The sequence below is a fragment of the Plectropomus leopardus genome, chromosome 13 (genome assembly GCF_008729295.1).
Source record: "Plectropomus leopardus isolate mb chromosome 13, YSFRI_Pleo_2.0, whole genome shotgun sequence".
Taxonomy (NCBI): domain Eukaryota; kingdom Metazoa; phylum Chordata; class Actinopteri; order Perciformes; family Serranidae; genus Plectropomus; species Plectropomus leopardus.
This window is the reverse complement of record NC_056475.1, coordinates 25,155,780-25,214,706: the sequence shown is the minus strand read 5'-3', so window position 1 is coordinate 25,214,706 and position 58,927 is coordinate 25,155,780. Positions and strand designations below refer to the sequence as shown.

Genomic DNA, 58,927 nt, shown 5'->3' with positions numbered 1-58,927 from the left:
CTATATTTATATTATAGAACTCATTAAATAATTATATATATATCCATGCTCCTCTTATCTTGATGGCCCAGCAGCAGATGGATACATAAAATACAATGCTTTTCAGTGCATGTTATATAAATTCATTGTGCAAAATAAGAGAAATACTCCAAACTAAGGGTTGTTGTTAAGTACATGTTTGATTTACCAATAATAATAACAATAATAATGGGTTTGTGATATCTGCAGAAATCAGCATGTTGGCCAATTCTGATATTTCATTTTAGAGCCATTTTCTGCAGATACCAATGACATGGCAATATTATTGTGCATCTCTAATTGTGAGCACAACCTGTACAGTGTTGGCCACCTATGGCACAGAAATTATCCTAATTTCTTTAGACAAATTAAAGAAGAGCTGCATGGCTGTGAACTTTTTGAGGAGACAAATGAGAACATTTATAAAAAAAAAAAAACCTAAAATCTGAATAAATCTATCATCCTGAACAAATACTATATATTTTTCCACATTAAAAAGAAGTAATGATTACACAAAAACAGCAGCACATTTCTCCCAACATTATTGAACACATGGTGGCAGCACTGCACTCTTTAACCCTACAACTGAGACAATTTCCTTAACATAAATCTCAGTTTATTCACCACAAGTATTCTTCTTAGTCTGTGAAAACAGCTGCACAGAGTCCAGTCAAAAAATAACCCCAGTGATGTCATAGTGATGTCATCAGGGCTACCTGATCTTATGATCAGACATAACAGTTAAGGATGTGTTACAAACTACAGGTGTTGAGTAATAAAGATGTAGATGCTTACCAGCCTAGAAGGATCTAAAGAAACACTAACGAGTTGCATCATGGGAAATGTAGTTTTTTTAGAGCTAGACCCATGTGAGAAGCAACAAGTCAATATCCACCGGTTTTGTTTTTGAAAGTTTTTCATAACTTCATCAGTTTTTATGGTATTGCACTCTAAGAAAAATCCCCTGAAGACAGCTTGTCCACACGTGGATTAAAAACAAATATAAGTACATTGCAAAAGAATGTGTTTGCTGCTGGTAATCTGTTCAGGAGTGTCCTCAAATACTGATTTTGATCATTAATAATCATGTAAGAAAAAATATGCAGGCATTATGGTGTGGTAATGATCACCGGGAGCTGCAGTTTTATAAAGTTGCAGTGTCAGTCCTGTGATGTGTCTCTGTTATTCAATGGGAGACATCTGAGAGACGTTAACAGGGTTACATAAAGAGATTGTTGCGACAGCTGCTCGTCTATGATTGCAGACTTTCTAATTTCATTGTGACAGGCACAAGAGAGAACATGAAGAGGTGAAGGTGAATAGTTGGCCATGCACAATTTTACCTTAAACTCAAAGATGCCTTCAGTGATCATCAGAGGAACTCAGCTGATATTCACCTTATTCAGTTCACACCAACACAGAGTCAAAACTTTGAGGTTACACCCTTTCAGCTGGGTGAAGATATTACAAACTCTAGCAAAGTCCTTCCATCTGTAAGTATTAATCCTCCTATTCGAACAATAATTTTCGTTGCTGCTGCCAAGATGCAGATTAGAAAAAAAATACCTACTTCTGACAAACATTTATCTATCATTCAACTTAATACTTTCGAATTTCTTTTAGATAATGTGGAAAACTTAGCTGGAGCAAATTAACTTCTATAAATTATCAAGTTAAAAACTTGTGTTCAGAATTATTACGTATTCACTTATTATATTTATAAACACACATTTTTAAGTTGAGTCCTCATAAAAAAAAAACAGTTTTCACATTATTTAAAAGGGATTTTTATGTACAGTTACCACAATTATGAACAAATGTTTTTAGGTTGATTACTAGTTAGAATTAAACTGGTCCGACTTTTTTTTTTTTTTACATTTAAAAGGAATTTTAAAGTGTCACACTTAATTGCCATACTTGGGAACACAGTTGAAACATCAAAAAATTATGTTATAGCAACTAATTTTTTTCCAGATTATTTTAAAGGAATTTGAAAGTGTTAAATCCATCTGTTTTTTTACAGAGCCTTAGTGTCCAATCAAATAAACAGTGTGCAGATCTGTTGTCTTTTTTCCCCAATGAAAGCTGAAATAAAAACTGAACTGTGAGACCAACAACACCAGTAAAAGCTAAATATGAACAATTAGCAAACAGCTGAGTTGCTCTTGGTATTTCAGACCCATTTTTTGTGTCAGTTAAATATCTCTCGTTACACAGTATGTGCTGTGAAATACTGTCAAAACTAATTAATTCCAAAAGATTTTTGATGAGGTTAAACAGAGAAGCTTGGAGATGATATGAAAGGATGGGGATCTTTACCTGGTACTAGAAGCAAAATTTAAAAAAAAAAAAAAAAAAAAATCCAATTAAGATAAAAAAGAAGCAACTGAAGCCGTCAAAATGAATTGACAGTCATGCTGGTTCAGTCTCCTCTCTTTCTTTCTTTACCTGATAATTAGTTAAATAAAGTTAGGAGAGAAGGTTACATGTAAATGATTCAGTGAATGAAGAAAACAGGCCATATTTGTGAGTTCCACTGAGCTTTCAGTGACCCAGGCTGAATGTATTTATAGTGTAACAGTCTGTATTTATAGTGTAATGGAGATTAGCTGGTTTGCAGCCCCGTAGAAAGTTCGTGGTATTCAAACTGCAGGAGAACAGAGTGGTGACGGGGGTCTGCCCACTCAGTTTCATTTTTCAGAGACTGTCTGCGAGGTCACTGTGAACTGGTTGAAGCCGGACCACAGAGCTGTTTACTGGTTGGTCTCACTGTGCTCAAAGGTTGTTCACAAAATGTTCTCACTCAAGGACCTGTTTTTAGCGATGGGTCAAGAAAACAGGTGGGGAACGCAGCTCGCTTCTTCCTCAGAACCAGTCCAGAGGGGGCTGTTTTTAAGGTTTAGAGTAATAACCTGAAAGGTTTTTTCATTCAAGTAAATGTTTGTTGAGTCACTATTTAAAGCCAGATGAGGTAACGCCATAGTGATTGAGCTATGGTCTGCTGATGAAAGCCCTTGCATTTGCAATATTTCCAACTGGGTGTATGTCGTGAAATTCCTGGGAAAAATCATAGTCACTCACACACACACGCACGCATGCGCGCGCACACACACACACACACACACACACACACACACACACACACACACACACACACACACACACACACACACACACACACACAAAAACACCAAGCCATTCTCATTCCCAGGTCATCAAATATCAACGCTGTTTCTCGGCCTTCCGCATGTGATAGCACAACCCTTTTGGTAACTATGTGATACACAGCTGAAAGACATTTTAACACGTGGTTAATGTTGTGAAACTGTTAAGGCAACAAAACTACTTAATTAGAAAAAGAGGGATCATGTTTAGGGTTAAAATAAGTAGCCTGTGCCTGTTACATTTGTTACGTAACAACATAAAATGATATGAATAGGTCACACAAGTGACATTAGTGTGCAATGACCATACGTAAGTTATGTAATGATACGTTAAAGGGGACTTATTATGCTATTTTGCCTGTTTTTTTATTGATTTGTATAGCATTATTGTGCTTGTATAAGGTCTGCAAGTAATAAAGCCCAAAGTCCAAGCCAGAAAGAGCTCTCTCCCTCAGAAGACACTGCTCCTAAGCTGCATGAAACAGCTCGTTTGAGTGTCAGTGTTTACTTCTGTACCAATATGACATCACAATGTAACAAATTGAATAGAATGTGCATAGAGAGAGCCAGCTGACCAATCAGAGCAGACTGGGCCTCTCGGGAGATAGGACATAAGCTCAGACAGACCGTGTGACAGAGGTGCAGCAGCAAAGGGCAGTGTGAGACACAATGCGTTTTTTGAACATTAAAGCATGTAAACCTATTCTATTAGACCCCCAAAAACACAAATACAATTCCAAAAATGAGCATAATAGGGTATCTTTAAAACAATACTGACTTTAGGTTTTACACAGGACACAAACTGTGGTTTCTTTGGGGAAGTCTGGTTTTGTTTGACCCATTCCATTATGTGGACATCTTGTTAAGTATTGCCATGAATGGGTTCACAGTGGAGTGAGTTGAAAGCTGGTCTCACAAAGACACTAAAGGTTACCTTTGAGGTTGATATCATACTCGGAAAAGTGTAAAAAAGCATTGGTGGTTGAGAACCTGGAAATGAGAATAGGCTGCACGCGCGCGCACGCGCGCGCGCACGCACGCACACACACACACACACACACACACACACACACACACACACACACACACACACACACACACACACACACACACACACACACACTCACAATCTATGCTATGGTATGCTAACTGCAGAGCTCGATAAACAACGTGATGAAAATAAATTCCAGCTGGGTTTTGTTGGCCTACAAACTGCAATTATGCAATTACTGCTTAATGCCATTGGTGCCACAAAAAAAAAAAAAAAAAAAAATTGTAACTTTAATTGTTTCCCATCTTTGTCTTGCAAATTAGACTTTAAAAATGTATTGGTTTCTTATTTCCATTGTCACCTGTGTATTGTACAGTATTGTGATTACATTTTTCTTTTATATTACCAAAATAACTGAATGCTGCCTTATAAGTTCACATATTCCAAATGATATATATAATATAAAATATATTATAATATAATATAAATATTTTCACTATTAACTAAATTCTATAGTATGCTTCATTACTACTACCAGAACTTCTACTTCAACAAAAAATTGTAATGAACAATGAACAACAATGAAGCCAATATTTACAATACAATTTACAACTGAAAATGAACAAATCTTAAAGTAGATAGAGTAAACATAAAGGGAAAAAAAACAGACACTACTGTATGTATCTAAACTCACTTGCATGCGGTGGAACCAAAATAACAACCAGCAGCCCACATGAGGTGCTCACTTAATGTATACATGCAACTTGCAGCCACTTCAATAGCTGTAAATGTTGTAAATAAGGGAGAATATGTCAAAGGTGCAGGTCAATTGCAGAGGCAGGACTTCTCCTCTGTTTACAAAAATAACTTAAAGGATGTTGGAAAACATATTAAATATGAAGGGAATTATATTTGTACACAGTGTGTCTATATATTACTGAGGCACTCGGACAAAAGCAGTCCATAGACATAACAGTTGAAGCAGCAGTTGTCTATACGGGGAAAACACAGGTGTGCATGTCACAATGTAAAGAACTAGCTGTGCACTTTTAGGAACAGAACAACATCTTGGCACACGTCGCAGCAGGTGAAACCTTAGCTATGATGAGAAGAGTTTTGCACAGTCAACCGCATGACATGACGTAAGCTGGCTGGGGGCCCTGACCTAGAGCTGCTATGGAAAATCACATGTGTCGAGGTATGCACACTCAGGACTCCGACACCCTACTGACAAAGTGTCTACCCTCTCTAACACTTTCCATTCGACATCTACTGCTCTCTTTGGGTGCTGCAAGTTTGCCTGAGCTAACACTAATGGCTTGTCTGATTGCATACAGATGCTATGTGCATCCACCCACCCTCATTCACCGTATGGATTGGCTGAGAAGCATGGCGGGTCCTCTTTTCCTGGAACATTTTGTGACTTTATTGCTTGCAGGGAGGAGGGATTGGGGATTTCTAAAACTCCTCAACAGCATGTTGTTGTGAGGCACTGACACTGAGAAACAGGCCGGCCCACAAAAATGGCCAGGCCCCTGAAAGATTTCATTGAAAGAGCCCTTCCCAAATTTGCTTTGTTCATGTCAACCAAGTGGCAACCTCCAAGGCTGAGAAATGAAACCAGTGTGGAAGTACCAAAAGCTGCAGTTCCTCTAATGGCCACTTGAGGCTGGCTGCAAAAATCCCCACCCGTATGTTGTAATGCTCAAATTTACAGCTGAAATAAACATGTTTACAGCCTGGTGAAAAAATTGTCTTGGTCTCTATAGTTAACTTATCCATTCATGACAACTGCACGGGGGATGACATTTTGTGTAACTCACCCGTTTACATTTTAATAAGGCCTAAAGTGACATATGTTTATGGGTGGGGCTGCTTGAATGACAGGATGTTTCGGGAATTGTTGTCAACTGTCACTGCAGTCTGTGAATCACATCCGCCCCTCGCTCCTAAACAGCTCCAACCTCGCATTCAAATACAGTCACTTATGACACAAAAAAACCCCAAGGTGACGACAACCGAAATGCCGAACTGCTTTGCTTTCTATTTTCCCCAGTGGTCACTCGTGGTATTGCAGCAAAAAAAAAACAACAAAAAAACATATTGCTCAAAAAGCATTTTCCCCATAGGCCACCATTGCAAAAGACCCAATAAACTGTTGACAAGAAACCTTGAACTGCAAGCAAGGTCAGTTATTACTTTTTATTAGGAATTTTTGATCCATGGTGGTTTTATATTAGTAAAACGTTCTTGTGCTGAGAAAAGCAATTTGAACATCTGTGACATCATTATAATGTCTATGAGCTGAGTAGGAACTTGTGGGTGGAGCCAGCAGGAAAAACATTACTGCGCATATTCAGTGGACTGCAATCCGTGGAGGTAAACCTGGCAGATAGAAACTTTTTTTAATAAGCGCCAGAGGAGCAGTTGTATAGGCAACATCTTGGCATCCAGTAGCTAGGTATTATTATACATCTGTGGTGGGTTGCGTATGCAAAGAAAATGAATCATACCTTTTTGAGGAGAGAAGGTTTTTTATTATGAAACAGCTTATATTTTACTAATGACAATAAATTCAATGTTTATTTTTGTTGTTTTGACATGTAAAGGTAAATATTTTGGTTTACAATAAAATATGGTTATCATTACTTTTAATTAGGATGAACACAATTATTGCTGGCCTCCAGGGTCCCCAGAAAGCTTTCCCCCCCGTTTCCCCCCTTCTGTGCAGCCCTGCTGAGAGAAGGATGTAGAGCAAAAGTTATCCGCCATAGAGCTCTTGTCAGCTATTCAAATGCCCCATGAAAACATTTAGGGAATCCAGACAAGCCTCTCTGTCTGATTGGCCACATATATCAACCAATAGAAACACGAGTTATGTCCCTTGATGTCATTGTAGTAATATGAGCTGGTATCCCCACATGTTCAAGTGTGACATTTTATGTACCAAGATATGGATTTATAATTTGAATATATTCATGATACTGTCAGCAGGTTTTTCTGTGAAACATCATGAAAATACTCCCAGTGTTTACATGTCCTCATAAAGTGTGAGTCCATACTGGGCTGCCATAACAACGACACTATGAGGAGCAGATCAACAAGTGCTCAGATATCCGGCTGTGTCTCACAGACCAGTAAACATGAGATATACATAACAGGTGTGTATAACTTGTCAGGCTGCCCAGTAGTCATGTGCATAAGGTGCCTATAAATTCAACAGCGTCTTCTTATTCCTCAACAGAAAGCACAAAGTGTGAGACGAGGACACTGAACGGCCTAAAGGATTATACATTCTTTTCTCTGTTCTGGATTATAACTTTCCTGGAAAACTATTTAGGTAAACCTCTTCATTCAGGTAACAGTGATTATTTTTAAAAGGATGCATTTTCTGTGTTCATCTTTTAAGCTATGTCACTTGATTTAGTACATATTATAATATAAATATTGTTTTTTTTTAATTCATTAAATAAAATTTTAAAAATCTAGTATAAAAATTAAAATGTTTAAAACTTTTTTTATTTTTCTGATTTTTAAATGATTAATATTGATTTGTGTGGTTGTGTCTTCTACCTCTTAAGTGAAGTACAATGTATCGCTCAGTTATCACAATGATATACTTTTAATGAAATGTATGAAACCAGCAATACTTATTCCCCCTGGGTGACGAGTAAGTGATAAATGCTTGTTTTTGCAGTGAGTGGTGGTATGCTGGCTGTCTCACTCCAAACAGAGTTTATGGCCAAAGGAGTTTCCACAACAGAACCGCTCTCAAAGACAAGTGTGCTTCTTGAGAAAACTTGAAGTTTTCCTTTATCCACGTTCACAGGTATGCACGATGGATTATGACATTTTAGAACTCCAAGTAATAGTAGTTTTTAGGGTTTTACCACAGTTACTGTGGGTGTGCAGATGTTATATCCAGCAAATGCAAATGATTAAATGCAAAATGTGAAAATATGAACTACGGCCGGCGTGATATCAGATTTTTACACAGTTATTTTGGGCAAAAGAGGTGCAAGGTACAAGGTAGAATTATTAAAATTTGTCCTTAAATACTGCAACATCGTTTTGGAATCCAAGTAAAAGAGTTCATAATAACAATATTATCATGATATTTATAGAAATGTTTTTTTTTTTAATCAGTCAGTTTTTTTGGTACAATGCAACACCCCTAATATGAAAAGTTATATTGTGTGTGTGGGTGTGTCTAGAGTTAAGTAGTAAGTTTCTTTCTTTGGTGTGTGTGGTAATACACCAAGGTTCAGGCCAAATGGCACTAAGAGCAGATTTTTCCTCTTATGTCATCAACTTAGTTGTAGAAATGGTTGGCATGAAACCCAAAGACGCAGTGCCCTCTGCGGCGGTTAAGTTCTTTGGAGCAGGCACAGCGGCCTGCATCGCTGACCTCATTACCTTTCCACTGGATACGGCCAAAGTCAGACTACAGGTGAGAAACAGCATTCTTTACGCATTTTAACTTGAGATTTTGTTTCAAATTATGTCATGCTGCTAATGAACCTTACATGTGACACTGCTGTCCAGATTCAGGGAGAGTCTCAGAAAGTTGAAGGGCCCAGAGAAATGAAGTATCGGGGAGTGTTTGGCACCATCACCACCATGGTGCGCACCGAGGGGCCCAGGAGTCTTTACAACGGACTGGTGGCAGGACTCCAGAGGCAGATGAGTTTTGCCTCAGTCCGAATCGGTCTTTATGACTCAATGAAGCAGTTCTACACTCGAGGCACCGAGAGTGAGTTGCATAACCTGAGCATCATTGTGTTACACAAACATGGTGGTGTCTCTCCCGCTAATGTACTCATGTTACACAGGTGCTGGAATTGTTACTCGGCTCATGGCGGGCTGCACCACAGGAGCCATGGCTGTGGCATTTGCTCAACCAACAGATGTGGTGAAGGTGCGTTTCCAAGCACAGGTACGGCTGGCTGATGGTGAGAGGAGGTACAACGGCACTCTGGACGCCTACAAGACGATTGCCCGAGATGAGGGAGTACGAGGCCTTTGGAAAGGTGCTTGCCATGCTATTTTAAATATTTAAAGAATGCATTATATTTGTGGCTTATCATTTACAATCCCTACCCTGTTCTGAAGTAACCATCCCTTCCTTGCTGTCAGGTTGTATGCCCAACATCACCCGTAATGCCATTGTAAACTGTGCAGAGCTGGTGACCTACGACATAATCAAAGAACTCATCCTAAAGTACGACCTAATGACAGGTGAGGTGGAGAAGTGAACACATTGTTGTAGATATTTTTCCAATTTCTTACACAGCCAAATATCAAGTATTGTGAAAGGATGTGATTGAGTTTCTGTTCGTCGACAGACAATCTGCCGTGCCACTTCACTGCTGCCTTCGGTGCCGGTTTCTGCACAACAGTTGTGGCCTCTCCTGTGGACGTAGTCAAAACACGGTTCATGAATTCGGCAGAAGGCCAGTACAGGAGCGCCATCAACTGTGCTCTCACCATGCTGAGAAATGAAGGACCCACGGCCTTCTATAAAGGGTAAACACCAAAGTGTGGACTCAAATCAGATTCTTTGGATTCGAGACAGACTCAAGATACAAATTCAGTGGCTTTAGACTCGACTTGACAAAATCAAACAAGCCTTTGCAACTCGACAAAGACTTCAACAACTTGTGACTTCGTTTGAGCCTTTTGTCTTGAACACACTTGATACTTTCCTCTAAGACCAAAGATTTAGAACATGTTATTCAAAATGTGTGGCACAAATCATTTATTTTCCCTTCATTTCCTGATTCAGCATACATTAACTCTATTCATACTTCAAATAATCCACTTTTTTTGAACCAATCCAACTGTATGCAGTCAAGCTGCAGGAGAGAACCATGAAGAACTAACGTTAAATCACTGAGCACGAGTTGGGAAAAATAATAGGCTACCAAAAACAATTCCCCTTGCGTACCTCAGCTATGGGGTGCAAGAAAAAACATATTGCAGTATACAAAGCATGTAAATCGAAATTTACAGACTGTGATGCAACAGCTTAATTTGACATTTGAAATTGCACAAAGAATAGTAGTCCAAGGCTAGAGTTAACATAGTTAGCAGGCTAACGTTACTTTTAAACCAAGTTGTTTCAACAAATGCATGGTGATTTTAGAAAGCATAACTCCTTTACATAAATCTGACACCTTATTATGTTGTTAAAATGGCATTACGTCTGATGAGGACTGCATTATGACTTGTTTAGGACTCAAAGTTTAGGATTTGAGACTTGAGACTTACAAAACAGTGTGACCTAAACAACAAAGGTATAATCTGTTTGGGACATTTCTTTACTCTTCTTTCCTTTGCCTCATTTAGGTTCATGCCTTCCTTCCTGCGACTGGGCTCATGGAATATTGTGATGTTTGTGACATATGAACAAATTAAACGAGGTATGACCAGGACACAACAGTACTGGGAGTCGCCATTCTGACCTCAGCTCGTCGAACTGTTTCTTCAGACAGGACCGCACCGACACGACGGTCTAACCTCCACCACGATGTAGGGGTGATGAAGGGTTGGAAAAGAATGTTTTAAAGACTTGTGGCAGGAAGTTGTAGCTCTATGAATGAAACTGAGGGCATCATTGCAATACGAGACTGATACAAAGACTCAAGTGTAAAAGGGACTTTGTAATGGGTCCTCCATTACAAACGCGCTTACTCAGGTGAAAAAAGACGGATGTGAAATTGTAATTCCAGAAGGTTACTGTATGTTTTATAGCTTATCCACAAACTTTGTTGAGCTGGCTGTTGTATAGCTTTGAAGATGGATTTTTGTGTTTACAACAATGAACTGTGAGCTAATTTGAATAATGTTACACATCATTTTGTTTTTGTTTCTTAAGCAGCTTTTCCAATAGAGGAATAGAGTCTGGCATCACAGACCTAAGCAGTGACCATTTCTATATTTCTTAATATCTGTGTTGCAGATTGTTTACAGTGTTTACCATTGTTTGTGCATGTGATCAGGGGTTTATAGTTAAATTAATGTGCTGCTCATTGTAAATAGTATGATTTATTGCGGGTCAACAAATCATAAATATATTGCACACAGTGATAAATAATGCCAAAATGAATAAAGGAAGTGCCTTTTCTCTTTTTGTCTGTAATTGAAATTTACAACACCTTTGTTAGCACTATTACACCAAAAACACTTGGAAAACAGTTTCAATACTGTGATGAAATTAAATGGAGTAATAAATTAGATTGCTGTTTATAGAAAATTGAGCATCTTGGCATTTAAGTGGGGCACTATTCAGTATTTAGATTTCACTGTAGAAAACATGAGAGCATTTTGCAGGAACTACCGGTCACGGGTCGTATTTTAAAGAAAGCTGTGGTGAGATGTTGAAGAGTCTGAACATACGGATCTAATTTGGCGGGTGATGTTCTGTGTTTCTGGATTTTCAGCATGACTCAGCAGTTACTTTGCAAGTCTGTACTCTTTGTACTACAACACTATATACAGATTTTCAAACAGATGGCTGGCTTTAATTAGTTTTAAGAAGTTGGATAGTCAAATTTTGCAATTAAATACTATTATTGAATTATTATTCAACTCTCAATATGCTGAGCCTGCTTTTCTGCTTTTTAATGTTTGTTGAGATGTTGTTGGGCGTTAGGGTTAGGGTCTGAGGACACAACATAGGTAAAGATTGATCATGAAGTCAGGAGGACAAAGAGCAAACATGCTCCAAGACACATATTGGACAAAAACACCCCCAGGCTGTTTGTCTCTTGGACAGGTTTATAGTCTGCCATTTGACCAGAAGGCAGCCCATATACCAGTATATGAGGTGGAGGTGGGGCCCCGGGGGTGGGGCCCCATCTGCAACACATGCCATGCCATGATGTAACAAGGACAAGGCATTATTTAAAGAGGCGGCTCTCCTCTCCACACTGCTGAATCCTGTCCATTCACTGATTGGCTATTGTCACTTGGAGACGCATTTTAGCAAGCATTTTTATAATTTAACAAATTAAATTACGGTACAATAGAGGACTTTTTATCTGCATATTTGTTTTTAATTTTGTTAATACTGGACATCTAATATTGTATTTGACCTTCTCACTATCTTTTCAAGGATTTAGAGTATGATTTTAAGACTCATCACTTCTATGGAAAAACAAGGACACCAATTTATAGCTGGGACAAAGTTCAGCCAGAGGGACACCTTTAGAGAAACCTGATCTCTTGTGTTTCTTCCCTAAATTGCTCCATCAAAGGTAAGAATGAATAACAAAAATCATGAGTAAAAATGACATGCATAATGAGAGAAATCATTTGAATTTGCATGGTATTTTTAGCCCATGTGAGCCCAGCATGCCCCTGTCTGCACAGAATGTACTGAGCAGCTGTGTTTCATTAAGCATCACCAATGCTTCTACTTCAGGATGTCTCTTTACTTAACGGAGTCCTTTAATGAGCCAAAGATACATAATAGTTGGATGTGTTTTGCGGTCAATCTTTTTCAGATTTTGGAGGAACTTCCTGTCTTGTCCACATTTGTAAGTCACTCATCAATCCTTAAATTTATCACAATTATTCTGGAAAATGGTTGGATTCGGACCTGCAGATGTGCCTCCATCAGCGGCAGTGAAGTTTGTTGGAGCAGGAACTGCAGCCTGCATCGCTGACCTGTTCACGTTTCCCCTGGACACAGCTAAAGTGCGGCTGCAGGTACACAGACTTTTTGCAAAAAAAAAGTTAACTTCCGATCAACACATCAAATTCTGATATTGTCTGTGCACATATGTAGGTATACTGTATGTAAAAGTCACGTGTCCTTTGTTATCCTCTTATTTATCCTTGCACAGATACAAGGAGAGGCTGGACCTTCTATAGCTGCAGGGAAAGCATCTGCAGTGAAGTATCGTGGAGTGTTTGGCACCATCACCACCATGGTGCGTACAGAGGGGCCCAGGAGCCTTTACAGTGGACTTGTTGCAGGACTACAGAGGCAGATGAGCTTTGCCTCCGTACGCATCGGTCTCTATGACTCTGTTAAACAGTTCTACACTAAAGGCTCCGATCGTGAGTATCTATGAATGTATTCTATATGTTAGTAAGGGATTCCTGCATCATTTAGGCTCACACCTCCCTAATCTCTGGCTCAGATGTTGGTATCGGCAGCCGGCTGCTTGCAGGCAGTACCACTGGTGCCATGGCTGTTGCTTTTGCTCAGCCAACAGATGTAGTAAAAGTTCGCTTCCAGGCACAGGCCAGGTCTCCTGGGAATGCAAGACGCTACTGCGGCACCGTTGATGCTTATAAGACCATTGCTAAGGAAGAGGGCATCCGTGGTCTGTGGAGAGGTACAGTAGCTTGAGTTTAAAGGAACACTTCACCTGTAAAATGACCATTTGTATATTAATTACTCACCGTGTGTTATCTTGAATTTGTGGGAAAACATTTGTTTTTCTCGCACGCCTCCACTGTGAACGGAGAATCCAAAAAAGGCGAATATTCTCTATAAATTGATGTAATTGAATTAAAAACTATATCAAAACATCCATTTACAAACTCTCACACAACTCATACAATATAATCCAAGTCTCACTTATATAGTTATATGCCTAATACATAGCAATAATATGTATTTTCACTAAATATCACAATTTAAAACATATCGGTACTAACAGTCTCATGCGCTCACTGTGCACTACTCACAGGCAGAAGTGTTTTACATTGTAATGTTTTCGTGAAAATAATGGGTTTGGGATCATGAGACTTGGATTTTACTGCACGTGTTGTGTATTGTGAATGGATGTTTTGATATATTTTTGCAGTTGTTAAACAAGGTCCTCATTTACTTAAATTCATTACGGTTGATGGCTTTTTTTGGATTCTCCGTTCACTGTGAAGGCATGCAAAAAAAGTTCAGTTTTTTTTCATGAAATTACGGTAGCACACAATGAGTAACTGATACACAAACAGCAATCTTGCGGGTGAAAAGTTTTTAAAGGATTATTTAGGTATAAAGCATAATGCCCTTTTATTTCTTATGATATTGCGCATCTCTATGTCACGCAGGCACAGCTCCAAACATTGCACGAAATGCAATTGTTAACTGCACTGAACTGGTGACGTACGATTTCATTAAGGATACACTCCTCAAGTCCACTCCCCTGACAGGTAAAACAATGGCTGCAGACAGTACAGCATGATGCAGAGGAATGACATATTGTCCCTTCTCTTCGGAGGAGTAACTGTCAGCCTTCACTCCACAGATAATCTGCCCTGCCACTTTGTGTCAGCGTTCGGTGCAGGGTTATGCACAACAGTGATTGCCTCTCCAGTTGATGTCGTGAAGACAAGATATATGAACGCTGCTCTTGGCCAGTATAGCAGTGTCCTCAGTTGTGCTGCTGCCATGATGACCAAAGAGGGACCGCTAGCCTTTTACAAGGGGTAAGCACTGACTGCGCGGACAATATCGGAATGATTAATGAGGACAGAAATCAAACATTTATAGAGGTGGGGGAGGAGAGAGAATGGTTGTATATTTGAGGTACACAACAGCTAATAATATAAACGGATTGAAATCATTTGTGTTGTTTTTCTGTGTTTTTTCTCAAGGTTCATGCCATCGTTCTTACGCCTGGGCTCCTGGAACGTGGTGATGTTTGTGACGTATGAGCAGCTGAAACGAGCCATGATGGCAGCGAACCACAACTGCACAACTATACTGTGACAGCTGTCTGATGTTGTATTACATTGGTGCTATTTACAAGTTTCTTTACTTTATGTTACCTCCTAGAGTATGTTTCAACTCAGAGTATCAAAGTTATACAAACTGTGTTGATACCTCTCTCTGTCATGACCACATTAATGATTATTCACAGGGCAGCAGCACATGTATTAGAATGTGATCAATATTTAAAAGCTAGGGCTTGTTTGATGAGATGCTTCCTCTCAGCGGAGAGCTTCTCGGGAAACTGGATGTCAAAAGTAATGATGAGGTTTCCTCTGTGGGACGGATCCTGGGACAGCGGCATTCCCTCTCCAGTCACCACTTTGTTGTACGCGGGGCTGATGTGTTGTGACAAAACAAATCACAGACAGGAAAATGGCAATTAATGCAAATGATGCATAAATGCAAGACATATTCCTCTAGAAATGTCCCTGTTTAAGTGTACTGTTTATATAAAGTCCTTGAATTTCTTATGATTATCTCTCCTTGTCGTGATCTTTATGTTTGAATAATTCATTCAGCTTTCAGAGCATCTGAGATGAATGTCGTTTCAATAGGATTACAAAACACGGTATTATACATGAATGTTATTCAGTCACTTACTGCACAATGTCATTGATGGGAATGCTGAGTATCCTGCCATCTAGTGTCTCCACATCCACAGAGAACCCAGTCAAGGCCTGTTTGGGAGGTTTTAGTGTTTATTCTACTTAAAACAAATCTTTAAGTATGACTCATGATTGAAAATCATTAACATGACTCACCATCTCTAGAGTGATCGGAGCCTTGTATATCAGGTCATTGTGTTGTCTTACAAACAGAGGATGACTCTTCTGTCGCACTATGAACACAATATCTGCAGGAATGTTGTTTGGTCCCTGAAGGTAAAATGCAGCAAGGTGATTACTATATAGTCAGCCTCTTTCCCTAAAATATGGCTTAGTGATTGGTTATTTCTAAGGGCATGGTTTTGTTAGGGAGTTTGGGAGTCCTCTGACAGTAAATTTTTGAGCATTAAAAAACTTGCATTTTCTGCACCAATTTATGGTGATAATGCCTTTCATTTTGTAAAAAAATAAAAGTCTTCTGCTAGTTTTATGTTTTCATTACAGGGGATAAATGCACATTCTAAACACTGAGGGTGTCATGTCCCTTGCGTACCCCTCAAAATCTATACTCTATAGTTACTATGCACAGTATGGTAAAGAATGTCCTACACTTTGTTTTGACCAAATCAAAACAAGTAAAAAACAAATACATAAGGGAGAACAAGAAGAGTCGCTAAGTTCCTCATTTCCATGTGGTTTTAGTCATAGAGGTAAACATGGGCACTTTGAAAGAGATCAGCTGAGGCCACCTACTGGTGTGTTATTATATGTTCACTTACCCATTCATATAAAGCATTACTGTCTATTATCTTAGGCAGTTTCCAAACTGGCCAAATCTGTTCAAGTGGCCTTTTGTCAATGGCTTGAGCAAACCTCCAATCATGTTTCATCAACATTTATTAATCAAGCATAATTTCAAATATGACAGGTAGATATTTTTTTGAAGGAGTGGATTGTAAAAATCTGATATGAAATTCTATATCTGATATATTCTATATTCAGACTTATTTAGTATTTATTTAATATCAAGTCAAATTAGTAATTCCCATAGGAGTCCACCTTTATAATAAATGGACTTACACTGGTAAAACACCTCTCCGCTCTTCTGACCACTCAAAGCGTTTTTTATTCGCACACTGGTGGCCAAGGTTACCATGTAAGTTGCCACCTGTGACCCCGTTTTTAACACACACACACATCTCCCATTGGGAGCAGTTTGGGGCTCAGCACATTGTCCAAGGATACTGTGACACCTCTACCCTCCTCTACCAGAGATGCCATACACATGTTGCTATTCTCACTACTTCTTATGTGTTTAATAATCCAACAAGAATTGGCACTATTACAGTGTCTGCAAAAATACTACTTCACATCCTGCTTGGACACAAAACAACCTTCAGGAATACATTTTGCTTTTCTCCTCCAAAATTATAAAGACTGGTATATAGGTAAGATGCTAGACTTGCCTCGGAAGCAAATAGCACACTTAAAGATGGGGCTTGGAAATCAACAGTGTGATGGATAAATCAGCACCAGGGACAGCGCCACAAGCCAGAACTCAGGCCATAACACATGTTCTTGTAAGAAATTTTGCATGATGCAAAGAAATAGTGGAACAGTGCCAAATATGAAAAAAGCCTTATTTTGTTTTTGAACCAAAAATAGCTCATCCTAACCTTAAACAAAACACCTAAACCTTGATCAGACTGGATAAACCATTTCAAATAACACACTGAGCTCTGTTTCTGGCCATTCTCACAGTCAGGTTGGAAGAAGTATAACAACATGGTCACATTCTTTGTACAGTATTACAGCATATGTTATTAGTGATGATTATTATGACTGTCTTTAATTTCTATATTAAACAGTGATGTATAGTCTCTTACCTGATCTCCCTCTTTGGGGAAAACTATTCTTGTGCCTTCTTTCCATCCAGGCTTCACGTCTATAGTCAGCAGCTTGTCTCTGATGCTGGATGTGTATCCATCCTCGTTCATGACCTGTTCAACAAATGAAGCAAACCTGAATTAATATGCGAATAAGCTGTTTGATGAAAGATAGTTGTCTCACATAGGGTACTGTTTACCCTGCGAGATATCTTAATCTTCTTTGTGCATCCGTGGAAAAGATCATCCAGGGACAGATGAAGGTCTCTCTCTATGTGAGGATCTTGTGTCTTCACCACACCTGGTTGCAGGCCACCAAACTGAAGCGGTTCATCATTTGTGTAGAAGTCTGGCAAATAAAAGTTAATAAATATAGTTAATGTAATTAGCATGAAATGTACAATAACCATACTGTATGATGGTTTCCTTACCTGCAAATGGATTGTCGCCTCCAAAAAACTGTTTGAATGTTTTTTCTGGGTTCCCGTGGTAGACATACTTAGATGACCAAGCCCCACTGACGCCAAACTCAGGTGGGAGACCACCTCTTAGACCCTCCTCACCAAACTTGTCATAAGTTGCCTTTTTTCGAGCTGTCACAAAGAATAAAGGTGTTGTTATAGACACACACTGCCAGTCTCCATGCAGCAATGCTGGCTAAAGCAACAATATTTTCGTATAAGGTGGATAATTTGATAGATTCAGTCAGATGATGATCTTAAATAAGATATATTTGCCTTCTAACTATTTAATAAAGAGCATATAAAGAGCATACATTCACACTGCACATTAGCTTTAATTATTCATTTTGGTCACACAGTGTTTATCTTCTGCTAATAAAACATGGTTGTCTTAGTTGAAGCCTTAGAATAGTTTCCTCTCAGTCATCAGCAGTATAGACATGTTAGCCCACTAAAAGGAAGATTCAGGGGGATTTAGTGGCATCTTGGTATGAAGGATTGCAGATTGCAACCAGCTAAAACTTCTCACATTCAAGATTGCCTCAGTGCTCATTGTTCAGGTTTTTTTTTAACCGGGAACTGAATTATCTACAGTGGTCTCTTATGTTCCAAAACAAACAGACCAGTTGATTAAAAACCACTTAAAAAAAAACACAGAACAAAGCATTTTCACTTTACAAATCACTGTTTCTGACAGGTTACTTTACCCTTGCACATTAATTTAGTGCATCCATGCCTGCTCTCTATGTAGCTATAAATGGCTCATTTTAAGTTATCAAAAACCCAGCAGTTCTTATTTTCAAGTGATTAGACACTAAAGAAAACATACTTATTATATTATATTCAATTTCTGTCGACATATCCCCCTAAATCCTACACACTGGACCTTTAACTACAATATTTATTATTACTTAGAAATATATTCATTTTGAGACATATAAGTTAGCAGGATAGCAAGTTAGATAAACAAGCTGACAATAAAATATAAAGTTATGGACGTATTATCACTTTTATTTGCAGTCTTACTTTTCTACAATTATTAGTACTATTTCGATTTTTAAAAAAAATACATTTTACAAGTAGGCTAAGTCTTCGTGTTTAACCTAGTTAAATGGTTGGGCTACTTATCCAGCATTTAAGCTAAAACAAACCTCCCTGTTGTACTTACGGTCGCTCAGCACATCGTAGGCTTCGCCCAGCTGACTGAATTTCTCCCTGCTGCCTTTTTCTCTGTTGCTGCTCGGATGAAACTTCAAAGCAAGTCGTCGGTATCTAGTGAGATCAAAGTGTGGCAATGAGCACAAAACGCATGATGCTTCAACTTTTAACGTCTGGTAACTAGTTAAGCTAACGTAGCTTATGGCTAGGTTAATAAAACTTACGCCTTCTTGATATCTGCGTCTGTTGCATTTCTGTTTATTTCCAGCGTCTCGTAGTAATCATGACCCATACCTGCGTGAGTTACATTCACTTAAATATAACAGGAAAAGTGAATATTGCCGAAAACGGTGACGGTCTTAAAGTAAAGTTTTCACATAAGCTTAACACAGTAACATTTGTTAAGGTTGGTTTCCAGGGTAACAGATGCTCGAGAGACTCTCGCGGGACTTGTAGCGATGGCTGAACCATGCTGGGCTGAGCAGGGATCCACACACTATTCAATGGTAAAACTAATAATAATAAAAATAAATATGTAAAAATAAAATAAAATGAAAAAGAAAGAACAAAATAAAAAGAAGTATATAAATGCAGCTGTGTTCATGTTACAAAAATACAGTGAAGTTATACCTTCTTATAAAAAAAGTTATAATGGGAATAGTAATTAATAAGCCTAATATTCTCAGTCACATATAAACTTTAAATGGCGCTAACCTGTATGAAAGACGCTATACATATAAAGTTTAACTGATTAATTGACTGCTGTCAAACTGCATACAAAGTGAGCGTTCTCCGATTTAAGTTAAACTAACAGTCAAGGCTGGATTAACCTGTTTTGGGGCCCACACACATACAGCTCCTGCCCTCCTGTGCATTATGTACCCTGTCACTGCAGTAAAAGGTCATTTGATAAAGCACATTTTTTCCTTTTGTTTAGCAATATGCACCATGTAAACTGAACACAAACTAGAATAATGATGGTCTTAAAACTTGGGCTATCATTTTGACATATGAAACCCTCAGAAACACACATGATTAGGTAATGATGCAGAAGCCAATTGTTGCTTGTTCCTATTAAATTTTGCAATTAATCAAATTATGTGAAACTATCTGACAGACAGTGAACCTGGGCTGAAGGGCCTTCAGTCTAGGGCCCTGAGACAGTTGCCTGCTTTGCAATCTGGCTTTACAGGTGCACACAGGTCACTTATTACCCTAATATCTCCAATTCTTCAATAAATTAGCTTCCTATGATTAAATGTTTCATGACAGATATTTGAGCATGAATAATGACTATATTCTATTTTGGTGTGCCTGCTCAAGGTTGTTATTGTGAACACTGGCTCAGTGGCATGGCATATTTTTAGAGCCATCATTACATCCATTAGCTCCACCTGTGCTTTCCCTGCAATGACAAGTCAAAATGCCTGCTGTGAAATAAGCCTATTAGTTCAGGTCCAGCATATCGCTCCTGCAGGACATTTCAGATTACGGTCAGTCCTTCAGTCCACATGACTGAGCTACTTTCTGCTCCATGACCACAGCAGCACTTTTCAGGCCTTGTTTTCATAAAGTACAGTCGCTGCTAGTGTTGTTGCCACAGCTGAGAGACAGGCTCAAGACTTACAGATAACGTCTCTGCAATACTCGAGTATTTTTCACGTTAATTATTAACTCCTACAGCTGTCCATAACACACTGATGTATTCCAGCAGCAGTGACAAGTGTATTTTTATTCTTTCATTTAAAACCATTCCAGACAGAAACGTTAAGGACTACTATGCTATACAAATCGGACTCTCCTCCGCAAGTTCACACAGAAAATTGCACTGTTTTATCAGTATGATCAAATTGCCATTGAGAAGGAGCAGCAGAGGCTCTCTACTGATTCGGTTAAAGGTGATCCCGATGGATGAATATTTAATTAGCAATTCAGGACTCATTCAAAAAGTGAAGATATTAACAGCCATAAAAAAAGACATGAATCCAATAGAAATAAATATTACAAGTCATTGTGGATTAAATACACATGTAGAATAATCACTAACAAAAGATCAATGCCAAAAAAATAAAAACAAGCAAAATCTTTTAAGTGTTCATAAAACATCATACCAAACGTAACTAGATAAACCCAAAAGCCAAGGAAGCCCTCTACAATTAAATTCCAAAAGGCATATTGTATATCTCCATCTCTAATGTTTACAGTGGGTTTTATGATTATGACTCTTAATATGAGAAAATCCTCCTCAAACACTATGTTCAAAGAAATAGTTTTAATCTATGATAGCTGTAGTCTTTAGAAAAAAATAATTAAAGATCTATTCAAATAAAAAGGAAATAGAAAATGGAAGCCAAGGTAAAAAATAACCCATCTCAAGAGACAAGTGAGGGAAGGACGGTAATGTGGATGGTGCAGTGATAGTGTTGCTCTTGTAGTAGGTGTTGTGTGTTTGTGCTGGTGTGAGACTGTTCGGTGGTGTGTGTGTGTGTGTGTGTGTGTGTGAGAGACCATGTATTGACTTGTCATGTCATGCTGGTACATGTTGGGAGAACTGGGACTCTGCTGGTACAGGCACCACTGAGCACATGGCTGCCACTTGCAACTTCAGCTGCATCATGGGTGTATGTGTCAGCACTAAGATGTCCTAGCTGATGTATTTCAACCTATTTGCAACCTTTCCCACAAATTGTTCTTGACAGTTTAAAAAAAGAAAAAAAAGTTTGTTGATAATGAACGAATCCTTGCCGATTGATCAAATGCAAAATCACAAATTATGTTAACTGACAAATGCACACGACACCCACACTGTGCTTATTAAGCTTAAAGCGATATTTAACTTTTTTTCAAGAATATTCTCACTCTTAAACACATACTTTGATTTCATGTCTTAAACACACGTTCTTTCATTCGGTTTGGTTCAAAATGTCATTTTTAGAGACAAACTACAGCGGTGTAACTCTTTTTTTTTTGCTGCCCCAACTTGTCTGTTTGAAGTGACAGAAAACAGCTGTTTGAACGTATGTGTGTTAAAGTGCAAATATTCAACTGAAGTGATTTATGACTTCCCAATGAGAGAGCAGCTTTCCACAATGGCAAGGATAACGGCTTTAGTGTTCTCTTTCAGGCTGGGGGAGCAGCGACGGGTGCAGCGAACGGTGCAGATACAAGGGGAAAAAAAGAAAAAAAGACTGGGTTTGAGAAAAAAAAGCCAGTAAGAGAAATATTTATCAATGCCATAAGCCGGCATTAGCAGGAACAGCCTCCTTCGTTGGCAGGTAGCTCTGGTGGCTTCTCCAGCTTAATGTCAATCACTGAGGGGTGTAGGAGTTAAGGGACATCACAAAAAGGTAAACATGCCACTCAAAAATGTACATGAGAGGTTGTAAGAACTAAACCAAACTCCCAGACCGCTCTGCAGGATTAAATTCTTGGAGATCACATATTAAAGTTTCATAACACGCAGAAGACTTTGTAATTTGTTTTCAACTGCCTGACATGACAGGGTGCAGGGCTAAATAATATTTGAATATAATTTCCATGCAAACAACACAGTCATTGTTTACGCTCACATATATAGGGCAAATTCCACATGCTTGATTTCAAAGCAAATTAAATTGAAAGAAATAAAGACATGAGAATGCTCATATTTTATGTTCATTTCAAGCTACAGTTAATTGTGGAGTATTTGTAAAAGCGATAAATATTATAAACTTAAACTGTCATAGTACCACAGAAAGTGTTGAATCCCTGTGAGAACAAACATTACTGACGTTACTCACATACTTTTCGAAACTGAGGCCGTAAGGTAGATAAAAGGCCTTTGCAAAGTCTGTGTGTTTTGTATGAGTTTTTTAAAATCAGGCATCCAATAAAAAAATGTTATGCGCAGAAACCATGCACACTGAGTCCGATGCCTTTAACTGCTCTATACATTGCAAAAACGTGCAATAAGACACAAAAAGGAAAGACAAATTGGTGCTCTGCCTCTCTCCACTGGAGGAACCTCCCTGACTGTCGCCACTCTTCCTGCGTCTTGCATTTGGCACAGCGACTTCCTGAGTTATGAAATGATTCTGTGCGGCTATTAAATTGCACACTGCTGTCAGCATCTTTGTACATTGTTGGATAGTTTCCTTGTCTTTGTCAAGGAAGATTTCAAGAAGGCAATTGCTAAATATTTGAACTTATTTTTCTCGCTGGGCCCCTTTCTACCTCTGCCCAGTTTCTCTCTCTCTTTGCAGATCTGTGTGTCCTGTAGGTTAAGCCACATCCCACCTGTTCTGAAAACTTGGATGGGCAAAAGTTTCAGAGTTGCTGAGAAATGTTGAACAACGCAACAATTTTGGATGAAAAATACAGACTTGGTATAATGGCCTCAACGCTTATCAGCAATCTGAATCCAATTGTTGTGAATCCAAGCTGAATGCAGACAAGAGGTGGTGAGTATTTCTGTAACACAGGGTTCCCACACATTTGGACAACATTTCTAAGACTTTTTAAGGATATATGCTGCATTTTTTTTCTTGCCAAACTTGCTTTAAGTTTTTTTTTAAAGTTGTATTATTCAACTCTTTCCAAACATAATTTTTAGCTCACTGGAAAACATGATGGAAGAGACTGTATGAGGAAAGAAAATGGGGAAACATACATGATGCTAATCAAAATGTTGTCACACACTGACACAAACTAGAGCTACCTAACATCGTCACACTACAGAAAATAAAATTTCCATTACCTTAAATTATGTGGAAGGTTATCTAAGAAATATAAATGTAAAAATTTTATTACACACAAACAAAATTCCATGACTTCCCAAAACCTCTGATGACTTTTACTAATTTCATTAGTTTCCCAGGCCTTGAAAATGTGACTGTGAAATTCCATGACTTTATCAGGTTTTTCATGACTGAGGGAGCCCTGGTAACATTATACCCACAGTAAAATATTAGAGAGCTGGAGTACAATATGTGTCCTCACTGGTAAAATAAATCTAAAGGGACACACGGATTAAAGAACAACAGCTTGTTGTCATTCTGCTGCACCAGATTTTCCCTTCTGGCAGGGTTTATCCATATGACACAACATTAGAAAGAGAGGAGACCCTCTGACCCTTTTCTGTCATGTCGGACACAGACGTTGACGTCTACACAAAGGATACTGTCCTCTCTACTCTTGTCCTGTGTGGTATCCATGCCAGGGAGGGCGGCTGCCACACGGCGGAAAAGCTGGAGGGAAAGAGAACCAGATGTATTCTGTCAGACAAGGAAATATGCCCAGAGCATCACAAAAGCACAAGATGAAATCTAGATAGCGTGCTGTGTGTATTCCCATTAAATGATTTAGCATAAGGTTTGCTTGAAGCTCGCACAGAGGAAGAAGGCCACCAGAGCTTTTCCAAATTTGATTTGAATTTAGCAGCATATGTCTGAGCTACTGCGAGGCATTATTGCTGCACTGCAGAGGGACAGGATGTAACTTGTGCCTTACTGAGAACTTCCATTGATGGAGCTTGGAGGATTTTAAGTGATTGATGGATTCAAATGCATTTAAAAGGGACAGTGTTGGATGTATGATGATGCTCGAGAAGCCCACTCTCACAATAAAAAGCATCACATACTGCAGAACTAGAATACATGCAACAAAAAATACTGCAAATGTGCTGATCAGTGTAGAGTATTGGTTTGCACACCCCGACCCACCTCCAGGGCTTTACGATCAATGTTTGGCCGATACAAATCAATGCTGCGAGCAGGTGGGAGAGGGCTTGCAAATCAAATCCACGCACGTCACTTTCAACCAGATGAAGCTGATGTTCAAAGCACACCTTTATGCACGCATGCGTGTGTGAAATAGAAGCCAATCAGTAGAGAGCATGAGCGCTATGAACACACAGACACACACAAAGGTGCACACGCTCTACCTGTTTGACATTGTAGCCTGTCTTTGCACTTGTTTCAATAAACAGAACATTCATCTCTTTCGCTCTCTGTTCTCCCTCCTCTGTGGTTATCTGTCTGTGATGAGCCACCGCGCACAAACACACAAACACCCAGGGGGACACGCACATATCGCCACAGACATTGACAAAAAAGACAAGGGAAAGAGAATACAGACTGTGATTATGTTGAAAGGGAGTAACAAGCCGTGCCCCTTCCTGCTGCTGCTGCCACCTGTGCTTGAGACCAAAGGTCCTCTAGTAAAACTTTGGGCTGTTCAGTTCATTAATAAGGACAGAGGGCTTTAGATTTGGTGGACATTGACCAGTTAACAGCTGGTAAATTTACAAAATGCCAAGGATGCACCGATTTTAAAACTCTGTGCCAATACTGATTTTTAAAATAACAACTTGGCCGAATGAGATAGAAATGTTTGTTGTTGATGTGTATTTTGTTATCTATTTTCCCTTGTGTGCAAGGGAAACGAGAAACTATAAAAAAAATAACAGTTTTGAAGTCTGTCAGTCCTTCATTAAACTATCTTTGAATGTGCACAAAATCAATCATACATATTTATGAAACAACCTTTGAAATAACCATTTCCCCCCACTTTATTTCAAAATAAAAGTCTCTGAAGCGGCTTGCTTTAAATAATATATAATAATTCCCTCTTATAACTATTTTATATTGCTGTAAAATGATCAACACATTTCTCCTTCAAACAACTGCATTTAATCAAGGTTCTCCCCAAAATTAACGTTTTACAAGACTACATTGAACTTGTCACGAGAATAATATAACTTACTTGCACCTGATACTCATTTTTACTGCATAGAGCTCGAATGCATCATAATATAATTCAATGCAACCCCCATCAGCTGTTGGTTACAGCCACCACCTGCTAACAGCTAACATTAACTAGCTCCCTCCCTCTGATTTCAACACAGTTTTATTGTTCACAATGCAGCATTATCAGGTAAACTGGGTGTTTCCCTTTATGTCAATAGTGAGTTTGCTGCTACTTTTTTCCAGACGACATCCCAGGTAAGATCTCTGTTTCTCCCAAACTCATTTCCTATTGTCCCAGAAATAACGGGATGCTACTAATCAAGCCCTGCATTATAGCCTAAACAACATTGATATGACTGATATTGACTAATACAGATGTGCAGCAGATAAATTGATGCATCCCTACAAAATGCCTCTTTTAGATGGTCCAAAAGAATCTAGGATGACTCTTTGCAATCTTTGAATCCCCAAGCCTCGGACCTCTGATTGTCATATCCAACCTTTGGAGGAGGAGCCCAGGCGGCAGCAGCTGCAGCAGGACTACAGAGCACGACTCACACACACTCTTACCTGCTTTACGTTGTAGCCCGCTTTTGCACTAGTCTCAATAAACATTACATTTAGTTCTTTGGCTTTCCGCTCACCCTCCTCAATAGATACTTGCCTGCGGTGGATAAGGGAATTAAGAGATGCACAGCGAAAGGCATTAAACAACTTACTAAATTAAACAGGTGGATAAAGTGGATCACACAGCAGACACTTTCAGATTGAATATTATCAAACATTACAGCTGACAACTATCAATATATTCATGAGATCAATCTGTTAATGATTCATTGATCAATATCTTCAAACAATGTGGTATGAAACAATGAGAAAAAGGTCATATAGTATAAAAAAGTCAATGAGAGCTTTAACATCCACAAAGAGCAGAGATAACTTGCTCTGCCCATGAAGGGCTGAGGAGCTCCGCATCGACAGGCCGGCAGCAACAATCAATGACTTCATTAGTATGCTCTTAATGGACCCACTTACACAGAGGCAGGAGGAAGGAAGAACAGATTACCTTTTGTCTGCAAGGTCTGTCTTGTTTCCCACCAACATAATAATGACATCACTTCCTCTCTCCGTTCTCACATCATCAATCCATTTTGTGGTTTGCTGGAAGGAGTTGACATCTAAGAGAGACAGAGACAAGGGAGAAACAGGAAGCAGAGCATCAGTATTCAGGAGATGAAAAGCTTCAGCTGTGAAAACAGGCAACTTTGTGACAGGAAGGAAGTATAGCAAGTCGTACACATCTTGACCAAGGCCAATGATTACATTTGGAAATACAGGATTTTAGAAATAAAAAGGGAACGTTTGCTTGAATTACATTACGAAATAAAAGTTTACCAACTGTGGATTTACACTGACACTCGATTTGCTTCCAAACATTAAAGGGACAGTTTACCCCAAATCAAGAGTGCATATTTTTCCTCTTACGTGTAGTGTTATTCATTAATCTGAATATTTTTTTTGTGTGAGTTTTTGAGTGTTGGAGAAATCAGCTTTAGAGATGTTTGACTTCCCTTCAATATAATAAAACTAGATGGCACTCTGCTTGAGGTGCTCAAAGGGCCATTTAAAAAAAAAAAAAAAGCATCTGACAAACTCATCAGCAATGTCTCTTTCCAGAAATCATGACCCAGTTACTCAAGATAATCCAAAGACCTTGCTATGAGCAGTTTAATGTAGGATATTTTTTCTTTCAACCAAAATACACCTTCCAACCATATCACCGCCGAGAAGGAAGCGTGCATCTACTGCTAGCTCATCTAGCATCACTGACCTGGCTAATGTTACAGCTCAGCCGAGGACGCCATTAATGTTTACACTTTACACTGAAATGACTCAACAAGCTCTGTGGCCTATTCCTGCAGATAAGAGGAAAAGTATGTATTTTTGATTTTGGGGCCAACTGTCTCTTTAAAAAAAAACCCCAGTACACAGAGGATGAGGCAAATGTGGCATGTATCTGAAAATTTCAAGTGCACAGGTATTCCACCTACTTGTGATGTCGTACACTACGACAGCAGCAGCAGAGTCTCTGATGTAACTTGGGATGAGGCTACGAAACCGTTCTTGCCCCGCTGTGTCCCACAACTGCAACCTGATCTGTGAGGCAGGAAGGGGAAAGGGATGGGAGGAGAAATGAAAGAAGAGAAAAAGAAAAAATAATACAAAAGGGATGAAAATAAAACAAGATAAACCGAGGTCAGAAAATGATGTAAGTTATGGTGACAAAAAGAAGAAGAAAAAAAACTGAACAAAGTCAGACGAATGAGAAAAGACAGAGAGAGTTCAGAGAGAGCGTAGTGCATGCAGGTAGTGAATGACCACCAGAGAGGGCAACCTGTCTGGGCCTGGGGAGGAAATAAATAAATAATCAGCCTTCACTTGTCATCAACCCTCCTCTCTTGATCAAGTAAGGTGTCTAATTTCAAAACAGGGATGAAGAGAATAGATGGAAGGGCAGGAAGGAGAGGAAGAAAACTTGTTTGAGGGGGGAAACAAAGAAAGGGGGGAAAGTCCAGGGGGTACAGCATCCAGCTCACACGTGAATGGCAGTACAAATGCTGCATGTGATAGTTAGAGAGAACATAACTGAATGGTTAAAGAAAAAAGAGCAATACGACATTATTTAAGCAATCAGCATCTGAGAGCCCCTTCACTTTATCTGCACCAAAACCTTACAGTCACTTAGAGAGTGTCCACAATATAGACAAAAACAAGAACAACCAACAAGCAAAGACAGATTAAAAACTATTAGTCAAAAAATACCACTTACTGTTCGGTCTTCAAGGTACATGGTTTTCGACAGGAAATCTATTCCTATTGTGGCCTGAAAATGGATAATACCTGGTTAAATATGCATAAGCTTTTTCAATTCATTAACATTTGATGTTAGAATAACATGAACATTATCAATGATTATTAGAAATCAGAAGGAGGTGTTTGTCTCACTTGGTATGTGTTGTCAAAGCTGTCATACATGAACCTGGTGATCAGCGAAGTCTTTCCCACTAAAAAAGCAAACAAAAAGGATGGATTATGATCTACTGCAAGATATACAAATTTGAATATGAGAAGCAACATCCAGTGGCAACATCAAAGTTGTGTCCAGTTTATGAGCCACAGATGAAGGGCCGTTGTAACAGACTGCAGCTGAGAGCAGCTCACCATGCAGCACCAGCTGCCTGCTGAAAGTTCTTGTCCATTAAAGGGTGTGGTGCATTTGTGGGAGAAGTTGGAGGGTTGAGGAATGTAGAGAGACAAGAAGGGGTGGGAACAAGGCTCCCCATTTATTTCCCTTTTAAAAATGTTTTGTCCTGCTGTGTTAAATAGTACAACTGCTCATAATATTTCCTTCAATCTTGCTGTTATTTATTAGTAAAACATCCCTTAAGCACATTATTACAGAGAGAGACTGTTTTGAACACCGGCACAGGGCTCCCCAGCCTCGGACTGTTTTGCTGAGCTCAAGTTACACTATCAGTTACACTGCACATCAAGTGATGATGACATGGCCAAAGCCAACACTGCCATTACAAGGAGCCACAGCTGATCATACACTGTCTGACAAGCACAAAGTCTGTCTTATCTTGATGAGAGTGAAGGGTCATATTACAGGACACAATACCTTCGGAAAAATAATCACTACCAAAGAATTAATTGAAACCTTTTCTACAGAACCTTTCCCTTTTTCTTCACAAGGGATAAACTAATCAGATCAGCTGGATTATTATCAGTGCTTATACTGACCTCATTAGAAAGAATGGATGTTGTCAGATCAGAGAGGATGGCTCCATTAATGCAAGTTCTCTTTTAATGTCATAATATAGTGTTTCCACTACCACTTTCATTCATTTCATTCACAACAATGCCTGACCTCAAAAATGACCAAAACTTATGCTGAGTTCCATGCACTTAGATGAACAAACTTTAAATTGGGGATAAAGAAGGTACAAGTATCACCAACTACTTATCGGTGTCAACAGATCATACACCCACTTGATTTATCAATATTGGGAGAGAAAAAGTTGGAGCAGTGCTTCCCAATTCCAGTTAAAGCTCCAAATTCACTTTCAGCTTACAATGTATGTTTTTGCATCTTTGAATTTGCATGCAAAACACCCAGCTGTGAAAGCATGAAAAAGTCTATTTAGTATGGTGCTGGACTATATAATAAACGACCGCACACCTTTGAAAAAACATGATTGATGGATGGATCTATACTGAACAACCCCCCTGCACCCCCCCCCCCCCCTCTGCTCCAGTACAATCACACCTTGTGTTCAGTTTGGCTGGAAAAGGGGGAAATTAGTCGGGAGAGTGTAGGAATGCTACTAGGCAGGTTTGGAAATGGATGCATCCTTTCTCCGCAGAAATGTCCCCGGGGTAAACGCACTGTTCAGGCTGTGTAATCACAGTGATACGTATGTGGACTTTGACTGAGATTGATAGCTTTTGCGTGAACACATCAGCAAATACAACATGTCACCTGTAGACAACTTAGCATGTAACTGAAGCCTCAACTTACTGACTAAATACAACTGATATTAATATAGCGTTATAGAAAGCACTTTTAATTCCACCTACTATGTTAATCACACTACTTCACCACTTTAGTTAACTGACACTTGTAACTTGCTAGCTGCCACTGCCTCCATTAAGAGTATGTTTTTACAGTTTAGCCACGGAAGTTAGCCAACAAGCGAACGACACATTCCCTTAGACATGACTAAACCTTTCAGGAAGAAAATAGATAACATTTCCATGACGCCAGCGTGGACCAACAGTAACAAGTTATGCTGTCGCAATACTACCACAGTATCAAGTTTAACGTTACCCAGCTAATGCTAGCTAAGCTAACAGGTTAACGTTAATCGCCCACCAAAGCCACCAAACTCTAGTGTTAGCTACATTTCCCACAGAGTATAATTCCACACCCAAACAACATATAACATTAACATTAGACTTACCACTCTGTTCCCCGAGAAAGACCAATTTAAATTTTCTTAACGGGTTTCCGAAGTCTCCGGCGGCAGACATGACTGTATGAAATAAGCTCTGGCGTTACTTTTCGGGAGCTCCCCAGCTAGCCAGCTAATGCTAGCTAACCAGCGGTTGTCAGATATCAAAGGTCGGGATTCGTAACGTTTTACCGGTCTGTCAGCCCTCCACACAGGCCACCTGGTAAAGTTTCGTGCTCTAAAATCTTTCCCTCACGCTCCCATGTACTTTTTAATAACTCACTAACTACTGGTGCCAAGTTAGCATTACTGTCAGTTCTCTGACATGTCAGGACCACCTACAGCTAGCCACCCTGGGCTACTCTTCTTCTTTGGTTACAAAGTTGACACTGTTTGTCATGTCATGCTGCTCTCTACTGGTGGAACAAGGAAACAGCTCATGATAAAAAGGGTGTCGCCCTTTGGCAGAGCAACGCACGTATTAATTTAACACGAATAAACACGAGTTGATTTATAAACCACCTTCACTTCTTTAGTCGGGTGTTTTGTGAACAATAGAGGGCTAAAGGCTGAACCAAAATAAGCAGACTGTGAATGGAGCATGTTGTGTCTTTGTATGTCCACAAGAGGGCGGACTCACCGCACAGCCAATCTCACTAAGAAACGTCTTGGAGTTTTCTCAATCATTGCACGTCCCGAGGGGACCAATTGTGGCCAAAACTGATATTGACATGATACTGACATGACATTCTAAAATTTGTTAGTATCAGTGGTCTTTATTTTGTCCTACAAATGCTCAATGAATGGCAGCTGGGCTTTCCTGTGTTATTTTGATATCTATCTATCTATCTATCTATCTATCTATCTGTCCCTGTGCATGTGGCACCTGGCCCCCCCAATTTATCCCCACCCCAAGTAGTGCCATCACTAAACTAAAACTGTCTGACTTAATCAGTTGAAAGACTGAACTTTATATTAAAACTATATATATATATATATATATATATATATATATATATATATATATATATATATATATATATATATATATATATATATATATATATATATATTATTAATCTATCTATATATATATATATATATAGGAAGCTTTCTGAGGCCCCTGTAGAGGTGCAAAATGGTTTAGTCCGGCCCTGCAATACAATGCACCCGGAGCTGAGTGATGCTCATAACGGTTCTGGACTTCTGATATAACTATCATGTCTTTCTCCAAAAAATATGGAAATCAGCCCCCCCACCCAAAAAAGCAAGGAGACTTTGTCAAAAATAAATCAATTAATAAAAATCAAAACATGTTTGAGAGAGTCATGGATCAAGAGTGGAAGGGCAGGGGGGCATCAAAGACTGCTTTAGCACAGGGCCCACAATTTGGTTCTACACCCCTGTAATTTTGTGTAATCCTTATATGAAAATTCAGAATAACACTTGTAGCAGATAATATTAGACAGGAATGCTTGACACACCCTAAATCAACATCATGACATCATTAGGCCAACACCTTGTTGGTGTTAAAAGAATGCCTCTTCTTTTTGTTCACGGCAGATTAGCCTATTCAGGGACGTCACTGCAAAGTGCACGTTTAAGCTATTAATGGCAGGTTTTGTAAGCAAACCTTTCAACATCAAGCCAACTGGCAGGGCTGTCTTTGTGAACAATATAAAATCACAGTTATGGGTAGCAGCATGTAGGTGTGAAAGTGGAAGTCTAACTTGTTAGGTGTGTAATGTCCAACAATTTTTAAAATTGGTATCCTGCTGTAATGTTTACAGCCCTCACTCGATTGCATATGACCTCCAGCTCACCAGACAGCTGCCATCCAGAAGGTTGAAGCCCTGTGGCAAAATACAAGGTGACTTCCTTCACTTGCTTCACCTAAAAACAAACAAATAATACACTAGTGTAAAAGTATTGCTTCATATATGGCCAATAAATTATCAGCTGATGGTTTACCGATCAATAACAATTCTAATCAATTCACACTGAAATTGTCTTTATTTTTTTCCATTGACGTGTCGAAAAATAAAAAAATCTAATATCAGACATTTAATAGCGATCATCTACTAATCCAAAGCGCTTCAAATGTCTTGTTCTTTCTCAGCAACCAACAAAGACAAAATGTTAACAGTTCATCACAAGCACTTTCCTTTTTTCGAGGACAGAAATAATCAATGATAGGCTGTGAATTAAAATTGTAGGGATCTTGCTGAGGCATCGACAAAGCTGGGGTCTGCACTTTCTACCTGCATTCATTTGAATAATAAACCACAATTCATCATAATCATTATCACATTTATTAATAATCACCCCTGATTTCCATATTTCATCACGTGCCCTTGTTGTGTGAGCATAATTGCATTCTTACATAACTCCTATGAACATTAAATGCGCTTAAATATTGATTTTTCACCCTGCTAGATATATATGGGACATGTATATTTACACAAGAGTCTTTATATCAAACTGATAAGAAACTGTGTATTTTAACATATTGAATCCTTGCAAAATATACTGTAATTATGCAAGATTTTACATTTGCAGTAACAGAAACACACATTTTGGCTTTTCTCTACATTACACCAATAAGAATTGCATTTCTGTCCTCATTGATGTTATTCTATATGGCGATGCATTGTGTGAGTACAGTATGTGTGTTTATGCATGCTTCAGCTGGCTGTTCTAGGTCACTGCAGACACACCTGCGCCCGTCTCTCACTCATGTGCCATCCAGCTCTGAACTCTTTTCTCAGAGCGCCGACCGGCTGATGCCAGCACTTCAGCTGCTCTGCTGGCTTCACCAAACTGGAGCGATCACACTCCAGCGCCTGCCTCTCCTGCCTGCTCTCCCCCCAACAGCACTCCTCCACCATATGTCCTTGGTTAGGTAAAGACCCCAAGTCCCCCCCGCTGAAGATGCTGAACTAACAAAATCCTCTTTCTCTCCCCCACTCTTTCTTTTCTTCTCTTACACACACATGCAGAGGTGTTTTGCACGTGTTCACGCACGAACAGATCGATCGTTCACTAATGCACAGTAGAGGTGGTTGTGTAAGGGCCGTTATTGTGAATATGCCCACTTGCTTAGAAATACAGCAGTGCAGGATTTGAATACGTTAAGGTGGTATCAAATACCCCGAAAGACATGCACCTTATTCCGCAACAAATAAACTGCCAACCAGCAAAGCATGTCATCCCAAGTCAAAGAAGTGTGACTAAATGAAACTGCAGCACAAATGAATTGAACTTGTCACCTCAAGCCATGACTTCATTCTAGTGGGCTGGTCTCATGTCATGCCACTGCATCATTTACTTGACTCAGTCTTCTAGAGGGGAAAACCTTGCTGTGACTCACATCTCAGAGGAAAAAAACTTGTGGTCCTTTCTTTTCTCTTGTTATATATCTGCTCTTTTCCTGTCTCTTAGATTCAAATACACATGTCAAGGTGTGTGAGCCTGTTAATTACACTCCCTATCTGCTTATATCTGTACGTGCAGTGGAGGGAGACCGTCCCAGTGCCTCAGCACCTTAATATAAATCTAATGAATGCAGCTTTCAATGTCACAGCAAAGTACAATACAGCGCTCATCTCTCCTGAGGGGGAGAGGGAGCAGTAATGGAGGATGGGGGGGAAATGGACAGAATGAGAGAAGATGAGGAGAGGAAATATATGAAGGTTGGGTCAGGGTAAAATAGGTGTGTTGTCATTCCCAATACAGTAGGATGGAGAAAGGGAGGAGATAGATGGGGGGATGGGGTGGAGCAGAGCCACAGTTCCCTCCTGTAATCCTCCTCCTGGAAGTATGATGTGAGACAGAGAGTGAGGAAAAGAGAGCGTTTAAAGAGTCTGGGAAACACCACCGAGCTCCCAGACTGGAACAAAGGATTGCGGTGGAGACAGGGCAGAAGGCACGGTTAGATCTCGAATCCCTTTTTTCTGTGCAACATCAGGCAGGAACAGACACAGCAGTGCGGTGGGAGGCATTCTTGCAAGCATAAGTAAAGCAGCGATCAGGGTAGCAATCCAAGCACATTTACCAGAGGAGGGAGGGAAGGAGGGAGAAGGAGGAGAGAGAGATCTATGAGAAGAGGAGGAGGGGGGTGTTGCATGCTCACAGAGTGTGACAGAGATAGAGCGATTCCATGAGCGAGAAAGAGACACAGAGGAAGAGAGGGAGAAAGAGAAGACGGGGAGCTGAGGTAGAGGTAGTTGGCAAGACTGAGATCTGCACACAAACGTGAGCAAAGGAGGGGAAGGAGGAAGAGAGTGGAGGTTGAAGGAGAGCAGGAGGGGGAGAGGGGGATGTGAGATGATGGAGCCCAGAAATAGGCTTCACAGGACAGCTTTTCATCCCCGCTCTCTGCGGCAGACATGACTCTGGGCATTGGACTGTGCTGAAATTAGCCGGGGGGACAACACAGGACAGCAGGTCTGCAGCACACTGCCGCGGTTCAGCCTCACTGGATGCAGCACGGCAGCTGATTTATTACTGAGGGGCTGGGTGGCAGCGTGTTTGTGTGTGCGGCTCCGAGTGTGTGTGTATGTGTGTGTGTGTGTGTGTGCAGGTTTTTATGGGTCCTTGCAGCGCTCGGAGCTGTGGGAGCGACCATTCCTCCAGTCGTAAAATGACATTCAGCAGGCAGGGGCTTTGTGTGCTGGTGTGGATCTGCAGTCGGTAGGAAGTGGGAGAGTGGGATCCAGAGCTGTCATCGAGTGCAAGTGTGTTTACAGTGCTGTTCGCTGAGGTGAGCCAAAGAGGATCTGCTGTATGCAGTGTGTGTGTTTAGGTTAGAGTAGCAAGGGTGCAGCAAAGGCAAACATCCTACACAATGCAAGGACGAGCGCAGAGCAGCACTGATGGCAGGGAGTGCAGGTAAAGTACAAGGAGTGCCCTGGGGGTAGGGTGGAGAACGAAGGAAGAGGAGAAAAGAGCAAAGGGGGGACAGAGAGAGGCAAGTGGAAAAGAGAAGGCTGAGATCATGGCTGTCATACAGTGAGCTATAGCATATGCCGTAGCGCAGAGCTGAGTGGTGCGGCAGGGGGAGGACAAGCATCACCGCACAGGGGAGGGGGAGAAGACTGAGGGAGAGAGGAGGGGGAGGCAATCAGCTCAGCACCTCTCCTCCACCAGGAGGAGAAGCGCAGCGGGACAGGCCCAGGAGAAGACACTCACACACAGTCAAAGACGCACTGACGGGCGGCCAGGTCAACGTGTAGAGGTCAAAAGGAGCCGGTGCAGGGACGGGGGTTGGGTGTACCCCCAGCTCTCCAGCAGGTCCACCAGAGTGCGGGCCGGTCCTGGGAAGAAGGAGAAGGAGTCCACTGGAGAAAGCGGCTCCCCAAGTTCTTCTGACAGTCCTGCCACCTCTCCATCACCATGGGAGAATGGACCATTTTGGAGAGGCTGCTGGAGGCGGCTGTCCAGCAGCACTCTACCATGATCGGAAGGTAAGACACTGATGGATTTTTTTGTTTGAGCTTGGTGTTTTTATGTACACTATATGTATGTATGTATCAGTTGATGGATCCCCCTCTTCAGGCTTGTCCCAGTGCTCTCCTCTGTTCTACAGTCCCCCACAGTCATCCCTGCCTCCCCCCATCCTTTCCTCCTCCCTGCTCTCCTCACCCTTATCCTACACACCCATCATTAGTTAAGGGATAAACTAATTGCACATAATCAATACAGGGCTTTACTGGGCATTATGGTTAATTCAGAGAGGTTCCTGTGTTGATACTACCTAATAGCCTCGCTATTGATAGATAACGCTTGATGCTGTTGGCCACAGACCAATAGGACAGAAGGAGGAGAGGGGAGTGGGAGTGAGAGGAGAGCAGAGGTGCAGAAGATGAAAGGATGGCGAACAAGCAGGTGTGGAAGGTAGAATCAAAGGGGAGTAAACGGCTCTGAACTCCGTGTGAACTTGTGACAAAAAAGACAAGTTCATTCAATATTTTTTTAGCAGCAGACACTTATTTGCATCGTAAAGAAGGTCCGATCCGATCATTTCTCATATTTGTTGTGAGAATGGTTCGTGGCGGAGGGTTGAACAGATGAGCTTTTAGTTTGATTAGCAGTGGAGACATGCCATGGAGACATGCTGTAAACTCTGTGTGAGAAATGCGCTCCACATCATCTCTGTGTGTTAAATTAAATGTAAAAAAAAAAATATTCCAGCCATTAAGCACAATCCAAATGGCACGATGAGATATTTGAGATAGTGACGAGTCAAAGTGGTTTAGCCTGTGAAACCCAGATGTAAAAAAAAATAATTTGAAAATTGCTTTTCAGAGAAACAAAGAAAAGCCACAAAAGAATATGAATTTGACTGCACTGCTGTGCTCATTAATCCAAACCTCAGGTAGTCCGCAACAAGGGCATGGCCTAACCTTCTCTCTGCTCCACTGGCTTTGTGTGAGTGATTGTGTGTGTGTGTGTGTGTGTGTGTGTGTGAGCGTGTGTGCGTGTGTGTGCGTGTGTGTGCTCTGTGTGTAAGTTGAATGAGTGAAAATTAGTTCATGCCTTATTGACTACACTAAGCACTATATGGCTACATTATATCAGAGCAGTAGAGATGATGTGAGCCGCATTATAGCAAAACCTCTGTTGATCAAGGAAGCCATGTGTGATGGAGATTTTCCTTCAAATCAAACACTACACCAAGTAATTTCAGCGAGTTCTTCCTCTGTGGTGGAAAGTGCCTTTATCAATGAAATCACCTGGTCTAGTCTTTAGATGGAATGAAAACCTGCATACTGTAGTACAGCATGTTGACTTGATTTAAAGATGCATTAAGCAATATTTTGTGCCATTTATTAAATGACTCCCTCCTGCTTTATGGGATTGGTAGTACAACCAGTATCACTGAGAATCAACATCTCACTATGAAGCTCTACGCAGCTTTCAGCCATTGTCAGCTCATTGTTTTGGTTTCTGCAGCAAAAAAAACCAAAACAATGTCAGCTCATACATGACTGTGGGCAGCAGCCCCCAACACAGAAGCTAAAGCAAGCTAATGTATGCTAACTGCCCAACGCGAAATGGCAAAGACCCAAAGTAACTGGTGAAGAAACGTTTAGAGAGCAAGACGGAGACAGATATTTTTCTCATGCGCTGGAAGACCAAACGAGGGCTAAACGCCAGTGAATATTGGAATTACATTCAACAGGTGGCCAGACAAAGGAGACCAAAGGGATGTCCGTGTTGCTCTGTTTCTGCTGGATTTGTAAGTAGGAAACTGTTTGCTAACATGTTAGCCATAACGACTTCATAAGCTAACTGCTAACTGTTGTGAATTTGTTCTGGAGTCTTTCCGCCCCCTAGTGGTCAAAAATTACTTAATGCAGCTTTAAAATCCAGTCCTGGTCGCTGAACCAGTAATACCCTGTGAGCACAGGGTAAAGAATGCTGAAAAATCAATCTTTGGATGATTCAATGATTGTAAGCCGCATACAGTTTTTCAGAGGCACTGAAGCAACTCTCAATTTGTCTGCTACCTCTCTCAAAAGTCATAATGAGTACTTTGATGATGTAATGGCTTCCTCTTACATGCTTAATTTGAGCTTAATTTGTTGATCATGCACTTCACTGGTTGAACATTAAAAAGGGTCCCCCTGGATACCTAAAATACATTTAGTCAAGTGAGCAGTGCTGGCTCAATTTAGAATAGTCCTTTGTGCTTTCTTCCAGTTTTTTGTTCCCTGTATCATAGACTCTACTAGACTAATTACCCACTGTGTCAAAACCTGACAAAAAATGACATTATATGAATACTATTACAAACCAGTAAAATGATTCCCTCATCCAGTAAGTAGTTTGTGTGATGCCCACAGGACATCAGGACATGTGCTACCCTGCTGAATAACAGTGAAATGCTCTGTAAATGATCCCTATGTGTTTTGGCTTCCCTCAGACTGTGTTTGTCCAACAAGGCTCTCTATTTGACCCTAGGGTATTAGCTGTAACATTAGCTGCTTTCCAAAGAGGTTCCCTCTGCTATGTGAGTCAAGAAACATTGTCTCTGGAGTCGCTTTGTAGTATTTTGTGAGGCCGAAGATAACTAAACTTGCTTTTCCCATTGCCAAGGCAATTTTAATGTTGTTCCTTTTAGCTAGCGTGCTTATAGGATATCTCAATAAATGCATTTAGTATGTATTTTTATGCAGTTTGGTGGACAGAGAGACCTTGGGTTAGGTTGTAGTAATTTATCATTAAGTGGTGGTCTGGATATTGTTTTCTTTACTTGTATTCAGGCATTTTTAGATATAGACACTCTTAAGACAATCTTAGCAATAACACAAAAACTACTAAAGATAAAGACTTGATTCCTAATCCTAAGCATGTGTCTGCATGGTCAGGAAATCAATTCCAATTAACATTTAAATGATCAGAATGATGTTTTTGGATGTACCAGCAAGTTGGAGAATTGTTCACCACAGGCACAGTTTTGTGCTGTAAAGATGCCTCCTAGATTGTTAATGAGCAACTCCAAACTAAAACATGTATGGAGTCAAAATTGTTGCACTGACCTCTATGGGTTGAAAGGTTCAAGTCTGTTGCACCACTGACCACACCCAACAACCCAGTTGGGTGTGGTCAGGTGTGGTCTGTTGCACTTGTGAACACAACCAACTGTGATGTAGCGTTGCACTGTTGTGCATTGTGAAGTCTCGCACTTCACAGGGTGTGGCCACAGCATGCAGCAACCGCTGGATGGCATCACATATAGGATGTTCAGCCTGTGTGTAGTCTCTTTGAAAGAGTTTGCATGTGTGTGCGCTTGCAGTTCAAAGGATGCCGTTCCAAAGAACAGAACAGTGATGTCTCCCCATGGCTGAAAAGTCTCCCCTGCATCAAAACTTTGGAACATGGTTGCATGTCAGTCATCTGTTTGAGTGCCAACCCTCTTACTCTCTTGCAACGTGAGGATGTAGTTTCACTGTGAGACACTGTCAGATAGCATTGTCGGATGTCTAGACTGTCTAATCCAGCTACAATTAAGCTGTTTCTTAATTGTAGGTTTTAAGCTAACCTATGCCCTGGCATAGGACAGATAATTAGCCCAGGCATACATGACGGTGTTAAAAATAGAAACGGACCATCTCTACGCAGTGGCATAGGTTAGCTTAATTATGGTCTTTGAAAAAGACAGACAAATTGAGAGTTGCTTCTGTGCCTCTGACTAACCACAGGTGGCTTGAATATTATGACTCATTCAAAGATTAATGTGTGTGTATTGTGTATTGTGATCTCCATACGCCTGACTTCTAACTGGGCAATGAACAGCGTGTGCATGGATAACCAATGACCGTAATCATGATTACACTGTGAAAGAAATCATTGTCAAGGCTGCATTAACCTCATTCTTTCACCCAAACCAAGGTTACTGTATATTTACAGTAATAGTGACCACGGGGCTTTCAGCACTGGATAATTGACAGTTCGGTATGGCCTGTTAAATATCTCTTTGTATCTCACCAAGTGTGTTGATTAAGATAATTAATTAGGTTTCTGCTCTTGATGGGCAGAAGTTACAAGCTCAATGGTGGGCTTATTCAGTCAGTTTGTAGAGGTGCTCATATTCACTTTCTTGCTGATATTCATAGAAATGCATACATGTGTTGACTGACCCTCAAAGCTGCATGTTGCTATGCAGCAACTACCGGTAATAATATTTTTCATAGATTTCTACTTAATTTTTGTCACCAAAATTGATAAATATATTTTTGCATTAATATGCTGATGATACACTGGTATAGTTGTTCAAACTATAACCCCAGCAGCCTTGATAATGTTTGCAGTTGTCTTATATGTATTAAAATTCTATACATGTTTATGTTTATTTATAATTAGTACTGTTACTTTTTTTATCATAACATCAGGTTTGCAATAAATATTAATTGTCGAACAGAGATTTGGTAGTTCTGATATTGTGCTTTACAACAGAAACATGTACATATAGCCAAATGCGTCCTGCGTCCACAATCCAAAATTTCCAAATTGTTATTCATTTACATTTCTTTTCATCCTATTTATTATTCTGGCTTAACAGACTTATATTTAAAAACCTGGACAAAATACTCTCTCAATGCACATAAACCAGTGGGACAAACAACTGCTTGTATATTTTTCTGATTTGCCAAAAAAAGAGATTTGCCCTCATAGCACTTTAAACAATTGAATGTTGAGGGCTTCATTTAGCACCTAAGGCCATCCCTTCGTGTATTTCCTGATGTGAGACATAGCTTTCAATTTCCTCAAACAAAATTACATACATTTTCATTTAACTTCTCAGACGACCATTAATACTATATGTAAAAATCAAATTTTTTGTCATCATTATTCTGTGATGCATTCGTTTACTTAAGGGCAGTAAAGTATATCATAGTATGTTATATTAAAACATGACATACCACATCATTTTTTTCACGTGGTGCTCAGGTGTTTTGCAGAACTCAGGTGTGCTTTGTTATATGCTCGTTCTACCAAGAGAAGATGAAGCCTTCGGGTTTGAGTTACACACCTTGCAGGTAGGAAAGAAAAAAGAAAAGATGTGTTGATGCATCTTCCCTAACACTGCAATGCTGTAGTGAGGTCAGTGCCAAAGACAAGCAGAGCGTAGAAAAAAAAGAGGCAGAGATAATGGAGGACTGGAGTGATCTAAGGAAGATAAAATAATAAAGGCTGCCGGATGGCAGGATAGAGAGGAGAGGATGTGAGCTATAGAACAAAAAGGGTACAGAGGGGGGTGAGTAGGAGACAGAGGAAGGAAGAGACGTTCTCCCTCTGCAGAGGTTCAGTGCTGAGAATCTGTGTCAGAGCCCCTTCCTCTGGAGCTGCTGACTGACCCTGCTGCTGAGGAAACAGTCTGCGTGCACACACAAACTCAATATGTGTCCTCTGCATTGATGAGGATTTCTAAAAATACGCAAGACCTTTGTGGGTTTTTTTAACTTCACCTTAATCTGACTGTAATGCTCTAACTGTAGCTCTCATAAAAACTGAGGATGGTTTCATCCCGAGAGAAATTACATGTAATATTCAGCACCTTTGCAAACAAAGCAGTGCAGGTTAGGCTGAATAAACAACTCCTTTAATAAGAGGGAGACACTCTCTGTTGTTAAAGGTTTAATGAACTCATCATGTATTTTGCATTACATTTCATATCTTGCTTTTTAATCAGCATAAAAGTTATTTAAGCAAATAGAATTGGTTCATATTTAATTGTATGTACTCTTTCAAGTCATTAGAAGAAGATTTTGGCATTGTTCATTTCTGCAAACTGTGAATACATTACATTTTTATGTTTCATACCTATCATATCAATGTTTCTAAAGAGCTGTGGTGAGTGTCACCTACATTAGATGCCTGCCAACTGCAGATCACTGCAGACTACTGTCTGAGACCAACAAACAACAAAAATGGTTGTGTTTTAGCAAGTCAATGGTGTGTTTCCAGAGGATTTTCAGGCACCAAACATGGGTGTTTTGTAGCATTTCATCAGTTTTTCTAGTGTTTTTTTTTACACCAACATAGTTGTTTTCTCCTATTTTAAGCCAAAGCATATTTTCCTTGTTAAAACTAAGTGTTTTTTGTGCCTGAAACTAATTGTATTAACCACAGCGTTGTTGAAACGTAAAGTTTCAATGTAAAGTTTCAACGTATCCACTATTAATTATTATATTATATACCGTTATTATAATTATTATTTACCAGTAACACAAATGTAATATATCCTTGATTTGCAGCAATGTGCAACGTTTTTTCTGGCGATTGGGTTGATGTACTCTATTGAAAAAAATCTGTATCTATTCACCTCCCTCCATAACAGAGTTTAAGTATCTATTATTTACCATCTATCGCTCCTCACTTTAGCATCATAAATACTTCATAAAATCTTGATAAATGTTATGGGGTCCTTGTTGCAAGTTGCAACTGATGTCAAGTCAACCATTAAAAATGCATGCAGATTTGTCTGGCCTTTTAATGTAATGGACAAAGTGGTGTATAAAATACCTTGCTGCTCTTTTACTCACTTGGTAAAAAAAAAAAAGCAGCACTTGAATAGACAGTCTTGAAAGGTTTGAAACCAAATATATCTACATCCTTGTTGGTTTTTTGGGGCTCTAAAACCAAAATACAGATGATGGTCAGCCTAAAAGTTGTTCACTCCTGTAGTTTTTGTGCACATATGTTTGTTCTCTCTCCACTTCACCAAAATAGGTCAGGATATCCATAAGAGGAAGGTACCCTACTTTAGGAGGGCACTCTACTTGTCCCAAAATAATTTGAGATGTAGGAGATTTAATTGAGGGCATCATCCCGTTCACAGAGAACATGAATCTGTTTCATGAATCATTAATAATAAGCTTCCTGGGTAAAATCTATACCGCCTGGGACGATTGTGTTGCAAAGCAAAAGCAATATTTCAGCATTTGACAGGATTAGTAATCCATCATCCTTTGGCGAGGAGCGGCACTGTCTCTCAAATTAAACCATTTTTCTGCACATCTAGAGTTGTCATTAGTTTATTTGTGTAGCAATCCCTGATGTTGAATGTTATTGATTATACTGTTCGACAGGGGGATTTTGCCAGTAGAGCTGAGCTCAGCTTTCATTCAGCGCAGGCCATTATTCATTTCAGCAACCCATTGAAGGGTTGTGTATGAGCTTTACCGGGCGTGTAATGTTTTCCCTATACATAGCTTAAATGTTCTTTATTTTTAATGATTTCCCCACGTGTTAGAGTTCTTTAATTAGGACAGGATTTCTGAACTTTCTATGTCCTTTCAGATGTATGTATGTTTTCTTTTGACTTCTTTTTCAAGATCATAAAGGCAGCTTCAAGTAGATTGTAAAGAAAATGAGTTTAAGTCGATAAATTTTGCTCAAAGAAAAATTGTAACAAAAACATACCAGTCTTCATCTCCTATGGCCCTCATTAAATTATAATAACGGTAAAAGTTTAATATTGTAATGGGCAAATAATTAATGTAGTGAACACCAATCCATGTGTTCGAGAATCAAATGCACTGATTAATATATATCAATACATATATTTAAGACCACTAAAAGATTTTAAAAAATAGATAAATATGGAGAAAATAATGTATTCACGATACATTTTCCTGATTTTTATATTCTAAATGAAAACATTTATTTTCACTTGCCATAGCAGTTCATTCATCCTTGGAGTTGTCCTCATAATGATAGTTCATGACTACAGTAAGCTACATGTGGGAAGTGCAGTATCCAGAGGTCCCTGAGTGTGTTTTTGTATCAGTGAGACATCTTCTATGTAGACCGCTGATTAAAATTAACACTGGGTAGGTGGCAAATCAAATTAGATGTATGATGGAATTAAAAGTATCATACTCAATTTCCAGTGAAAGCCAAGAAAAATCTTGTAGCAACAATTATCAGCGACAGCAGGTTGCATCATATTGGCAGAAATACGAATAATCCACCAGAAAGTTGGCAAAAGCCATAAGGGAAGCAGGTGTCTTTACACAGAGCTGATGGCTGTAAGAGAGAAATAGTTCAGTCAGAACTTTAGTCAGACAGTTTTACGGCTTATGACAGCTACTGTGGGTCATGTTGTCTCAGGCGTCACTTTAAAAGCTGCAAATATCAATATTTTTTTAGTAAGAATGGATTCAAAACAATAACAGTAATTATTATTATCAGTAGTAGTATTACTCTTTTTTGGATTAACACAACCTGCTTGACAGTGTAATTGGTCACACTAGATACTGAAAGTGACACAGTTGTTCCTTTTCTTTCGTCAATGCCTATTAATTTCTTTCAGAAATACCAAAAAAAGCATCTTAATTGACATTTTTAACATAAAATATGTTGTGCTAGAAGTAGATTTGTGAGAATCTTCATTCAGAGCACAAACGCTGATAAACATTTCATGTTCACGTCAGAACAGATTTCTTCCTACATCCTTGAATCCTCCATCTTTGACTCTCCTAAACACAAGCTCGCCAAGTGGGGCAATGCCTAGTGAGTCGAGTCAGTGACCATTAGGACTGACGACGTGAGGCCATGTCAGCCCCATGTGCTCCTGCCAGCTATTAGAGTACTAAAAGATATGTGAAAAACTGCCCAACAAGACATAATCAGATTATATTTGTGAGTGCCATTTTGCGTCAGATTCACTCCACACACAATATAAACCGCAGCTCTTGAAAGCCTGCATCATGTGACTTGTAAACTCGTTAATAAATCATGACAACAACTCCAGCAGACATGATAAAGTGACTGCGAGGCCAGCCATGAAATTCCAGTTAACCACAACTAAAAGGAGGGAGACGCTTGATAAAATAACATTATGTGTTAACTTACAGAAAAGAACACAAATTTCCCAAGGGAAGCATTTTGCATTTAATTCATCTTAGTTCAGATGTAGCTTATGATTCATCTGGTTTGCAGCACATTTGCCAAGGACCTGAGAAACATATATTATTTCCCACAAGGCCCTCTACTTGTATCATTATAGGCTAATCTAACATAAATTCAGACAAATCCGTGCTCAGTTTGGTTAGCTGTCACTGTGGTATGACGGCAATTATTCACAAGGAGGTGGAAAACGCATAAGGCGTCAGCAGAAATCTGCCCTAAAACCCACTTAAAAATGATGCACCTTAAATTTCTGGGAGTTTTTTTTTTGTTATATGTTTTGTTTTACACCAGATCATTTGCACTGAACCCTGTAAAGACAGAATACAATCTTTAATAGAGCTCTGTGAACTGCAGAAAAATGTAAGCTGTATGAACAGGAAACATCAGGTTTTATTGTCAGTCTGTCAGTATCAAAGAGAGAGGGATTTTCTCGAGTCTCAAGGCTGGCTATTATATATGAGTCATTGCAGGGCTGGAAAAGATTTGCTGAAACCTGTCCTCAGTGGACCAGAATGCACTGCAGTTATAAGAAGCTTTACTTTTCCTCAAAATAATTTCTCTCTGCAGTTTCACCTAAAACCCAGGTGCCTGAAATAAGGTTGAACAGGAACAGAAGTTTGGATTTTATTGAGTTTCAGTTTACTTTAAAACCTTGTGACTTAAACCTTGTGACTGATTTTTGGAAACGTGGCCAAAATTATGCAATAATGCTTTTCATAAAGTTAAATGTACTGAGCTAAAAAATGTTACAGACATAAAATAAGTTGGTTGAGTGAATATAAGCCTAATCTGCTCTGTGTCCCGCTACAAAATAGAAAGATTTTCTCCATGTTTGAAGATGAGTCCTCCATCAAAAGCCTGTCTGAGTAATAAATTGAGATTTAAAAATCTATGGATAATTATATGTCTATGCTGTTTTTGAGTCTATGCAGAAGCATTTTGTAAAATCCATCCTATAGTTGATCAAACTGTCATTGCTTCAAATACTGAATCTGTAAAGTGATTTATGGAATATTCTGAAATCGCATATTGATGCAATCAGCAAAATATGCCTTTTAGGAATCACATGGAAAATGCTGAGACCGTTCATTTGAAGATTTTCAACTCAGGAGAGAAATACTTTTGCATAATGTTTGCATGCCTTAGCTTGAATCGAGATGAAAGTGTTAGTTTTGATGGAGTAAAGAAAAAGGGGATGAAGGCGGGCTGCATCTGGTTTACACTGACGTCAACACTTCGCTTGGTTAGGCTGTGCAATGAGTTGATAGGAAAGTTGTGTGCGAAATTTCTTCAAATACAACATCCTCCAGCTTTGGACAATAACCTACCATCCATATGTTTCAACAACAAAGAGAGGTTATTTTTCATCTTAACCCTTTGAAACCTGAGCAAATAGCTTTGATTTCTTTCAAAAACATGGGAAGAAGGCAATGAGCAACAAAAGAAAAAGAAGACACCAAAATTAGCAAGAAAGTAGTAAAAAAGTAAAAAGAAAATTACCTTAGAATTAGTACAAAATAAATAAATAAAATTAAATAAAATAAGACTAAAAAAAAAAAAAGGCAAACAGGTCTTGGAAATGTGCTTTAAATGATATTAATTCTGTAACGTAATTGTATGTTTATAATTGTGATCATTAGAAATATAGTTTTTGTCCCTAGACAATTTTCTCTTGCTTTTTAAAAAATCACTTTCTAAATCTCATAATTTCTTGCAATTTGTGGAACATTTCTAACCAAGTCGCTTATTGCCTTTTTTCCCTTGTTTTTGAAAGAAATCGCACCAATTTGCTCAAGGTGCGAAGGTTTAAATACTAGAGTTAAGGTATTGCCGTTACTCAGAAGCTGTTTGTGTCTCAGTCTTGAGGCCGTTACCTGAGTCTCCCCCAGTCAACTTCCCTTGTTACTCTTTTATTCCTGAATGAAAACTGGACGCCATTTCCTTTAGAACTGTTGCACGAGCAAGTGAGATAATTACATTTCTGCACGTGCTGACTCTGTGTCGTGACACATGAGAAAATTGCAGTTTGAAAAGGCTTTAATGAGTTTTGTGTGCATCACAAATATCAGAGGCCTATTTTTAAAAATCATTTGTGTTTTTTGCTCTGAGTAAAATATTGCTAAGTATTTAAAAAGGTCTTAAGTAAGTGAGCCACCACACAAGTTCAGCCTTATATTAATGCATCCGTCACACCAACTCTTAAGTGGCACCTCAGGCGGTCACGCACGGCTGCCTTATTCGTGGGCAAAACCTGAAACTATTAAAACAGTTTGAGAGAGGAACAGTGGATGAGGGGCGGGTGGAAAGAAATGTCTGCACTCTGATAATTAAGCTGCCTAATTTCTCTGCCTGCTGAGGTCTTTATTCATTATGTGCTGCCATCAGCAATCAGTGGAGCTTATTATTGAGAGCGTACGGGCGGGAAGAATATTTTTACTCTCTACAGATAATACTGCACTTAGACAGCCCTTCACAGGCCTGTCAGTGTACACTGTGGAGGGAGTCAGTGCATATGTGCAGATATACTTTATGTATTTGTTGACTCATATACAGTAAAGGGTAATTTATATTTATGTGTGTGTGCGAGTAAAGTGTGTGTGTGTGTGTGTGTGTGTGTGTGTGTGTGTGTGTGTGTGTGTGTGTGTGTCCCGATGCATCTGCTGTGGTGCTCGAGGCCATCGTCGTCCCTGGAGGCTGGCAGCAGCAGCTGTTGTATGAATGAACGTATGTGTGTGTTTGTGTGTGTGTTTGAGAAAGCCTCTGGGAAAGACAGAGCCTGCATGTCCAGCCGACACACACCAGCCGTAGAGCAAAACACTATACACACACTCGCACAGGTCAATCAGCTGTGTACAGATCAGGTTATATAGCCAAGCATCACGCACAGATCTCTACTTCCTCCTTTTATCATCCCTTTAGACGTGAATGTTAGCTTGTGTTTGAGCTCCGTTGATCTTTGCACTGAGTGAAAATACCAGCTGTCAGTGGTGCGGAGATGGAAGTGTAACTAAGAAAAGCTCACATGTGAGCCCAACCCTGGGATACAGGCTAGATTAATTTTCTTCCAAATCTTATTAAATCTCTGGCACAGTGTGAGGGATTTAGAAAGTCTCCTAAAATGAAATGATTAGTCTTAGCTGAAGGGAGAGTGGGCGGCTAAATGAAGTGATGAGGGGTGACTGAATGTGGGAGATAATTTACAGGCCATTTAAAGATACGATGTGTAACTTTTTAAAATGTCAGAAAACTACTTTGTTCTTGAGTGGTGTTCTTACATTATCCAAAACGCTTCTAACAATGTTCAAACCCAGAGAGATCTGTCACTTTTATCTGATGTTGTGTCAAACTTTGTTTCCCCCCACCTGAAGCTTACCTAAACCCTTAAGCCCTAAGACTAACCACTGAAGAGGTGCTATGCATCAACGGGAGGCAAACACAACAAGGGGATACATTTTGATACAACACAAATTTGTGTCATTTGATTGCTGTTGCCTGTCAGTGGCATCATATCCACTTTGCACATGTTGTGGTTGTCTGCAAGAAGCTGTCATATATTGATTTTTTGTTAAGTTTTAAGACACATTATTACAATATACTTTTTAGGTCTTGGTTTGAAACATTTGAGTCTTTAGGAGCAGAGAAAACGTTTGCTGCAGCTCTACTCCAGCCCCTGCCTTGCCAGACAGCATTTAAAAAACACAAATTATTAATCAAAAACTGCTTTACTCAGTGTTTTTATAGGTTTTAGTCACCAGGTCTGTTTGTTTTGAAGAGGGGGAGAGCTCTGTGGATAATTTGGCTCTTGGTAAAAAGCCTCCTGAACCTTTAGATCTTAAGTTATCAGAGAAAAAATTTGAGCACACATTAAGCAGGAGTTGGGCTAGCAGCCCCTCCGCAACGAGCTGAGCAGCATCAGAGAAACACTGGTGTTTAATGTGTAACTGGTTTTTTTTCAGTGTTTTTAGCTGTTCTAATTAGCTCCTGCATTTGTTTCAGAGAGGAATAGTACTCTGCAGATAATTCGGCTCCAGGTTAAACCTCCTGGACAATTAACGCTGACAGAATCCCAGCTGGGAGGCACTGACTGCACTGGCGGGCATTGCTCTTTCTTTTTTTTTTATATAGTTTTAAGAGACTCCTTTCAGCAGAAAATAAGTGCATGTTTAAGGAAATTTTGGTTAAAGTGACCATGCCACAGACAATGCAATGTATTGTATTTTTCATCTTTTTCTTTTATCGACTCAGCTAGTGGCCTTATTTTGATTTTCTGTCCTCAGATTTGAGATAATAAAAATTCTAAAATCTTTTTCATCATTTATGGTGGTTATTGCATATTCTGCAGGCTCAGGCTGTCTTTTCTCAATCGGCTCTAACGTACAGCTCGTTACTCTGCGGGAATTAAAACACTGATGTTTGCAGATAACCTTCGTCCACTGCTTTCTGCTAATGCAGCAATCTGCCCCGTGCTGATTATCCTGTTATCCAGCACAGGAGTACACACACACACACACACACACACACACACACACACACACACAAACACACCACTCAATATCTGCAATGTCTTGGAATTTTTTAACGACACAAATCTGCCCAACAAACAAGTATAGTGGAAATGTCTGCAGTACGGTACTTAGGAAAAGTTTTCTAAATTTGTTTCTGTTATTGTTGAGGTGAGCAAAGCTGCACTGAGAAAGCTGCAGTCACAAAGTGTGTCGCATTTCAGGAGGACAGAAAAGGTTTATCCTTTGTTGTCCACATCCTTAAATCCTTAGTCCCCAGTCAGATGTTGATGCTGGATTCAATTAGTCCTCATCAGCTCATACAGAGAGGGAATCAGCACACGACCAAGTTTCAGGCTTTTGCTTTCAGGTAGTCAGTGATCACTTGTGCTCTGCAACATACAGTATAAGGGAAGGCAGCCATGAACTGCTTCTTGTTAGCAGCCTGGGGATGTTGTTTATCCTCACTGTCACAGTCATTTACACAAATCAGGAGAAATGGGAGTTAAAGAGTCCTAATGAACTTGGTGTGCTGGTGTCCATGTGTTCAAGTAGAACGTTACGATCAAATTGATAAGTTTGTTGACCTCCGAGAGCAACTTCATGGTGATAAATTTGGTCGTTTTGGACTTTACAAGTTGATGAGGAGCGTCTGTATGCATCATTACTTTCAGTCTGTGTGAAGCTCTGCGTCAGAAATTTTGCAATAATTCCACAAAGGATTGTGCAGACTTCATTTATGGAGGAGACACTCATCCTCACTTACAATGCTACACATAGGTAAGTTGTGTCCAACCATCTGCAGTCCATCTACTTATCTATTATTTATAGTTACATGGCTATCATGCAAGGACAAGCTGAGAAAAACACTACAAAGTGCTTATGTGGCGCTTTCACTGTGTCTCATTTATGTCTGCATTAGACTATAAATGGTCTATTAATATTTAATATATTATCAGGTTTAATCATCCCTCTGTGGCTATTTTATTCTGAATTTTAAACTTACCCTTATCCCCCAGTGATTAAATATTTTATGATCCCATTGTTGTTTGTGTTTTGTTTTATTGCTGTTTTATTACTTTTTTGTTTTAATCTCTTTATTATTACTATTATAAACCTTTGCAAATTACACTTTATACAACTCTGAATAGTAACATTTTTTCAGCTATTTACAGGCATACAAGATTTTTCATAAAACAGCATTAAAAGTATTTTTCAGCCAGAATTCTATGTATAAATAATGAAACAATCATTTTAAAACCATTTTATTATAACATTTTAAGTGATTATCACAGAGGATTTGTGTGTTTTTACTGGCACTTGTGTCATTTTTCATCTATTTAACCATCCCGGCAGCTAGATACTTGATCACATTGACAAAATGATAAGTCAGACTTACAGCTGAGTATGTGCTAAGAAAAAAGGATATCATGCATGTGGGGGTAAAGACAGTTTAAAAGATTTTAAGGCAGAAAGGTGGCAAAAATCACATAAAATTAACCTGGACTCCTAGGGGTGCAGACTGCCGCTGAAGCAGGCCTTGGATATAGTATAGTTGTGAGCATATGTGGATAGGCTGTACTGGTAATGAGGAAGTCACTGGTCTGTACAGAACATAGGGAAGAGCCTGAATCCAGTGGATTACAAACTGCTTATAGGGGTGTTGTCATTTTGCAGTGATGCCGTTACAACATCTGTAAATAATAAAGCACAATCCATCTATTAGTTCTGAATTATAAAAAGTATTTCAGAGGAATTTACCAAGAACGTTAAAGTGCACATTTTAGATCTGCCCAGTCTCTGAGCTTGTGTCACCATACAGAGACGTGGTCGGCAGGCAGACTTAGTGACATTTAGTTAATGCTATTATGATGTAGTAATTATCACTGGCATGAGGAGAAGCAGACCTTAGAAACAGAGAGTGAATGCAGACGTGCTGTATCTATCCCCTTACATCGTTTTAAATCAGCATCCAGAGCGGCAGATTCTCACACGGAGAATCCTCTATCATCTCAACAAATATTTGCATATAAATGAGCAGTGCAGATCACAGGTCTATATCTGAGCCGTATGCGTCAAATGACTCCTTGTGGTGCAGAGAGCCATCAATATCAGCCCTTTGGCCAAATCCACTGCTATCAAACCACTGAAACATCCAGCTCACAGCCAAGGATCAGAAAGCTACTATAAATTACATACACGACCTGCATGTAACTCCTGAAAGACAAAAGGTGCAGCTTTATACTGTTATATTGTCCACACATACTGAAAGTCAGTGTAGCGTACGCGCTCACAGCTGCTCCGAGCACTGACGGTCGGACGTTTGCCATTTTGCACAAGTCATACACATGGCTGACTATCCCTCTTTGTCTTTGTGTCCCCGTGTCTGTCTTGCTCACACACACAAAGAAAAAATAAAACAGGCATGCTTTCGCAGGTGGAGCGGGAACAGTCCTGCAGCGGCGTGCTGCTCTAGTTTAAGTCTATTTCACGATAACACGTGTTCCTCTGCTATACCACTTATCTTTCACTAGCTGTCTCCTCAGTCGCTTTATGAAATATATTCATTTGTCACTCCCCAAGTAAAAAAATGACATTTTTTCACATTTTTTCTCCATACTTCACATTTCTAAAAACTTTACCTTTCACTAATTCGCTGGTTGCTGTGGTAACTGACCATAGGAGGCAGGTGTGGGCATGTTTGGTGCCTAATTAAATGATACATTATAGATTCTCACAACAGAAGAGAACAAAGCCCAACGTTTCATGTGCATGTTTAAAATGCACAAGAATCATGTTATGTTACATCACCTGAATTAAAGGCTATTGTCATATATAACTGCCGATTACCCAAGTTGTTCTAACCCACCTGGGGCCACCTCCAATCTATCTCTATCCCTCCAGTCGCCTTAGGTGGCCCTCTTGTGTTCGGCAACCAGCGTGTTCTAAGTAATTGGCTCCTCCACGCAGGGAGCATGCACATCCACTGCATTGTGGCATAAATACCAGGGAGCCCCATGATGTGCAGGCTTTCCTCGCTCATTAGAAAGAGCTGACAGTGCAGCCCTAAAGCCCCAGTCCTCCTCTGCAGTGCTCATGCTGGATCGACACCAGAAGATAACAGTACAGCACACCAGTCTCTTTCAGAAGCCTTGAAAAGCAGCCGCACCGCTCTCTAGACCCTCCAGCCCCTGGACACAGCTCTCTCTAACTGCTGCAATGCACTAATGATGCTTAATGTGAAGACCCACTCAGTTTTCAGAAGATGTCTCCTGGTTGATTCAGCACTAAGTTGCCAGTAATCAGAACTCACACTATGATCCAGAGAACAGGAACTTCCTCCAGATGTGAGGCGACTTATTTTTTTCAGCCCAGCTAGAATAAAATGTTGGCATTGTACATTTCTGCAAACCATGGATATGTTACATTTGTACATTTCATGTGTATCGTATTTCAACGATGACGTGGTTCAGATTACATGTATATGAGAGGCAGGAGGGGACGATGGACGAATGCCAAGCAGCAGGCCACTGTTCTAAACCAACAAACACAAAAGGCATGTATTTGTGAGGAGATGTCAGGGCATTTCCAGACGTGTCTATGGTGACAGAGCAGGTATTTTTAAATGAGATGTCTGGACATTTCCAATTCTTTTTGTGGTGACAAAACTGGGTATTTTTAACAAGAAGTAGGGACATTTCCAGATGTAATTGTAATGAAAAAAACAGGTATTTCTATCAATAGATAAAGACATTTTCAGCCATGTTTGTGGTGACAAAACAAGTTTTGCTTTTTTGTTTTTACTAAATCTAAGGGCATTTCCAGCTATGTTTCTGGTGACTAAACCATGTTTTTTAAGCCAAAACATTATCTTTTTATAACCTTTACCAAGTGTTTTCTGTGCCTAAACCTAAACACAACAGCACTGTGCCAACATAAAACTGAAAACTGAAACTGAAATAAAGTGTTCATTTTAAAAGTCAGTGGCTTGCAGAAATGTACAATACTAATATTTATTTTGGAATTTGGTTGCTCTTTACACACATACACACCTAAAAGCCCTGCAACTGTGACACTGGTTGATCCGTTAATGATGTGGTGCCAAGTGAAAAGAGGTAAAAAGAAGTAGAAGAAGAAAAAGAAGTAGTAGAAGAATATTTGTTAAATAGCTCCGTAACAATGTAAAAAAATCCTAATAGTATAGGTTGAAAGGCAAAAATTAGTATTATCATATAAACACTAACAGTGATTTTTTTATAAAACCGTTCCTTAAGTCAATGGAAGTGTAAATTGCAATTGCTGTTGAAGCATGCATGTGCAGTCACACACACTGATTTCGTGTACATGTTGTTCCATTTCAGCTCGGCAGTGAAGATGAGTGTGAAATCACCTTTATCTTCTGACGACCCCTCCTGTTTTAGTCTCTTATGATTAGTGAGCCCATGTGTGCATGCCATCTAGAGCGCAACTCAACCATCCTACGGTGTTGTTTGTCACAGCAGCTGAGTTATAACACGTGCAAATACACACACACACACACACACACACACACACACACACACTTTCATGCATGAACATACCCATGCACACACACAGGCACATTGTTAAGGCTGAAAACTTGCCTAAAGACTGTTTTCTTCAGCATCCACTTACCAGTTACATTATGTAAAAATAAGACTTGCAGTCAATTCTAAAATGTCAGACTGACACCCAGATATTTCCTGAGTCTTTGTGCGTCTGTTCCACACTAACTGACATTGCCTGTCTCCTTTTCACCCCCTCCCCTTCCTGCCCTTTCCTTCTCCTTCTGTCTCTCTGCAGGATCCTGCTGACAGTGGTGGTGATTTTCCGTATCCTGATAGTAGGCATAGTGGGAGAAAAGGTGTACGAGGATGAGCAAATCATGTTCATCTGTAACACCATGCAGCCCGGCTGCAACCAGGCTTGTTATGACAAGGCGTTCCCCATCTCACACATCCGCTACTGGGTCTTCCAGATCATCTTGGTGTGCACGCCGAGTCTGTGCTTCATCACGTATTCTGTGCACCAGTCCGCCAAAGCACGTGACCGAAGTTACTCTCTCCTGCATCCTTACATGGATCACCACGGCCACGGTCACCACGGCCGCAGCCATCACGACCATCACGCTCGCAAGCTTCACTCTCGCAACATCAACGGCATCCTGGTGCACCCCGACAGCAGTAAGGAGGATCATGACTGCCTGGAGGTCAAAGAGATCCCCAACGGACCCCGGGGACTCCCTCCGACGCACAAGAGTGCCAAAGTGCGACGGCAAGAAGGGATCTCCCGTTTCTATGTCATCCAAGTGGTGTTCCGCAACGCGCTGGAGATCGGCTTCTTGGCCGGCCAGTACTTCCTGTATGGCTTCAATGTGCCAGGGATGTTTGAGTGTGATCGCTACCCCTGCGTGAAGGAGGTGGAGTGTTATGTGTCTCGTCCCACAGAAAAGACCGTGTTTCTGGTCTTTATGTTTGCAGTGAGCGGCATATGTGTGCTGCTCAACCTGGCTGAGCTCAACCACCTTGGCTGGAGGAAGATAAAGACGGCCATCCGAGGGGTGCAGGCCCGAAGGAAGTCCATCTGTGAAGTGCGCAAGAAGGATGTTTCACACCTGTCCCAGGCCCCAAACCTGGGCAGGACCCAGTCTAGTGAGTCAGCCTACGTCTGACAGAGGCTTCTCTGCCTGGGGGCTCGAGGACCTCTTACATTTTGGAGAAGAGCTTTTCCCTGGCCCAGGACCCCCGATCATTAGGGCACAAAACTCACCACTGCATTATTATTCAGGAGCACAGACAGACTCTGTGTAGTCATGATGAAACATCAATTCATAAAGTAGAGTCTTTGACACTTCAAGAGAGAAGAATCACCTTCCTGAAAAGGAAACTGTCTTGCTGTAACAAAGCTTACACCTAAAGCTTACACAACGGAGAGTTCTGCTCTGCCTAGGTGACACTAGGTGCCTTCAAAGAACCCAACAGATAAAACTGAGCAGTTCCTTATAATATTAAAATACTGTAAAGATAGTCTGAGGATGAATTATCTGAAGTTCTTCATTATTTGCCTTTGCTGTAGGTCAAAAATAATCCCCTTATTTTCCAATTATGCGTGCATATGCAAGAGCTTAAGCGTGTGCATGCATACGCATGTGTGTGAGGAAAAAAAAGCCAATGTCTGACTTAAATCAGAAAATTGAACGCTAAGCTAATCTGAGCTACTGAAAGAAAGATAATGTTTTTTTTGCATTGTCCCTGATCCTCAAGAAAAGTCACTTGGTGGACAAACAAGCACCTTTTTAAACATGTTCTAAGAAACACAAAGTTAAACACAACAACCATCAGCACTAAAACTATCAGCAGAAACTGGTACAATGTATTTGCTGTTGGTGTACTGAGCTTTTTTCTAAAGATTTACACTCTTCTTCATAATCTTTGTTTCATTAGGTGCCAATCAGACAGCAGACTGACATTGCCTGGGAGCTTTTTTTCAAAGCGAAACACATGGTGCATTAAGGATGAGTTAGGTTTATTTTCCAACACTGTGTCACACACCACAATGCTCCCAATGCCTGCAGGGCATGCTGTTTACTCTCAGAACTAACTGAAAACAGTCAAGAAAAGTGTGCCAGTGTTTCCACTTTGTAAAGTGTGATCGCTGTCTACGGGGCTAAATTATATAAGGAGTTTTTCAATGAAAATGAAAGAAGTATTGTAGTCACGAATATTTTAACGTGTAACCTCAAGCTTTTTTTCACAAGCAGATTTGGTGCCATATTTCGAAGTTACTGTACATAGATGAAATGTAATAATTACACTTAGCCTTTTCCCTATGCGGTGTAGATGAGCTTCACTTGGATGGGGGAACAGGAGTTTGGGTGGTAATGAAGATTAATCATAGATTGCCAGCTTTAACAATATGTATAATTAATGTGCCCTTTGTTAAGCCTTCGCCCTCTAATGGAGACTATATGTCCCGAAAAGTGTCCCTCCCCCTCCCCCCCCATGGACTTTGAAAAAGGCATGTTACTGAAGCATTAATAGAATGGATAGATTATGACATGTAACTTAAAAAGAGACTGTTTTATTTATTTGCATCCTGCTCCTGTGAAATGTAATACTCAGCATGCATGAAGATGAAAAATATAAAGAGATATGAACATAGAATCCCATGGAGGGAATATTGAAAGAGAATATCTGAAAGGCTCCAGAACTGCAGCAATAATAATATATAGTATGTGAAAAAAATATGTGAATAAATTATTATGCAAACAGAGATTTTCGACGTTGCTGTGTTTAAGTGATAATTACTGTGTAATTCTGACATTTTACTTTCGTCAAGATGTTGAGAGGTAAGTGTTAAATAACTGAATCACAGTTTCACATACTAAAGCAATCTAACCACTGCTGCCACTACACTAATACCACAGTGTGAAATCAGTGTTACAAGTTGAAGACCGATATTAAAATGCTACTTATATAAAAGTATTATCAGCAAAATGATCTTAAAACTATAATAGGCAACTTCTATTTTATAAAAAAACGTATGAAAAAGTCCTTCTGGCTCTTATTGCTTGTTTTCTTTCAGGTGTGGTAGAATCTTGCAAATGCCATTAGGAGCACTAAAAGGGGGCAGACAAACCTGATTTGTTCACAGTTTATCTGTCTCATGTTTTACTGTCAAGATGACAGTTCCAGCAAAAATGACAGTTATTTTTATAAAAGCTTCCTACTGAACCTTTAAAGTATCAAAAGAGAAAATACACGTTATGTTATATGTGTTACATTACAATGTAATATATTACTGGTAGTTAATTCTGATGCATTAATGTGTACGAGCCTTTTACTGCTTTAGTATGTCAACGTGGGGCTAATTTCATCTTCTTTACATACAGCTGAGTTGTTGATGCTATAAAAACGCATCACATTGGAGGTTTGCAGTGTGTTTTGTAAATAAAATTCTTATCTATAAAAAACTCTCACTGTCAAGTCAACAGAGATCAATAAAAGCACAATTCACACTAAAATTACATACTAGAAAAGAGAAATACACACTTATTAAAATTAAATACAGTGCTTGAGTAAATTTACTTTACTCTCTACCACTGGTGGTGTAAAATGGCAGTGTGCTTATATGTAAAATCAAACACACACTAGCTTTACGTGCTATATATGATACATAGGGTCACAGAACACAGAGCACCGAGTGCAATGTAGTGCAGTCGGCTGCACAGACTCAAAACCTGCTTCAACATTTATTATTCAACGCTGAGAAATGATACATCTCAGAGAGATACATTAGTGCACTCTGTTGATAAATTATATATAGTGAACCTGTATTTCCATGATTTAAAACGCCTGACTAAAAGTAAACATATCATGCAAGAAGTTCCAATTGTGATTTTGCTCATTTACACTAATAACTCTCATGTTTTGGCAGTGAACTTGTATTTTTTTATTTTTTTTACTGTAAAATGTTTCTGATACTCACACTGTTGTTTGTCAAGCTCAACGTGACTCATGGGCAGGTAAGTTATCAGAACGGACCTGATCATTTCAGTAATGAGCGAGGTTACTGAGGGAGAGAGGAGAGATGTGTGGGGGGCTGGTGAACCTTTTAGTGTTATTAAATCTTCAGGCGTCATGTGGCCATGTCCTGGGGAACACTGAAAGCATAGCGAGACTAGAGGAAGAGGATCGAGGGTGATGGAGAGGTGTGTTAATAAAGCTGATTGTCTGATAGCATGTAAAGTAATGAATTTCATCATTGTTCATTCACTTAAAGGCTATGCTGTGTTCCTATTGACATGCGGGTAGCCGTGATTGACTCTCTGCTGTGTGTGATATACATCTGCATCAACAAGCACCCAACATCCACATGCACACACAGAGTCAATAAATGCTTAAACAAAAGCATTTCTGAGGATGTAACCAGGCCGGTTGCTGTGGCGACAGGAGGACGGTAATGATGTTAAGCACCACAGAGACTACAGCAGTGAAGGGCAGAAGCAGCACTGCGCCAGCTCTCCTGCCGACGCTCCACAACAGCACATCAACCCACTGTACAGAACGCCAAGTCTAAACTCACTCATGGCGAAAGTTAGACAAATGCTGTGATTCATTCTGCAAATGCAGTACGTACGAGGATGATAACTGGTAAGTACAGTAATTATCTGCTAAAAATATCTTGAGTTACAATGACAACTATAATTTGACAATAATTCCGTGGAAAGTATGA

The 58,927-nt window shown here is 39.7% G+C and overlaps 5 protein-coding genes across 8 annotated transcripts; 3 read left to right on the top strand and 2 right to left on the bottom strand.

Annotated features, from left to right (window-relative positions):
- Positions 1 to 7,429: 7,429 nt before the first annotated feature.
- Positions 7,430 to 11,299, top strand: LOC121952388 (mitochondrial uncoupling protein 2-like). 3 transcript variants are annotated; one of them, XM_042499035.1, is made up of 8 exons: positions 7,431 to 7,531; positions 7,871 to 8,002; positions 8,490 to 8,623; positions 8,719 to 8,926; positions 9,006 to 9,203; positions 9,310 to 9,411; positions 9,519 to 9,699; positions 10,522 to 11,299. In XM_042499035.1, exons 3-8 carry the CDS (start codon positions 8,498 to 8,500, stop codon positions 10,634 to 10,636), a joined length of 930 nt encoding a protein of 309 aa, XP_042354969.1. In that variant the 5' UTR covers positions 7,431 to 7,531; positions 7,871 to 8,002; positions 8,490 to 8,497; the 3' UTR covers positions 10,637 to 11,299. The 3 variants fall into 3 exon arrangements, with proteins under 3 accessions (XP_042354968.1, XP_042354969.1, XP_042354967.1); XM_042499034.1 differs by having other exon boundaries at positions 7,430 to 7,513; positions 7,871 to 8,623; XM_042499033.1 differs by having other exon boundaries at positions 7,871 to 8,623.
- Positions 11,300 to 12,096: 797 nt separating this feature from the next.
- ucp2 (uncoupling protein 2) lies at positions 12,097 to 14,904 on the top strand. The gene is made up of 8 exons (XM_042498883.1): positions 12,097 to 12,194; positions 12,290 to 12,431; positions 12,681 to 12,885; positions 13,023 to 13,239; positions 13,323 to 13,520; positions 14,239 to 14,340; positions 14,436 to 14,616; positions 14,785 to 14,904. Exons 3-8 carry the CDS (start codon positions 12,760 to 12,762, stop codon positions 14,897 to 14,899), a joined length of 939 nt encoding a protein of 312 aa, XP_042354817.1. The 5' UTR covers positions 12,097 to 12,194; positions 12,290 to 12,431; positions 12,681 to 12,759; the 3' UTR covers positions 14,900 to 14,904.
- A 166-nt stretch (positions 14,905 to 15,070) lies between these two features.
- Positions 15,071 to 19,550, bottom strand: dnajb13 (DnaJ heat shock protein family (Hsp40) member B13). Its single transcript, XM_042498884.1, has 8 exons — positions 19,237 to 19,550; positions 19,023 to 19,126; positions 17,825 to 17,986; positions 17,594 to 17,742; positions 17,394 to 17,507; positions 15,664 to 15,777; positions 15,503 to 15,579; positions 15,071 to 15,237 (listed from the first exon to the last, which is right to left on the bottom strand). Exons 1-8 carry the CDS (start codon positions 19,302 to 19,304, stop codon positions 15,078 to 15,080), a joined length of 948 nt encoding a protein of 315 aa, XP_042354818.1. The 5' UTR covers positions 19,305 to 19,550; the 3' UTR covers positions 15,071 to 15,077.
- Positions 19,551 to 20,724: 1,174 nt separating this feature from the next.
- Positions 20,725 to 31,122, bottom strand: LOC121952368 (ras-related protein Rab-6A). 2 transcript variants are annotated; one of them, XM_042499000.1, is made up of 8 exons: positions 30,762 to 31,122; positions 28,744 to 28,802; positions 28,568 to 28,621; positions 27,789 to 27,894; positions 26,804 to 26,915; positions 26,308 to 26,401; positions 24,171 to 24,237; positions 20,725 to 22,323 (listed from the first exon to the last, which is right to left on the bottom strand). In XM_042499000.1, exons 1-8 carry the CDS (start codon positions 30,829 to 30,831, stop codon positions 22,259 to 22,261), a joined length of 627 nt encoding a protein of 208 aa, XP_042354934.1. In that variant the 5' UTR covers positions 30,832 to 31,122; the 3' UTR covers positions 20,725 to 22,258. The 2 variants fall into 2 exon arrangements, with proteins under 2 accessions (XP_042354934.1, XP_042354935.1); XM_042499001.1 differs by lacking the exon at positions 26,308 to 26,401 and adding an exon at positions 24,933 to 25,026.
- Positions 31,123 to 36,095: 4,973 nt separating this feature from the next.
- Positions 36,096 to 55,477, top strand: LOC121952367 (gap junction delta-2 protein-like). The gene is made up of 2 exons (XM_042498999.1): positions 36,096 to 36,217; positions 54,497 to 55,477. Exons 1-2 carry the CDS (start codon positions 36,147 to 36,149, stop codon positions 55,362 to 55,364), a joined length of 939 nt encoding a protein of 312 aa, XP_042354933.1. The 5' UTR covers positions 36,096 to 36,146; the 3' UTR covers positions 55,365 to 55,477.
- Positions 55,478 to 58,927: the final 3,450 nt, after the last annotated feature.

What these genes read in the sequence shown, in the direction of transcription:
- dnajb13 (XM_042498884.1), bottom strand. Translation starts at nt 19,304, where the DNA reads ATGGGTCATGATTACTACGAGACGCTGGAAATAAACAGAAATGCAACA. An exon ending in AGATTAAGATATCTCGCAGG is followed by an intron (nt 17,508 to 17,593) that starts GTAAACAGTACC and finishes TTTGTTGAACAG; the next exon opens with GTCATGAACGAGGATGGATA. An exon ending in CCCATCAATGACATTGTGCA is followed by an intron (nt 15,238 to 15,502) that starts GTAAGTGACTGA and finishes ACAACACATCAG; the next exon opens with CCCCGCGTACAACAAAGTGG.
- LOC121952367 (XM_042498999.1), top strand. Translation starts at nt 36,147, where the DNA reads ATGGGAGAATGGACCATTTTGGAGAGGCTGCTGGAGGCGGCTGTCCAG. An exon ending in CACTCTACCATGATCGGAAG is followed by an intron (nt 36,218 to 54,496) that starts GTAAGACACTGA and finishes GTCTCTCTGCAG; the next exon opens with GATCCTGCTGACAGTGGTGG.
- ucp2 (XM_042498883.1), top strand. Translation starts at nt 12,760, where the DNA reads ATGGTTGGATTCGGACCTGCAGATGTGCCTCCATCAGCGGCAGTGAAG. An exon ending in CAGCTAAAGTGCGGCTGCAG is followed by an intron (nt 12,886 to 13,022) that starts GTACACAGACTT and finishes ATCCTTGCACAG; the next exon opens with ATACAAGGAGAGGCTGGACC. An exon ending in CATCCGTGGTCTGTGGAGAG is followed by an intron (nt 13,521 to 14,238) that starts GTACAGTAGCTT and finishes TATGTCACGCAG; the next exon opens with GCACAGCTCCAAACATTGCA.
- LOC121952368 (XM_042499000.1), bottom strand. Translation starts at nt 30,831, where the DNA reads ATGTCTGCCGCCGGAGACTTCGGAAACCCGTTAAGAAAATTTAAATTG. An exon ending in ACAGACCTTGCAGACAAAAG is followed by an intron (nt 26,402 to 26,803) that starts GTAATCTGTTCT and finishes TATCCACCGCAG; the next exon opens with GCAAGTATCTATTGAGGAGG. An exon ending in CGGGCTACAACGTAAAGCAG is followed by an intron (nt 24,238 to 26,307) that starts GTAAGAGTGTGT and finishes CTTTCCCTCCAG; the next exon opens with CTTTTCCGCCGTGTGGCAGC.
- LOC121952388 (XM_042499034.1), top strand. Translation starts at nt 8,447, where the DNA reads ATGGCACTAAGAGCAGATTTTTCCTCTTATGTCATCAACTTAGTTGTA. An exon ending in CGGCCAAAGTCAGACTACAG is followed by an intron (nt 8,624 to 8,718) that starts GTGAGAAACAGC and finishes ACTGCTGTCCAG; the next exon opens with ATTCAGGGAGAGTCTCAGAA. An exon ending in CCCACGGCCTTCTATAAAGG is followed by an intron (nt 9,700 to 10,521) that starts GTAAACACCAAA and finishes TGCCTCATTTAG; the next exon opens with GTTCATGCCTTCCTTCCTGC.